Below are 72,089 nucleotides of genomic sequence, written 5' to 3' on the forward strand. Positions count from 1 at the left end.
TGATTATTTTTCACATGGTTTAATGGTGGCATTGCAAAAAAAAAAATGCTTGATTGCTAAAAAAACTTTTAAAGAAATTCATGTTTGAAATGTGTCTTTATTTCTGTGAATTATTTCCAAATGATTTGTACATATTTTTATTTGATTACCTGTATATTAGTATAAATATAGTAAATATTCTACTAAATGGTGTATAAAATATTTTTTCAGATCATTCTAGACAAACATTCATATATAGATAAATTCATTAGATTGGCAAGAAGGAAACTTTTATTGGCATAGAGAACAGCTGTTTTATAAAGTTACTTTTTATTTTGAAACAGATTTTTTTCATACTTACCCTTCACAATTCACGTCAAATGATTTATTTATCACATGTTTATTTTCATAATTTTTCAAAGAAAGGACTATACAAATTTAGTTGTATATTTTCAATTTCATTTATAAATGTTAATAAATAAAATAGATTTACATCGTATTTATATATATCCTCTTCAGAATCATTTTCTTACCACACATGCCATGGACTGTAGTTAAAGACCGCGCACATACAAAATATACATTCAAATTCTATTTGTTTTTGAAGATTGAGTGTTGCAATTATCACATGTAACCTGATAGTGAAAGTTTGAAAATAAAGTTTTTTAATTATCACTTATCCCCTTCAAAAGTAATTAAACTTGAAAGAATTTAAGCGATCTGTAAAAAAATAATCAAAAGTTACTTTTATTTTGCAAAATACTTACTCAAATTGTAAAGATTTTTATTGTTTTTCTAGCGTTTCATTAAAAAGAATCATAAATATCTTTCTTCAGGCATTCAAATAAAAAGAATAATTAAAATATACGGATTAAAATATACGAGTGACATTAAAAAGGCCGGAACCGAGACAAATGATGAATGAAATTTAAATATTCTATGAATATGGATCAATCTCGGCAATATTTTGAACTAAAAAAAAGTGAATAAATTTTCTTCACGTGTTGAGCGAATTGTAAAGGCCGCAATACATTTCCCGTAATAAATTTGACTTCATAACCCAATTAATCTTAAATATTGCATATTTGATCATTTGTGAATAACGTACATCGGCTTCTTTTTGATTTTGAAACTGAAATTATTATGGTAACGTAATAATAAATTTCAAATACCTGCTTTTTATATAAAAAAATGTAAGTTTACTTCGGTTTTCGTCAAGTTAATTTTTTTATCGTCGATGCGGACGGATTAACTGTACCTTTTAAAAATAAATTAGATATTTGAATTAAACAAGCATTTTTCTTCAAAATAAACTTTAAATTTTCAAAATCGGATAATAAATGGAAAAGCTGTATAGTATTTTGTAAAGTCGGTATCCGTTGCGAACGGGCATTTACGCTTAGCGCCGGTAAATTATCGATCGATGTACCTTTATCAGGCGCACGACAAGATATTTAAGCATTTATATAGGGTTAACTGGGAGTGTCCGATCCGTGTAATATAAATCCGTGGTTTTATGTTGTTGTTTTACTTGACATTGTTAGAAAACGAGGTTGACTGTAAAGCAAGCCTTTGAATCGGTATAAAAGTCCATAAACTCAATGTAATATCTATCAGATTGACGGGACAAACAAATCATTATTTTTGATATTTAAGCAACTACATTTTAAATCAACCCCGTGGTCGTGCGATTTGCCGCTATGCTTAATTATTTATGATAAACATACATTATGTTACGTACATTTGTCGACAATTTCTTAATTAATAAGAAAAGGCTAAATAAAAGATAGACAATATAATGTTGAGATATTCATAAAAGATGTACAGTATTTGTACGATACATGTATTACGGGTAGTATGGAGCGGTAATTCACGGATATATGGAACTACCTTTTTCCCTCATTGATGCCTCACCAGACAGCGAGCGGAGCGTTATCGATAATTGACAGAGATAAAAATGGGATAGGTACCGTTTTAAAACGTTTAAAAACACATTTTTTGGACTAACTGCTTCCAAAATTAAATCAAGAATGTGCTCAGAAAAAAGTTGATGAATCTACTAAGCAAAAAATCTCATTTTAGGTATTTTCAGTGATAATTTACTCCGTTGTCACCTTAACGCATTTACATAACAGATACATTTGCATAGTAGTCTGCCGCGCATCGGAATTGACCAGACGCTAAACGGTTTATCGCTCCGCCCAATTAATCATGTGCTATAGAAAAAAAACCTGGACAAACATTATGTAAATGAGAACCGATGCATATGCTTTACTGCATGTTCCTTGGGGGTATTTATAGTAGAAAAGCGGTCCAAAATATTTAACACTAAAAATCAATTAACAAGGGAAATCTGATGCTTTATATATAGATGAAATATTTGATTAATGAAAGTTTATTTTAAAAAAGAATGCGATGATTGTCGTCATATGAAAACCGCGTTAATCGCCGTAATAATAATTATGATTTTTCGAAAAATGTTGAAAATAGCCATTGTTATAAAACAATTTCTTTATTATACTTGTAACAATAATTTAATATCGAAATATTACACAGACTTGAAGACAACGACATTTTCATCCCGTGAATTTCCGTCCCGTTGTTGAAGTAATATGATATATAAAGGATATTTGTTTATTTCAGTGTAACAAATTTTCTTTGTATAATATGCAAAGAAACGTTTAAAAAGACATTTAACCTAATACTAAATGGAAAGCGCGCCAAATAATTATACAACGTGACTTCATTTACGACGTCACGTCATTAAGTTGGTTTCAAGCACTGTGAACGCTTGTATTTCACTCAAACAACGTAAGGGGCTTAAATTTAAAACAGTGAACTTATCAGTTTTTAATTCACTGATATATATCACCGAAAAACATGTAATCAATCCATACAGTGAATTTTTCATCATTCTACGGCATCTCGTTAACAGTATCAACACCATTTTTGTCCATTAATGCACCATCATCATTTTATATACTTGATTCCGAAGGGAGCGTAATCGCACCCCTGTCCCTGGATAATGCTTTTATCATCCAATCGGCAATAGTCCGACACCCTAAAAGCCCCCCCCCCCCAACGTGTCTGTCCCGTAATAAGCATATAATTGTGGAACAGTCGTGATTATAGTTGGCTTCCGTTTATTTCCATCTGATTTCTATATGTTCTCACCAACACCTCGTACATGTATTTGAATAATAATAATGTGCATTTGGAACAAGAGACAGTGTCGTACCAACGTATCGATTGCTCCCTTATTAATCTTATTTATTTTGATATGATAACATTTAGTTCGAATTGTCGATGTGAGAATATATGTCACCGTGATCAAACTGACATTTTACGACATTGGTCTCACGCCCTCATTTCATAATATACAGATTATATTTTACGTCTTCTGATTTTTCTGAATTTTCAATTTCGATATGTACATGTATTTTAAAGTCTTGTGCCAAACAAACATAACGACACATTATATAATTTACTTGTTTGAAAAATAACATAAGGGATTTTCCTAATTTATCGTGTTAGAATCGAAATAACATCGGCCTGAGAGGTGTATATCGGCTATTTAACACCGGTTTTGTCGTTTTGATGCGACAAAATTAACCATTCAGGCCTACGGCCTTCGTGGTCAATTCCTACCCATCAAAACTCCAAACCGGTATTAAATAGCCGATATACACCTTTCAGGCCGATGTTATTTCTTAAATATAACATTGTTCCTAGTATTCAGTGAAATTTTCATCCAAATCTCTTTTTAAGAAATCAATAAAGTCACTCGACTTAAATATGCTACGCGCGGTTTTAAGAACAGGACTATATGCGTGTTTTCCCGCGCCGGTTTTATTCCCTAAGATTTCATAAATTGCTTTCGTTGTCTACCTTGTATATACAATTACCGTTATTCTGATATAAATTATCCCGATATATCTTAATAAATATCTATATATTTGAAACTTCAATCAACCTTTTATTCCGATTTAAGCTTTTTTCACGAAAAATACATGTATTTATACGTTACAATTCCAGCACACTCTTAAATATATTATAATATTTGTTGATTTTTCTTAAATGCAAGATGTTCCCCTGTCATACAGTGAATTTTCCATCCAGATATTTCAATAAATAAGTTCTTAAGCGATTAATGAAGTTCGCGAAAAACTCAACTTTAGTAAGGTGCGCGCAGTATTTATAGCGGTATAATACACGTGTTTCCTCTCCCATTGTCTACCTTGTATATGTTATTACTTTTATTGCGATCTAAATTATCCTTATATATCTTAATAAATATCGATATGTTTAAATATTCAGTGGAAGGGAAAGTCCACCTTTTATCTGATTTAAGCTTTTTTCCCGAAAAATACATGTACTTAGATATATAATAATATGTATTGTTCTTTCTCTAATGCAATATTGTTCCTTACCAAACAGTGGAATTTTCATCCAAATATCTTGATAAAATAGTTATTTAGGAAATAGATATCAGTTCTGAGTGCATTGTTGTAGAATAATGCACGGTTTGTGTTAAAATGCGTAGTAATATAATCACGAAGGCCGATAGGCCTGAGTAATTAATTACAAAGCATTTGAACGAAAAACGTGCATTATTAAACAATAATGCACGAAGAATTAATATCTATTTCCATTCTATCACGCCAAGAAAAAATATAATTATTATTATAAAGTTGGACTTTATATTTGGTGGTTAAATTTGTTTTTGCCTCAGAGTTTCCAATAGAAACGTTCTTTAAAGGCTGTTCCGGTGGGTTGAAAAAAAAACTGTCGTTAAATCTACCGTGTGTAGAAACATTTTCAGAATAACGAATTTTGAAAACGTTGATAAAACTTTGTATGTTTATTTTATTTCACTCTATAATTTTTCAAGCGAAATACAAATTATTAAAAGTGGACTAATGTAAAACTTAACACGTTTGCGACATTAAAATAGCGTACTTGATTTGATTGTTTTGCACGTGCTAGTTGGCGCTACATTGTGACGTCACGTAAACAACACTTTAAACGTCTGTACAGCGTTAACGACTGAATTAAAGATATTGGTGTTCGGATTCATTTTCTTAGTTAGACCATTTTCTTTCATTCTAGACAGTTTTCACAACAAAATTCGACAAAAAAAATGTTTTTATTTATCAGATTTTTCAAACAAAATGGTGCCCTCAATGTGAAAAAATACAGGGAGATAATAAGAACGGCGAGTGCATTATTGTGGAATAATGCACGCTTCGGGCCTTCTTTTTTTATATAGAAAAAAATCCGTTAGTGTTAGAATTAGGAAATAGATATCAATTCTGAGTGCATTGTTGTAGAATAATGCACGGTTTGAGTTAAAATGCGTAGTAATATAATCACGAAGGCCGATAGGCCTGAGTGATTAATTACAAAGCATTTGAACGAAAAACGTGCATTATTATACAATAATGCACCAAGAATTAATATCTATTTCCATTCTAACACGTCAAGAAAAAATATAATTATTATTATAAAGTTGGACTCTATGTTTGGTGGTTTAATTTGTTTTCGCCTCAGAGTTTCCCATAGAAACGTTCTTTAAAGGCTGTCCCAGTTGGTTGAAAAAAGCTGTCGATAAATTTACCGTGTGTAGAAACATTTTGAGAAAAACAAATTTTGAAAACGTTGGTAAAACTTTGTTTGTTTATTTTATTTCACTCTAAAATTTTTCAAGCGAAATACAATTTTTTAAAAGTGAAATAAATGTGAAACTTAACTTGTTTGCGACATTTAAATAGCGTTTTTGATTTGATTGTTTTGCACGTGCTGTTTGGCGCTATATTGTGACGTCACGTAAACAACACTTTAAACGTCTGTACAGCGTTAACGACTGAATTAAAGTTATTGGGGTTCGGATTCATTTTCTTAGTTAGACCATTTTCTTTCATTCTAGATAGCTTTCACAACAAAATTCGACAAAAAAATGTTTTTATTTATCAGATTTTTTAAACAAAATGGCGCCCTCAATGTGAAAATACACAGGGAGGTAATAAGAACGGCGAGTGCACATTGTTGTAGAATAATGCACGCGTCGGACCTTCTTTGTCTATATAGAAAAAAATCCGATAGTGTTAGAATGTAGAATAATGCACGCTTCAGGCCTTCTATGTTTATAAAGAAAAATTTCCGATAGTGTTAGAATGAGCGATAAATGAAGTTTGTGAAAAATTACACTTAAGCTTGCTGCGCGCGGTATTTATAGCGGTACCGTACGCATTTTGTCTCCCCTATTGTATTCATTTTTCTTTCATGCAACGTTGTTCCCTTTCAGACAATGAAATTTTCATAAAGATATCTTAACAAACGGATTTTTATGGAATTTTATGAAAGTCATGAAAACTTTAAAATGAGGTGCGCGTGCTCTCACTCATTGTTTAGCCGAATTTTTATCGACATTATTTTGACGGGTACAGTTTTCTTTTAAACAATCGTCGTATTTTGGACGATACCTAGGTGCCGTGCTCAATGTCGTCTGATATAGGTGTCACGTAGACGCTTATTGGTTATACAGCGCGTTTCCATAGTTATTTAGCGTATGGTTTGCCGACCATTTATTGTTGTCATTTGGACAAAAATATGTAATATCCCATTCACGGACTTAATTAACTGTCTGTCAGGAGCTCAGTTTTTCGTTATCATAATTTATATTATAACAGATTTCATACACAAATACACAGGCAGAGTGACACTGATATAATAAAATAATAATGTTGATTACGAGAATGAACTTCAAAATTATATGTTTGCAAAACCAAATAACTATCGGATGGTATCGCGTGGTAAAAATTATCTAAACACCTTCATTTATAAATAAATAAGATGATGTCACATATTCATAGATGTTTGTTATTCGTAATAGTCATTTACGAGATCATTTAAATTTCGATGCGTTAAAAGTATGTTTTTATTCATTTATGTAAATGAATAAACATGTTGAATAATTACTTATATTATTTAAAATTATACAAACTTACAAAAAATATATATTATATTATATCAAAATCAATTATACAAACTTAATAAAACAAACTTCATATTTATTTAGATGGCCCTATATAAACGGTTGTTTGCGATATAACCATCGCCTAGCGGCTCAGGCTATATTTCCAAGCAACCATTTATATAGGGCCATATTACCTATCTAAATTTTTTATAACTGATAATCTAATCTAGCACGCATTGTTATAACCTTTTCATTTGCATTTTTATCTGCTCTATATATATATATATATATATATATATATATATATATATATAATATATATATATATATATATATATATATATATATATATATATATATATATATATATATATAATATATATATATATATATATATATATATATATATATATATATATATATATGCCAATAATTCATCCTTAATTATCATTAATCATTAATTATCATTATCATTAATCATTAATTGATAAGTATTGATAATGTGACATAATAAATAATGGAATTCACTGCGGGACATATATGGTTGTCAAGAGTATACGGAATTCCAAACGATATACGGGTAAAAATAAGGGTTACAGGTCCGGATCCATCAGGGTTGGAGCTTAAAGGACTGAAGCCCTCAAGACACCCTGGCCTAAATAGAAAAATTATATCAAAGACGGCGTATTGGCAAAACCTGGCTTAAGATAAATTTAAGTCACTTAGTCCTTGTATATTTGAGCCTGGACCCCTGCTGAGTTTCCTGTCAGTAAAAACACTGTATGTCTTTAGGCATTTTTTCAACATAATGTTTTTGACTCAGGTCATGCAGACGCTGTCATAGATAACTCTTGGTCAGTGAAGAGGCATAATAAGCGTCTACATGATACTGAGTAAATAAGCTTAAGAACTCTTCAACTAGATTGAAATATAAGTGCAAGTAAATTAGAAATAGCCCCCTCGAATGTGATGATGTTTTATTTATGTATTTGTATTTTCTGCCATGTCATTCCATGTATGCTTTTTCTTATTGTTTAACGACAATGAGCAACGACGAATAAAATATATGTGTTATTTCATTTTCAAAATTATTCAGCGATACTCGCAGTGAATTTTAATTCAATCGTGATATCGTGGCTGATATTAGATAAAGAATATAGAATAATTCATTTAGTTTTTAACCTGGAAAATAAACAATCAAAGGTTAGATTATTTAATAAGACACTATACAGAAAAAGACAGATCAAACTAATAAACATGTTAAAGTAAATATAATGAACGCACGCTTAAATTTAAATTAAGGACCCCGCGGTTTTATTCGGTCCTTATCCGGTGCGGTACATCGTAAGGTTGTTACGCACTATTACGTTGTGAAAAGAGTCTTTTATTAGTGCGCTGAGATATCATAGCAATGAAATATATTGACGCCGATAACATGCAGTGATGTGATTTGATATATATTGAATACATATCTATTGATTTAAAGGTCACGATAGATAGGAGAAAAAGGCGAAAACATTGTCGATAAGATAATTGTCGAAAAAACGATTAAGATCAACTAATGTACAAAGATAAACTTTATCTATACCTACAGCGCTTAAGTATTTCTCTTTAACTTTTGTGTTGAAATATTGAAATTTCAATCAAGAAAATTCTGTAAATATAATTTGGAATTTACCCGTATCGCCAAATTTATAAAAAGAGTGGGGCAGTCTTGTTATATTTTGGCAGATTTATATCTTATCCTAAACATTTTCCAATACCAATCATTGGTCAGTCACAGTTAGTATAAAAACCATAAATCTTTTGAATAATGCGGTCAATACAGCTAATCTTGATAATGAAAACATGAGCATATACACGGAGAGCAGTCTCCATATCACGTAATATTAGATAGTAAAAATCAGACAATAATTTACAAAATTCCAATGTATTGTACCTCGAATGTCAAGCATTTATTCTTTGCTAATTTATAATATGCAGGACTTTATCGGTACAATAAAATCCATATCGCACAAAAAGGCATATATTCAGAATATTTCACCGCCATTGATAACGTATTTTTGGCATGCGTTTCAACTTTTATTATTCCTTAATTTACGTAATATTTATTACTGCGTATTGTTTTATGCATATCTAATCAAAATAAAGACTAATATAAATATTTGAAAATTCGATCAGCATAGATTATGAACATAATCCACTTTTGCTTCCTCACTTTCATCCGAATAAGTCACGCTCGTTTTGTTCACTGTACGCGAAATGAAGATATCTGAACTTGTATATAGTAATTATGCAAATAAAGGAGGATTATAATGATTATTCTGAAAGTAAATATTACTCAGTTTTGATAATATACGTCTTCAAACTGCAATTATTAATGAAATTATATTTAAACGGTTTATTTAATATTTTACAAGTGTCTTTCGTTATTCACTTTAAGATGTCTGAACTTGTATATAGAAATAAATCAAATAATTTGGTATTAATGCAACATATATTATTTCCAAACATAAAGAGTATTCATTTTTAGTATATGTCAACAAACTACAATATCTGTATAAAGTTCAATTTAAACTTTCTATTTAGTATTTCTAAAGTTACTTTCTCTTACTTTGGCATACTTTCGTCAAGAAAAGTCACTTTCGTATTTTAGTCATGCCTAGTACTGACACAAAAAATTTGGTGCTACTAGAAATGGTCTTGAATAGATGTGTATTGGTACTGCATTAATAAGGCTTGGTTTTCATAAAAGAAAGAGTAAATTCTTATCACATAATAATATTTTGCCCTATTTTTTTTTGAAAGTCAATACTTTTACATTCAGAAAACTATGTTGTGGAAATTCATGAGACAAATTGCAAAATATGGTGGAATATTGTGGACTATTGTGAAAATATAATAGTGTTGGTACTGATTAACTTCCAAACTAAAATTACTGGTACAGTATGGGACTTTGAATAAGTTGATGAGTACCGATGTATTTCTGATGTGTGACATTGAAGTTTACTGTTATAAACCGCTTGTCCCTTTTATCATGGAAAAAGTTTGCTTTAAAATGAGGAAAAACATCTGTGTATCAGAAATGTGATAAGCGACAGTACAGCGTCATGCCCGTGTGTCCCTTACCATATGAACCTATGGTTTGATCTTCAGTCAGGAAGTTATATAGGGTAAGAAAGTTCGAAATTAGATAAAGGTAACAACAGCGTATGTGAACTCATAAAATCAACAATCTTTATAATCACGATCATAAGAATCATAATATCGGTGGAAAAAAAAATTCCTGAATTCTTCTTAATTCTTTAAAGTATTGATTGTTTCTTAATTTTTATGAAAATATGCTTATAATAAAACTTATAATTCGTCTATTTATGTATGTCAAATATATGATTTAATCATATGTATATACTTATTTAATTTTTCTGTTTTATCATCATCTTTTGTGCAAGAAGTACGTGATACCGCAGTGCTGTCATAGTGTCACATCCTCGGTCACTGTACCTGCTACTTGGCTGCGCAGCTTCTCCAAAGTGGGACATACACGATCCTTTTAGCTAGCTACACGTTTGTGTGGTTAAAAGCTACGCAAAAAGTTTAAGAATGACTTGAGTAGTAAAGCTTGCATGGGGGATATGAACAGGACAGTTTGTAAAGTTGCTGCATACGAGGTATGATAAAAAAAAGTTTTTTCGGTGAGATATACTTCTAGCTACTACAATGACCATTTACACACGATAGGTCGATACCGATATCTTATTGAAGATTACTGACCGGGCATGTTCATCTATACTCCTAAATGCATATTTCGTAACCTCATAACACAACATGGATGTTCCTTTGCAAACCGTGTTTTTCTGGTCACCGAAATGTCTTCTTTAACCGCTGACTTTTTGCCACTTTTAATTTTTTTTTGGCGTTTCCTCACTAATTACATAAGACACAGTTCTTTTTCCTCCATTGTAATTTTCTTGATAGAAAACAAACATGACTCAGTATTCATCAAATTAAGCTTTGTGTGACAGTTAAGACGACAACTAGGCCCATTTAAAAATTATAAACTGTCTTACTGTCTATGTATCATTAGATGTTTCACATTTTTCCTCCTCACCACTACAACCTATGTTACAGCCTGATCAGGCTGACTATTCGTTACTTGAGTGGAGAATACCCATGCTCCCGCAGAGTCAGTATCGGCAATGGGATCTATCAGAAATTTTGACCTTTGAAAGTTGGAATGAGTGTTTAAAAATGTTCTTCGAAAAATGATTCGAGAAAAAAGGGATTCCAGATCCTATGAATGACGAGAAATTAAAAAGCACATTTGAAGTAAATAAATTTAAAATAAACGATTGCATCAGTCGGGAATCGAATTCGATTCGTCAGCGTGACATACCATTGCTGTATCTATTGAGCTATACAATCATCAATTGTCATCGTATTTTAATATCAATGTTTTAATCTAAATACCATTTTTATTCCTAAAGGACGTGAACATTTTACTTCTCCGACATTCTGAACTGGTAATTTTTAACTTCACAAATTTCGAAGTGTCAATAAAAAAGAAGGAAAAAGTTCTATATTTCAAAAAAATAAAGATAGCGATACTGAAATAAGACGTGGAATGGTCTAAGTATGTTCTACCAATTCATTTCCGACGGTTTTCATGTTTGTATTATGTTTAGTTTTCTTAAGGCTGGTCTGCTACCAGGCTGCTAGGCTGCTTCGCTGCTGAGCTAAAAGACTCTAACTTCACAAATTTCGAAGTGTCAATAAAACAAAACAAACAATGTTCAATATTTTAAAAATATCGCGATCGCGATACTGAAATAAGACGTGGAATGGTCTAACCCTAACCCTGTAAGTGCTACCAATTTGTTTCCGACGGTTTTCATGTTAATATTATCCTTAATTTTCTTTAGGCTGTTAGGCTGCCAGGCTGCCTGGCTGCTAGACTGCCATGCTGCCAGGCTGCTAGGTTTTTAGGCTGCTTCCAAATTTCGAAGTGACAAAAAAAAAAACAATGTTCAATATTTAAAAAAAAAGATGGCGATACTGAAATAAGACGTGGAATGGTCTAAGTATGTGCTTTCAATTTATTTCCGACGGTTTTCATGTTTGTATTATCCTTAGTTTTCTTTAAGCTGATATGCTGCTAGGCTGATAGGCTGCTACGCTGCGGGTTGCTGGGCTTCTAACTTCACAAATTTCAAAGTATCAAAAAAAACACAACAAAAACAATATTCAATATTTTTTAAAAATAAAGATCTCGATACTGAAATAAGATGTGGAATGGTCTCAGGATGTGCTACCGATTCATTTCCGACGGTTTTCATGTTTGTACAATCCTGCTAGGCTGCAAACTCTACTTAAATTTCGGAGCGTCAAAATAAATTGAATATTTAAAAAAATAAAGATCACGATACTGAAATAAGACGTGGAATTGTCTAAGTATGCGCTACCGATTCATTTCCGACGGTTTTCATGTTTGTATTATCCTTAGTTTGCTTTAGGCTGCTAGGCTGCTGGGCTGATAGGCTGCTGGGCTGAGAGGCTGCTAAATTCACAAATGTCGAAGAGTCAAAAAAATAATCTATATTTAAAAAAATAAAGATCGCGATACTAAAATAAGACGTTGAATGGCCTACGTACGTGCTACCTATTTATTTCCTACGGATTTCATGTTTGTATTATCCTTAGTTTTCTTAAGGCTGCTAGGCTGCTAGGCTTCTGGGCTGCTAGGCTGCTAACTTCATAAATTTCTAAGAGTCAAAAGAAGAAAAAGCAATGTTCAATATTTTAAAAAATAAAGATCGCGCTCCTGAAATAAGACGTGGAATGGTCTAAGTATGTGCTAACGATTCATTTCCGAAAGGTTTTCATGTTTGTACTATCCTTAGTTTTCTTTAGGCTGCTAGGCTGCCAGACTGCGAGGCTGCTAGGCTGCTAACTTCACAAGTTCCGAAGTGTCAAAAAAGTTTTTATTACAAAACAATAAAGATCGCGATACTGAAATAAGACGTGGAATGGTCTAAGTATGTGCTACCAATTCATTTCCGACGGTTTTAATGTTTGTATTATCCTTAGATTTCTTTTTAGGCTGCTAGGCTACTAGGCTGCTAGGTTGCTAGGCTGCTAGACTGCTAACTTCACATATTTCGAAGTGTCAAAAGAAAAAATAAACAATGTTCTATATCTAAAAAATAAAGATCGGGATACTGAAATAAGACGGGAATGGTCTCAGTATCTGCTACCGATTCATTTTCGACGGTTTTTATGTTATTTATTATCCTGCCAGGCTGCTAACTCTTCTCAAAGTTCGAAGCATCAGAACGTTGTTAAGATAAAATTCAACATCTTAAAAATTAAAATCACAATATTGAAAAAGGCGTGGAATGATCTAAAGAAGTGCTTCTAATGTATTTTCGAGAGTTCTCATGCTTGTACTATTCTTACTTTTTTAAGGCTGCTAGGCTGCTATGTTGCTAGGCTGCTAGGCTGCGATGCTGCCAGGCTGTCAGGCTGCTAGGCTGCTGGGCTGCTAGGCTGCTGGGCTGCTAGGCTTTAAACTTCACAACTTTCGAAACGTCAAAATAAAAAAGGCAAAGTTGAATATTTAGAAAAAAAATAAAGATCGCGATACTGAAATAAGCTTTGGAATGGTCTAAGTACGTACTACCTATTCATTTCCGACGATTTTCATGTTTTTATTATCCTTATTTTTCTTTAGGCAGCTACGCTGCTAGGCTGCTTGGCTGCTTGGTGCTTGGCTGCTTGGCTGCTTGGCTGCCAGGCTGCTAGGCTGCTAGCTTCCCAAATCTCGAAGGTTTTAAAGAAAAAATAAACAATGTTCAATATTTTAAAATTAAAGATCGCGGTACTGAAGTAAGACGTGGAATGGTCTAAGTATGTGCTACCGATTCATTTCCGACAGGTTTTCATGTTTGTACTATCCTAAGTTTTCTTTAAGCTAATAGGCTGCCAGACTGCGAGGCTGCTAGGCTGCTGTGCTCAAAGGCTGCTAATTTCACAAATTTCGAATTGTCAAAAAAAATTTCTATATATAAAAAAAATAAAGATCGCGATACTGAAATAAGACGTGGAATGGTCTAATAATGTGATTTCAATTCTTTTCCGACGGTTTTCATGTTAATATTATCCTTCGTTTTCTTTAGGCTGCTAGGCTGCTGGGCTAAGAGGCTGCTAAATTCACAAATTTCGAAGAGTCAATAAAAAATCTATATCGCGATACTAAAATATGACGTGGAATGGTCTGAGTACGTGCTACCTATTTATTTCCTACGGATTTCATGTTTGTATTATCCTTATATTTATTTAGGCTGCTAGGCTGCCAACTTCAGGCTGTTAGGCTGCAACCTTTACAAACATTTTCTTTCGGCTGCCATGCTGCTATGCTGTCAGGCTGATTGGCTGCTAGGCTACTGGGCTGCTAGGCTGCTTGGCTGCTAGGCTGCTAACTTCACAAAGTTCGAAGTGTCTAAAGAAAAAAAAGCAATGTTCAATATTTTAAAAAATAAAGATTGCGATACTGAATTAGACGTGGAATGGTCTAAGTATGTGTTACCGATTCATTTCCGACATGTTTTCATGTTTGTACTATCCTTATATTTATTTGCCAGGCTGCTAGGCTGCCAACTTCAGACTGTTAGGCTGCAACCTTTACAAACATTATCTTTGTTGTGTCCCTTCAAGTCCCCTCCCTTATATCCCTTTATTTTTGAAGGAAAATTTGGTCGTCTTTCTAATAATTCTATTATTTCCCATCCGTGCTTTGCCTCATGCGATGTCCTACTTATTTTTGATGTACTGCTGGGCTTCCTTAATGGTCTTGTTTTTCATATTTGGCACATCAGCCTGGCATGGCAAAATAATTATTGATTGAGTATGACTATAATTTTAGTGTTCTGTGTTTAAGCAACTTAAATTTGGAAACAAATCGATAAATAACTGATTGATTTCAATGGTATATTAATGTTTTTGTAAGTCTTCAAGCAGCATTATTTTTAAATAATATGTATTGAAATCTTCAATTTTATTGGAAATGAGCTAAACAATTTCTTGTAACTATCGATTTTCCCAACAAAGAGATTTCTAAAGTCATGATTTATGTAGACTCTATGTTTGTCATGGCTTGAAATAGTGTTCCACATTTTATCTAAAGGGTTTAAACACACTTCCATGCGAGTCTGTAATTAATATTGCGTGAAATATTTTGCGAGTCGTTCAAAAGAATGTAAAGTCTTTATTTTAAAATATTGTGTTAAGTTAATATAGACACATAGATTGTGTGTCTTCAGTTTGTATTCACAAAAGAGGTTTTACATGTTTTTGCAATGGATTTAAAAAAACTCAGTATTTTAATATTAATGGTGGAAATGTATGTTTTACTATCTTTGTTTAACCATATCAAAACTTGTGAGAAACATTTAGGTAAGTCAGCATATTATGATGTTTGATTTGCATAGAACTGATGATTCTTAGAAATTTTATCATAATTAATTGACACTTATTATATCTATATAAGATATTTAATGTTGTTCTCGCAAAGCAGTATCAGATATTAAGATAAAATAGTTTTCAAAATAGGATTCCATGACAATCGCTGATATTCACTCAGAAATGACTTTGATTTAAAATGTTTATACTAGTTAGTTTGAAAAGGATATGATGGCAGTGCTTAAAAATCTTATTTTAAAAAGGGTTTTGTTACCTTCCTTTACTTGTTCTTACACATACACGACTTTCACTACTCTTTTAACACAACAGCATTAAATTTTTATTAGGGCCAAGTAAATGGAACTAAGAGAGCTAATCTCAAAGAGTATCAAAGTAGTCAAAATGAATTCATTTAACGAAGTTAACTTCACTATACATTCGTCTGAGTTTTTCTTATTGACAAAATACCGATCGTTTACATTATGTTACTAAAAGCAGAACACTTTATAATTTCGCTGAATTATTCGTAAACATATTTTATGTCACTTTGCATGGTGAAAATTGTGTTTTTCTTTTGACAACGATGCTTTTGGTAAGGAATTTCATTTAAAGGCCTGTAATTGAATAGTTGGTCAAATAAACTTGATATGTGCATCTTTGCAAATTTAAAATGTTATTTGTCAACTATGGAACATCAACTTTTAATTTTTGAAGTATGCTCTTAATTCTTCGAAAACACTAATATGATATCATTTTCCACAATATTCATTCATATTTTGTAATGACCTGGCTTCTTGATGATAATTCTCATTTGAATTTATTTTCAATGAATATCTTATCAAATTAAGATGATAAGCAGAAACTCTTTGCAAATATAAACTGCATAACGTCAACCACCTAAGTCGCACATGCTTGTTTGGCTGCACTTATGATTTTACTAAGTGTTTTGGTGTGTTATGGTAAGTCAGAAAATAAATAATTCGGTAAGATAGGGAATTACCAAAATAACAACAACACTGAAGCAATTGATTCCATTTGAAACCAGCCAATGCCTGTTTCTAATGGAATTGAACACCCTCGAGTTGTGATTGTTCTTTCCTCTTTCCTCTTTTTAACCAAATGATGGATTGTATCAATCAATTAGAAAAATAGTATGACGTATTTAATTTGAGGTGGGTTTGAAAGACAAATCAATTTTTTTATTTGGATAAAAAGGAAACAGTTTTTCTTTGTATGCAATTAATTTTATGAAGGTGAGTCCTTTTTTATACCGTAAGTGTACAAATGCAACATTACCCGATATGAGGCCACGTGGTTGCAAAATCACGCATCTTAAACTTCAATGTAGTGATTTTGCTACTTGCTATTTTGTGGTGATGCTTTTACGTATTACTTTATGCTGTTTCAAAACACATTTTCCCTACAATGGAGTTCGGATGCGAGGCGTACCCTCTTGATATAATGTAGCGCATCCGAACGAAAGTGATTTTATAAAATGATAAAAAGCGTTGCTTCTAACACCAGATCAGAAATAAATGTTTCTGTACATTATGTCAAGCTAAATTGTGCCCGATTTGTTTTGTTATAACTCAGCGAGTTGCATATTTAATGGTCACATCAAAAATGTTGTTTGTTCATTTTAATGCTCTCTCTCTCATCTTCGCCTTTTAAGACCTCGTTGCTAGGATTGCTGACCGTGATGTTTCAAAGCTAGTCAACGGAAAGTCTTTTCATTGGTCAAGAAATTTTACACTAAAGGCTTAATACTGATTTGTTCCAGGAACGGATTCGAGTGTGTTCTAATAAGTTTACAGCTTTAAACACTCTTACAGCTTTAAACACAATCTAACTAAAATACATTCGTAAAATCAAACCTTACCCTAACACAGCAATTAGCAATACACGTATAAAAAGGTAAATCATTACATAGGCAAATTGCAAATGAATTTAAAAAAAGGGCTTTTGAATCGGAATTTATATAATCTTTATAAAAATAACTGTTTTTTAGACATGATGCAGTTGTTATAACAAAACTTTATTTCATGTCAAAGGTTATCTTATAGTACATTTTTATAATAACATTTCTATTTCATTTTGATTGCGTGCTAAGTATGAACGAAAATATCATAATTCAATCATAAATATTTTGATTTATACAATGTGTTTCGCACAATTTTGTGAAACTGTCTTTGTATTTCAGATATAATAAGTTCAAAACATTACTCGTCTGATCATACAAAATATATTTTCAAGTTTGGATTTCTTTCTTTCAGAACATATGCAGAAACAGCAAATAATTAAATCTTTCAATTCAGAAGACATTGTTTTTGAACGTATGGAAGCAACTCCAGAAGAAATAGTTAGTGTGACATTATCGTGTTCAATAAAAATAAAAACAGCAATAATTTGACTCTATGTTTCCAAGACAATTCGACCAATCCAAAAAGAAGAAATTATCTTATTGTTATTACTATATCCTTATTATCATTGTTGCTATCATTTGCATTATTTGCAATGTTTGCATTTTTTGCATTATTTGCTGTAAAACGTATAAACGAAGATTTATAAATGAAGATTTGATTGAAATGCCTATATGTGATTAAGATTGACATTAGGTGCCATTTTATATTTCTGTTACTTGTTTCATAGGAAAGACTGCAACATTTCTTAACTTTGATGTATTATGCTATGAAAATTACTGTTTGTTACTTCCTGCAAACTAAATAAAACTAAATAGATTAGGTTATTGAAAATCAAGTCGCTCTCGATGCTGATCAAAACGTATAAAAAATAAACAACAGCTTTTTTATATTGAAAAATGGAACACATGATATTCTTTTAACCGTCCGTTATTTATTGTATATTTGCTCATACGCATTAAATAACTTAACACATTTGTGGTATTTTTTGTTTGTAGGAGAACTTGCCATTCTTAAAAACGTTTCGAAACCCATGTTTTTGGACGACAATATACTTAAACAAACCAAGATTGCGTCTTCAGTGCATACCATACTTTTATCTGGCCGGATTTCCTAAATGTGGGACAACAGATTTATGCAAAAGAATGGTCACTCATCCTCTAATTTCAGGGAAATGTGGAAAGGAAAATCATTGGCTGACCAGAAAAAGATTTCTTGGTATTTATCTATTTTCATTGTCACTTGTGATTTTGTTTGCTCGGTAAAACTCTTTATAATTAAGTTTAGGTTTTACGCAATGAATATGCTTTGTGACATCTTAAGACAAATTCTTATGGGGTGTTACCAATATGTTACGGTGCCCCAAATGATTCCGGTGTCGGTCCTTCACTCTTTGTTTAATAATTAATGACATTGTAGAAAATATGTTTGTTTGATTTGGTTTTAAGTCACAATGTCACAGTATAAATCATAAAGCGACATTTCAGATTTGATGGAGGAATACATATATTATAACAAACAAATAGGCCTCGTGAACGGCATTGAGGCTTATAATACTATTGCTTTACTATTGTATACGTATCGCCCATGTAGGTGTTGTTATCTATATTGTACGTTGAAAGACATTGCCTTAAATATTTAAACCATACAATATTTTGTTTTTATTCATATTATCATTAACGATGATGCACAAAAAATCAGCTCACCAGATGCAACATGAAAAATCTAGCATATATCTAATGCAATATCAGTATATTTAAGATTGAGTACAGAGCTGCCGGTACTAGAGCAGTTTTCATGTAATGTTGGTGTGATTCTTTTTTTAATGTATAACCCATTCTCTTGATCTTAAAATTAAATAATTATTGTAGGTTTACATCATTCAGTCCTTTCTTATCAAATTGACCTGAGAAGACTATTTTTTTACTTCTATATCTCCCTTTTTGTTTTCTTTACCAAAATAAAGGTCAGCAGATGATTATGCTCTTTTAGCACGGCAGTTAATTGTAATTATTATTGTTTCACAGGTACAACATCATAAAATATAAAATTAGTTCAAACTTGCTTCAGAAAATTCAATTTCCAAATAGTTAGGGTATGAATTACTTTCAGTGAAAGTTCTAGTTATTTTTTATGATGTCCTTTCGAATCATAGCAAAACTTTCTTGTGGTCAGAAAATTAAATAACGTTGTACAAATCATAAAAGCACACTTGCAAATGACGACTTCGTTTACATTCTTTTTAAAAAAAATATCTTCATTTAAGCAAAATGTTTGTTTTTCTTCTGGAATGGTCTACGTTTTTCTTTCATTTTAATATGATCATGTCATATATTTCCTTCTATATTTCTTTGTACATATAATTGGTGTGTGTTCAAATAACAGCTTGTGCAAGGGAAATATTTTATTGCTTGTTATTCAGAGAAGGTTTTCAAGGCGGCCAATAACATAATTATCGTATGACATATTCATTATATAAATGTTTTACAAATGAACTTAACAGCACAAATGTTTATTCTAAAACCGTTCTGTCTGAAAGAGATATTGAGAACAGTCATATTTCTAGTATTTCTTACTTTAAAGTATACTTCCTATCATGTACTGGATTCTAAAAATTACATAAACATCCATATAAAGCCCGCTTCATTGCTAATTCCACATCTTTTACTACCAGCATTCTTTCTATTTTAATTGCTTCTTGTCTGACTACCATCAAGGCACATGCAATAAGATACTGTATATAGCACGTTAACGAGTTTATGAAAATACAAACATCTTTTTGGTCTGTTAAAAATTCAACTGAAATTAAAGATAAGTTTAAAGTTTAAACCCCTGATAGCTAATTTATTTCTTTACTGCTATGAGAGGGATTTTATGTTAAGTTTTTCCCCTACTTCACATCAGGAAATTATATATGCATTTAATAACACTTCCCGCTACCTAGATGACATCCTTAACGTGGGTAATCCTTATTTCGATCAATTGTTTCTAAAATAAATCCCAGTGAACCTAAATTGAATAAATTTAACTCTTCAGACGTTATTACATCCTTTTTAGATTTAAACATTTCTATCATTAACATTACTATAGTAGCTAAAATCCACGATAAAAAAGAAGAGTTGATTATGATTTTAATATTGTTTACTATCCACATTAAGATGGTGATTTACCTCATGCTACATCATATGGGGTGTATATTTCTCAATTAATAAAATTTGCTAGCCCTGCAGTCGTGTTGATGATTTTAATGAACGCAATTTATTTATTACTTACAAACTTCTTAAACAAGGTAATCGTTATCATACATTTCTTAAATATTTTACTCAGTTTTACCATCGTTATTCAGATTAAGTTTTTAAAATCTCTTTTACGACTAGGTTCTAGCAAACCTGATTCCAATTGAGATGTGGTTTACTAACTTCGTAGGATCATGGGTCATAGTAATTTTTCTGTCGTCTTCACTAAAATTATAATACGATTTATTAAAACAGGTTATGACCCAATTATTTTAAGGCATACCGCATGCTTGGTGTTTAACCCTTTTACAGTTGGACGCTACTCTTTTAATTACATCTGACGGACTAAGTGGGAGATTCTATGATGGACAGTTCCTTAAACCCATTTGAACTGAATTGTCCTAATGTTCGTCTTCTGTCTTGTTTCGTCGGGCCCTTGTAGGTCATTTGCTTGTTGCTCGTTTTAAATTATATCAGTTCAAACATTACATGTCCCTCTCCTTTCTACGGCCTTATGTCTACTCCAGATTTTTTTTGTGCCTTCTGGGTGCCCTACTTGGGTGTGTCGGGGAGATGCGTCCTGTGAACGTTGCCTTTACCTTGTTGATCTTTATTCCTGTCTTTTTCTGAATTGTTATCATTAAACAATATACATTTGTGGACTTGTGACAAAGTTTGTAAAGTACTCTCGTTATTAATAGGCAAAATCTATATCAAGTGTAGTAATACAGCTTTAAAATAGATAATAGACATTCCAATGGGAACTAATTGTGCATCCCTGTTTGCTGATTTTTGTTGTTGTTGCGATTCACAATAGGCAGTTAAACATGGATTAAAAAACACCCCCGCTACCTATATTTTATTTTAGCTTAACTTAAATTTTGGATTCATTTAGGTCTCAACCCGGTACGGAATTAGACCAAACCCGTTGTAGTCTAGAATGTACTTCTTTATAATTTTGAATTGGTCCAATTTAAGTCATCTTTTGTTAGATTGGTCGTAATTAAAGTGTATTTATTGTATGTTTTTGTGTGTTATATGATGACTTTAACAGTTGTTTTTTGTGTATTCTCCAGGAACTCATTTGTTGGCGGATGGATTAAAGATGAGATGTCATACCCAGCCGCAGTCGGGAGTTTTTAAAGTGGTGAATTTAAACAGTGTTACAACAGAATGAAGATTTCTGAAATGTAGATGGCTAAACTATTATATTTTGAGCCTCATTAGTCTTAGATAGTGTGAATGTTTAAAGTTGAAGACAGTATATAATTCATCAAGAACAGTGGAATCCACAATTAAGCCTCAAATGTGACTGGTTTACTAAAGAACAAAGAATACGAAAATTCATCGGGCCGAGTATGTATATCATTAATATACGGGTAAAAACATAGTATACGGAGGTGTCCTGGACCGTACATTATGCAAGTCCGTATATGACTTATATACGATGATCCGTACATTCGAAATGTTCGGGAATGTTGCACAAAGTCCGTATTGACTAAAATACGGAATTTTATTTACACGTCTGTATATTACTAAAATATGAAAATCGGTATTCTTGCAAATACGGATTCTTATATAGAAATGGAGAATAAGGATTTACTTCTGAACTTCCCTTTTCCTATAAGAGGAAATCTTAAATTTGCCAGAAAAACATCAAATAGTGTATTAAAGATTTAACTCAATGTATATTTGCTGAATTTATTTACATGTTAACTGCATCCTGATTGCATAGAACGTGTAAAACATCGACAGATCTTTGTCAGAATCTGTAGCATGTATACACAACTAACGAAGATATAAATCAAAATATATCTTTACTGTATTTATAAAGATATACAACGCAAGACAGTATTCTAGCTCAAGGCCGCTTGATTCGTTTTGTAGTCTATATACGGTGTGATTAACGCCCGTAGGCATGTTTTTTAACACTTCCAGCATATTTCATGTCTTAAGTACACATAGTTTAAAGTTTACTGTCCAAAGAAACGCGTATGTTAATATATACGTCTTATAAATAAAACAATATCTGAATGGGTTGAGTAATTCATTCATTCATTCACCAAATCCATTTATTCATTCCGATGATAATTCCATTATTGATTCATTTATTTTTATTGATTGGTTGATTTATTTATCACATATTTATTTACTTTTTTGTTTATAATCAATTAATTAATTTATTTATTTGTTTATTTATTTTGTTTTGGTTATTTATTTTTTACACCTTTAAATGATTTTTGTCAAAGATGTTATGGAAATTATGACATTCCCAAATTTTCATTTTTTTTCTTCGCGATCTCATTTATGACATAATATTGTGTAACAGCCACGTGCTGTATTGCGTTAATCGGAGCCATTGCTGATTAAACTCGTATATGGATCCTGCAATCATGCAGGGTATATTGATTGTCGGTTTTCTCCGATTACGTAAGTTTGCGCAATCTTTTGTCGAATAGCGGTCAATTTTACATAATTCATGTGAAAAATAAGGGATCTCATAGCTGGAGGTCTATGTGAAACATTTTCCGTTATTAAATAATTTAAACTGTTCAATCTTGACCAGCAATAAAAAGTCAATATATTTTATGATTAACCAGATTCTTCTATTTTATACACCCGCTATTACCATATTAAAATGAAACAAACATTATTGTATTCTTTTTAATGTATTTCCGCGACATGTTTATTGTTGTTATGTTATTTTATTTCAACTCTGCTGTGAATTTCATTTAATTATTTTACAAAATGTGAAACTAATAATACTAGAAACAGATGGATGTCACTGAGGTGTATACTGATTGATTATGCCAAGAAAAATGAAATATCATTTTTGGAAAACATCTTTATGGATATTCCTCGATCAGTCGAGTTTTCCCATAATTCAACGACTTGCACATCGTTTAGGACTTCAAAGTTTAATAAGGAGAACATAGCAACAGTATGTAAACTAAACATATGTACCCTGGTTATTATAAAATATATCGTGACTGGTCTCTTGTTGTGTATATTTAAGCAATTGTCTGTTTTAACCTTCAAGAGTCAAACAAAGAACGTAATAGAACCTGGGCCATAAAATGAAAAATGTTGTTTATGAATACATGATCTTTCCAAATTAACGGGGGATAATGTTAAACATCGCATCAAAAATGCCGATGCTGTTTACACAAACGGTATCAAGGCATTATATAACGTGTTTTCAAAACAACCAATGCAGTAAAGATTGGGTTTTGTACCACGTGTTCTAATACGACCAATCAGAAATAACGCGGGTCATTATGTTTTTTTCAGGGCGGTGAACGGTGTAATGGTGTTTTGATGTCCATGGATATGTTGTATGCCAGAAATGGAGCTTTGGTCTCGGTAGATTTGTGGCATACAAAATATCCATTGACCTCAAAACACCATTACACCGTTCACTGCCCTGACAAAACATAATGAAACTTAAGCAATAAGAGGACATTGGTAATATTTCGTAAATTATTACTTGTACGAAAGTGTTAGTTATTTGGTGACGAAAAATTTTTTAGTACGTAAAATAGTAAAAAATGCTTATCAAAAGTGATAAAACAACGTTTCACCTTCTCAAAACCCTGGTCTGTTTTTGTTGGGGGGCATTTTTTTCAAATATGATCAATAACTTTTATAAGTAATTCCCTGTATTGTACATTACTCAGTGACTTATCATATAATAAAAAGCTCTGTGAGGTAATGTAAATAAAACATATTCTGAAATTTACTTTTAAGCTTTCCCCTAAGCATCTGATTGTATAATAATGTCAAAAAAGAAAAGGAAACAATTGTTGTTATTTTTGTTTCAGATTTTGTTTTAAACATTAAGAATTAGTTTGATAAAAATGAGTAAAATATTTGCTCAATGAACTTTCAAATATTTAAACAGAGGAGAGCCTTAATCGATTTTTTAGCATTAAATGGTTGTAGATTTATATACTTGACGATACATATAATAACAAGCATTTTGCTCACTAAATTATCAAGATTAAGAAATTCATTTCTAAAAAGAACTTATAGAAATACAAAACAATATTCTGATAGATTTGTCCTTTAAATTTCTTAATTGATTACAAAACTGATAAAAAGGAAGCTTTTCAGCTGTAAATTTCATATAGTATGTACTATATGATAAAATGCATTTAAGTGTAACTTGCGATGATGTTTCACTTGATTGCACATTTATACGCACCTCTGATTTTAAGCGATTATTGACACCATTCAAGATAATCCAATCAGTTCACCAGATAAGCCATAACGACATCGGTCATGTCACACATACTGATTAATCTCTTTATATTACTATAGCCAGGGGTTGACACGCATTGTCACCTTCTCTCTTGTAATGTCTACATTTTCATTTGGGGTCTTTTTTTATCTATTTATTTGTTTGCCTTTATGGAAAGTTATGTGTGTCAGAGGCGTGATGTATTCACGACTTTAAGAAATCATCCTTTCCAATTCAAATACTTTTTACAGATGTTTTTTTTTTACAAACTGTAAAATAATATAATCTACAGAGATCTAGCTCTGTGATAGGTGAGTTACGGTCTTATATAAATTTTCAGATATCATGTAAATAAACATTTTTAGATCTGATTAACACATAATTAAACCACAATAGTATATAAATTAAGAACTACACGTGACCTCTAAAGTCCGGTCATTATCTTTTGTCACATGGATATATGCATCTCTGCTTAATTTAATTTGGCGGCCATATTGGATAAAAAACAAGCTTCAAAAAAGTAAAATCCAATAAGTTTAAAGCTGATATGAACTGTTCTTCTTCTTCTGAATGAATATATGAATGAGTTGTTTTTCTTATTCCTACCTTAACGTCTGATTATCGGAATTCTGTAAATCTTTTATGATATCAATCACTATTTCGATTAATGTAATTTCAATTGTATATCAATAATATAAATAAATCATATGTTTTACTTTCATTAATGTGTTTTGAATAGTCTGCATACATATATACATTTTTCATTTTGCATTATATGTTCTAGTGTAATATCTGTTCTGTTCTGTCTGTAATTTTTTATACTATGCCCCAGGTTCTATTACGTTCTTAGTTTGACTTTTTGATAAACTGCGACAATTTCAATTGTTAAAACAGAAAATTACAATCAAAACAAGAGATCCTTCAACATATATTTCATTACTGCCAAAGTACAAATGTTTAGTTTACATACTATTGCCATGTTCTCCTGATTAAACTTTGAAGTCCTAAACAAGTGCAAGTCGTCGATTTATGATGAAAAACGACTGATGGGAGAATATGTATGACGATGTTTTCCGGGAAACGATATTTCAAATACTTTGACATCATCAAACACCTCATTGACATCCATCTGTTTCTAGCTTTTATAAATATCACATTTTAAAAAAGATAAAATGGCATTCCCTGCAGAGTAGAAATAAAATAACATAACAACAACAACAAACACCACGTGGAAAAACATTGAAAAGAATACAATAAAATCTGTAAATCTGTTTTATTTTAAGATGGTAATTCAGGGTATATAAAATAAAACAAATCTGGTTAATCATAAAATATATTGACTTTTTAATGCTGGTCAAGATTGAAAATTTTAACTTATTTAATAACGGAAAATGTTTCACATAATCATCCAGTTATGAGATCATTATTCTTTTACATGAATTGTGTTAAGCATTAACAGTGAAGTTGACCGTTTTTCGACAAAACATTGCGCAAACTTACGTAATTGGAAAAACCGACACATAATATACCCTGGCTTGTATGGTCCATATCCGACTTTAATCAGTGTTGTCTCCGATTAACACAATACAGACGTTGCTGTTACACAATATTATGTTATAAATGAAACCGCGCAAAAAGAATGAAGATGGGGGAAAACCATCAGATTTCCATTACATCTGGGAAAACAGTCATTATAAGGTGTACAAAAAAAATGATAAAAATGAAGAAATGAATGAATGAATAAATGATTTAATTTAATGATTAATTAATTAATTAAGAACAAATGAATGAAAAAAGTAATAAATTGAATGAATGAATTAATTAATTAGTTAATTTATTAACTAACACATTCAGATATTGTTTTTCTTATACGACATATGTATTAACTTACCTGTAACTTTGAACAGTAGAATTCAAACTATGTATACTTAATATATGAAATATGCTAAAAGTGTTAAAATACATGCCTGCGGGGTTTAAAAAGAACGAATATGGGCTACAAAGCATATTAAGGGGCCTTGAGCTAAAACACCGTCTTGTGATGTATATCTTAATACAAATAACGAGATATTTTAAAACATATCGTCGTTTGTTGTCTGTACATGATACAGACTATGTCAAGGATATTTCGGTGTTTAACACGTTCTGTACACGTATGCAGTTTACATAAATATTGATACAGAAAAGATGCATTGAGCTAAAGCTTTAATTTACTATCTGATGCTATTCTGACAAATGTCTTACAAATATTACATTTTCTCTTAAAGGAATTGGGCAGTTCAGAAGTTAATCATAATTTTCTATTTCTATATACAGTATCCGCATTTGCAAGAATACCGATTTTCGTAATTTAGTTATATACAGACTTAGTATTAGAATTCCATATTTTTGTAAAATACGGACTTCGTACAACGAATTCCCTTGTATTTCGAGTGTACGGATCATCGTATATTAGTCACATACGACTTTCATAATATACGGCCCCGAACATCTTCGTATATCACGTTTCCCGCATTTCTACCCGTATATTAATGATATACGGAATTCCGTACACTACACTTCCGTTTATCCATACAACTTTCGCAGTGTAATGGTTGACGTAATTATGTTTTTGTTTCTTTTTACGACATATACAGTTAAAAATTTCTTCAGTGTGCCGATCCTCCTTCATTTCTCAAGAGATTTTGTCTGAACTTTCACAGAAGCTTTGATATTAATTGCCCTGGCGCACATTGTCAGTTTACGTAATTATGATTTTTTTTTCTCTTTTATGCAATAAATATCTATAGTAAACATTTTATTATGTGTGCCTAGATTTCTCAAGGGATTTTATCCGAACATTTACAGAAGCTTTGTCCTCAAATGCCCTTGCGCAAATTGTCAGAGTTTTGTGATTTGATAATTTGTTGCCAACTGTTGGCCTTTGGGGTTAGAAAATTGGTTTCCGTTAAGTATCTAGATAAATGTATATTATTTTAATTCCACTTGTTAGTTATTCTTATTTGAAAGCTTGATTTCGTGGCATGATCATTTAAATATTTGTTTATTCACTTCTTCTAATATGACCATGACGATTGATAGAATTTCACTTGGCGGAGGCTCATTCTATCTCGTCATATAAGGCGGTTCCCCTCTGTGTTCCTTAACATACTTTACATGTATGTTTTATTAATTGTTGCATGTTTTGAATGCGTACACGTTTAGTGGTATCTAATCTTGTTAAAGTGTCGTAATTGACATTAAAAAATTTCTTTCCATTCCCCCTCATGTTATATTTGTGCTCTTCATCCTACCTTTTTCCTTACATCCCTTGCCACCTTTTCCCCGCATCGGCTCTATCAGTTCTTACCATTTTACACATATCATATTATGTCCCTCCCCTCCTTTTGCCATCCTTTTATCCTCTTTTGGTTTGTTGCCACCTAGGTGCACTGCTGGTGTGGCTGTACTGTGTCGGGGATTGCGATTTGTGAACTTCATCTTGCCTTGTTGATGTTTGTACTCATTCTAAGTAGCTACAACCAAGGAAAAAACCAAATACTATAGTACATAAAATTTTGAAAAATTAGTCATATATTAATCTCCTTTTCTTTTTTTTATGGTCTTCCTTTTATTTCAATAAGAAGAATTACAAAAAAAAAATGTTTTAAATCTGATAAAGGAGTGGTGGATGCCTTTATCAAAGCAAATTTACATGACAATTGCAAACTATGTTTGATAGAGTCTATACCGAGGAATAATAAATCATCCTCACGCTTGACATTTTTTTTTTCAATTATTTTGCAATACGCAAACGTTTTATATTACCAAAAATAATATCTGATTATAGTTTTGTATTGGATTGAACTTTATACAATAATTTATTTTCAAAATCGAATTTTTAGAAAACAACAATGTTCTTTCAAATTACTTCAACTATTACGAAAGAAGTGTGAGAGAAGATATATCAAACATTTTTGCAAACGGATACCATTCAGCCATATTTGGTATGTAAAGTTATATTTTGTCCAATTACCCGTCTATGTACCTTCAAAATTACTTGATAATCTTGTTAGCAAATTGTTTTAAACTTTATATTTAATGTGTTATAACGGGACATTTACTTTGTTTTCGCAGAGAAAATCTGTATAAATTTTTACGGCAAACCTGTCTCATTTCTACTAAGAATGTGTTTAGGTGGTCTTGTGAAACTAGAAATTATCGGAAGCATTGAGATGTAAGTGTTGTTAAACACTCAAGACTAACTTGTCTTGATAGAGTAGCAGGAAGTCTATTATACTTCAAAATTGTTTTGCTTATTTTACAGGAGACTGTAGTGCTTCAACTGTATGGGATAATCGTCATTTTTTTAAAGAGCAGAAAAGACAAAACAAAACGAAACCATTATTAACAACAGCAGATATAATCTTCAAATTAAACCCCAATGCAAAAATCATTATTATATTGAGAAATCCTACGTTAAGGTAATCAATGCATTTATTTTTAAAAAATTGATTTGTACTTCATTTCTTATAGAAGAGAGTTTTTTTTCGTTCTAAGCTCCAAAAGTAACTACATTGAGTAGATTAGAATAACAACATGTTTGTACACAGTGTTCCTAAATTTAAGATTGACATTAACTGAAAGCATTTCAGGACATATAAGGTAGCCATAGAGGTTTCTGACGTTAAATTGCTGATTAACAGCTATGTATGAACTCATAAGACTCAAATGATGTGCATATAAAGGCGCGTTCTATTGGTCAGAGAAGCTGTTTATTTGCAACAGCTCACTTTAATTTTTCAAAATAATAACACAATTAAGAAGTTGGACATTTTAAAAAGATAAAGACTTCGTGTCTCATTGCTTTTTAAAACAATTTAGTACTTTTGGTTTAGGTTTCTCTGAACCTCTTTTTTATGTATTTTAATCCTATTTTCACAACTCTATACCGAACGAACATTCATACTTTAAAAAACGACAACAATCGTTAGTAAAGTACTTACTTTTTGACTTTTGAATGTTTGTTTATTTTGTCACTTTTACAGGTCATCAATTTAATTATGAATTAATAAGTAAGCAGAAAGAATTTAAAGCTGTGGTTCCTTAACTTTTATATATAGTAACATTGTAATTTTTCTTTATGTGATTGTCCGAAGTATAACGTCAAAAGTTTTAAACAGACAAATAGTTCTGCAATTGCATCTGGTGTTGCGAGATAATCACAGTGTTATGACAAGTTCCGTATTCATTTATTATTTTTCAAACTTGTATGCAACTCTGGGATATGTTGTACATAATGTAGTGATTTTCCTGGATGCACATTGTCAAAAATACTCGACAATAAAAATAAACACATAAATCTAGACGTTAATGATTTGACTGCCACATATTAAATGGTATTTATAAATGATACAGTTAGAATATGTATGCGGATCGGTCGGTCGGTCAGAAGGAGTGTTCGAGCGTGCGTGTGTGTTAAATGGGGGTCCATAAGGCTAGGGAAAGAACTTCAGCTTTCGTTTTCGAAAAGTCCTCAGTTGTACCAAGTTTCAAGTTTCAAGAGTTTTTTTCTGCATAAATATTGCTATACATATAATATAATGGGTATGTAATATGACAAGATAACAAACAAACACACAACTAAATAAAATACATTTTTGAATTGCCTTTAAACTAATAAATGTACATACCGATCTGAAAATTTATATAGCAGAGAATATCATTTAAAAGGAGTCGGACGAAGGAGGATAATCTTTATGACAAATGTGTGAAGTTCAGATTTAACTTCAGCAAGTCTTTTTTGAACAACAGCAAGAACGGACAGATAAGAAAATGAAAATGCAACGGAAATTCTTTGACAAGCAACAAAGTCTCTAAATTAAGAGTGAGAATACTGCCAAATTGCCAAAGTTAGACGTGGTTTCCGTCAATGGAAATAAACTCCAACGGACGGAATTCGTGGACTCTTTCTCTAGTGCTGTACATGAAAATGACAAGCTGTCGCAAGTTGACAAGTTCAACTATATAAAGTGAAAGCTCGTTAAAGAAGCTGCAGGTGCTACCGTTGGACTGACATCACCTAATGAAAACTACGATATTGCCATAAAAATTCTAAAGGAACGATTTGAGGATAAACAAGACATTATAGATTTGCATTATAAGGGGCTGGTGATAGTTGCATCCCCTTAGGATAAAACCGAAAGTTTGCAATACTTCTGAGCCAAAATACAAAAGAACTTGAAAGTTTGGAGGTTATGCATGCGAATTAGGAGCAACAAGTGTTCTTTCGATTATTACGAGCAAAATACCAAGTGAAATTCTTATGCATCTTGAAGTGCAAAAAGGTACAGACAAAAAGGGGGCGATAATCAAGCTTCATGAGTTGTTCAGAGAAAATCAGACAAACCGAAACCACTCAGTGTTAATATTGTACCTGATTTTGTACTTTAAGAGTTTAATCACAGTTTCAAAGATCAACAAGTACCTTTTGAGGCTACAGGGGTATTTCAACAACAAGTAACACTACTGGAGCTCTGACTGCATATGACAAGAAAGAGCATGCGCCTCTAAAACATCATCAACAACAACAAGAACAACTCATAAGAATGTGTAGATTCTGTAGCATATATCATTTGCGTGACGAATGTCAGCAGTTTAAAACAATCAACGAAAAAAGGCTCAAATAAAGGGATGCTGTTACAAACGCTTAAGAAAAGGACACATTCCTTGACTGTAAAAAGTGAACGGGGTTGTGTATATTGCAATAAATCAAATGTACACCACAAAAGCCAGAAAAATTTAGAAAGGCATCTTTAGATGAAAGTTTAAATTCGTTAGCAGAAGGAACATGTGTGTCTGAAGGTAGAGCTGAACAAAAGGAAAATCTAAAACATTCTACGGTTTTAAAAGCTTGAATTGAAAATGGTGCACCGATATCTTCTAATGAAAAAGTGATGATAAAAAACATTGCGTACTGAGACTTGTGATTCAGATGGTTAAAATAAAGACCACGTAAGAATCATATTAGATTCAGGGTCGCAAAGAACATACATTACCGAAATAATGGCTAAATCTTTTTATCTAAAAAAGAAAAGTAACCAAGATATTCGTCTAGTTACATTTGGCAGTGACAAACCAAAAGTGATTACGACAATGTCTACGCAATTGAATATTTGATTGAAGGATGTACAGAATAACACTTTAACAGCAAATATATATAAACAATTACTGAAAGCATTCAATGAAAACCAATGTCTATATCGGAAAAAGAAGAGTTCAGATCGTTGAAGAATCTTAATCTAGCGGATGATATACACACTGAAGAATACATGTACACAGATTCTATTGAATTGCTGGTGGGAAATGATTATTACTTAGAAAATGTAAGGACATAAAATAGAAATTCAGCCAGGCTGAACCCTTTATCACCGAAACTTGGTGGGATTTTTTCAGGGAGAACAAATAAAATCGAAATTAGTGTTACTGATGCTAATATACTCATATAATTACATGGCAATAACATTTCTAAGACACAAGTGTTTACAAAAGTTGACACATGTGTTCCAAAATTACCTGACATTGGAGATTTTTTAAATATAGAAATAACAGGATTAAAAGATAGCACAAATGGAAGAACTGTGGATGATCAAGCGATAGAAAAGTTCAAAGAAAGTCTTGTGTTCAAGAATAACAGATATTGTGTCACGTGGCTGTAAAAAGGCGGTAATCATGGAGTTCAAGAAAATCATCCTCTAGCTTTTTGACTATTTAAGTCATCAAGGTTCAAAGATAAATCAGATGTATTACAGAAATATGTTTCTGTTATACAAGATCAGCATGAAATGGGAATTTAGAAAAAGTTTTGATATTGTGAGCAAAATTGCCTCTACGCTTAGAAGAAAATTACTCATTTAAACACTGTGGAAGGCAAAGGTCGATCGGGACCTAAAAATTGATGAAGAAGACCTTGTTGAATGGCATGAAATAAGTGAACAAGCCACACCACGATGCATTGTTAGTGAAGGTGATAACAACAGTATTCGTGTGTGTTTCTTTAATGTCTGTATATATACGCTACAGTTATATATTTGATGCAGAAATGGAATACACAACAGCATATCGAAATGGTGTTTTCAAAGGCCCGACTTGCTCTAAGTTCAAACATCATTATTTCACGACTTGAACTTCTTGCTGTACTTACAGGGGTACGATGTTTAGCCTTTATACAAGAGCAAATATGGATGCGAAGTTCATTTGTTCTCAGATTGTCGGTGTGCATTAAAATGAATTATGTCGAAAAAACAAACAATTTCCGTTGTTTATTAGAAATCGAGTAAATAAAGTTAAAGACCACCAACATGTAGCCTTCAATTTTGTTAAGTATTAAGACAACCTGCTTATTCCTATGCCACTTTGTTATATTTGGGAAAAATTAAACTTTAAATATTAAAAATTTGAAAAAAGCATAATTTAAATGAATATTAGGAATAAAACGCAAAACTTTTACGGGAAACAAGAAAAAAGTAAATGTAATTTTTAAATATTTTTAAAAGGGATCTAAAGTAGGGTTAATGTAACGTGAAATTCAATCCGGGGTAAAAATGCTTTGTTTCATTTTAGTAATTTTAAGAAAAATTCTACAAAAATTTATTCTACCCTGGTTTAAGATACTGGCCCGGTTTTTTACAAATTTCAAATAATAAATTTTTGACAACTTTAAAAATAACCTCCTGGAAAAAAGGGTTTCATCTATTAAACATTTATGCAAGCATTAATTTGGTTTAAAAAACAGGACTAACACAAATCTGCTAATAACGACCATATAACGCGTAAAAAATTTTTTTTCCGTTTTGCAAAATAATTTCCCAGGCTTTCTATATTTGGTTTTCCTCTTTTCTTAAACTTTTGTAAGTATAAAAGGGATCTTTTAACCCATAATTCATCTAGGAAGCGTTTGGGACAAATGCCAATCAGTCACAACAAAAAATGTAAATATTTAAAGTTTCAAGCCTAAAAACCAAAACGATTTTCCCTACAAACACTTTTCAAAATATCTAAAAAATTAATTAAATTTTGAAATAACGTAAATTTCTTTCTTAAAGAATGCATCAATTTGATAATTTTCAAATGTGAAATTTCAGAGACAAAAACGCTTTCATTGTTCCTTTACAGCGATTTGGATTTTTCCCAAACTAAACGTTGTCAAATTTTATTTAAACTTAGTTAACAAATAACTCTTATAAGTACCAATATGTCCATCATACTTTACAAAATATAAGAAAGTCACAGTTTTTTAAAAAATGTCCCCAAAAGAAAATTGGTCAGATAGACTGTCATCGTCGCTGATTTTCTGTCATTGATTTTTCCGACATACCGTTTAATGAATCATCAACATGTATAGCTAACAATATCCTGATCATTTTTTTAAATTAATTTATCTCACACTTTAACAATATCAAGGGGTCATGCGATGCGCGCGCATCATCAAAATGATTCCAAGAACACTTTATCAAACGGTATTTTAAAGAAAAACGAGTCATGTAAATAGATTTGCATTCAATTTCGTTTGCAAATAAAATGTTTTTACTTCTTGATTAAATACTCCTTGAATGCCTTGACACAAATCTTCCTTTTCACATTAGTAGTTCGCGTTGAATGCGTTCTGGATACTGCGTACATCCGGCATTGAAATGTTACAAAATGAGAAAATGTCGATTAAACTGAAAGTTAAAGACGTCATCTAGAACTTAATTGATTATTCATTATAGAATCCTTTTCAAAAATATAGTTTCAACCTTTGTTATTTCTCGTATGTACGAAAAAAAAATCTTCAAACGCATATGTCTCTGAAAAAAGACTTCAAGACTTGTGCCCTGTCCTGTTTTTGTTTAGGGTCTGCCTGGGATCGTTGCCACTGGTTCTTGTTGCTGGGTCGTGTGGGGTTGCGTTCATTGAACAACGCCTTTCCTTGTTGATCTTGTTTATCATATTCAAACAGTGCTTTGCATACAATGCGACCATCCTTGATATCGGTATTTAGTTCCTCAAGTGAGCATAACTTCATTCAATTCATCGTTAATTGATTTATGGCAAAATTCATCGGAGCAGTGCCAGGTGAATACGGATTCATTGAGATATAATTATCATATACATAACATATAAATTAGCATTTAAAATTAATGTTTATGCAGATAAAAAATATTTAAGGATTAGGGTTAAGGTTTGTGTTAAGGCGTGTATATGAAATATGATTATTTGATATCAGAATAACATTTGACACTTTCAGATTGTCGGTATCCGATGAAAAGTGATATAACATATTAATCGCTCGACAAGTTCTCTGATCACATTGATCTGTCCCGCGCATTACAAATTGTTAACTATGACATACATTTTCTATGTTTTCCTGACCGTTGCTATTTCTGCCCATTGGAAATTTTCTATTGTTTATTTAATAATCTGTATTGTTAGATTTTATATTTTTACGACACTGCAGAATGTTATGATTATACGGATATTTTACAGTCGTTCTGACGCCGTAAAAAAGGATAAAGACATCTCAACTGTGATGTGGCTTCTAATTCTTAAGAAAATACGTGAAATCTTAGGCAATGTATTTTTTCTAATTTCAGGCTTTATTCAGATTACGTCTATTTTAACAAACACAACGTGACTCCTGAAGATTTTCACAACCGTGTGGTCAAAGGAATAGGAGCATTCCAGACATGTTTAAGGTTTCAAAACATAGAAGAATGTGCCAACAACTTTAATCAAAAGGACAGTGTAAGTTTCACTTACATGATACATGTATATTGAATGTTTTCAATTATATTTTTGTAAACAAAATGTCTGCTTAAATTTGAGCCGCTTTTGCAAACATCGTAATCATAATATTATATGACACAGTATATAATACTATATGTGTTAAAATAATACTATGCACATCAGGTGGGTGCCCATGCGAATTTGTAAAAGCCGCCGACGCTTCACCAATGTGGGTTCGAATCCCGACAAGTCTTTGGATTTTGTATGTGAGGAAGCGATACTTATTCAACTTAACGAAACAATGAGCATGATGTCACTTTGATATTTAGATATAAATATTTTTAATTAAAGTGTGGCTACTTCCACACACACACACACACACACACACACACGCACACACACACGCACACACACACACACACACACACTCACCAACGCACACACGCACTCACCATGACACACACACACAAAAAAACACACACACTCACACACTCACACACATACACATTAAATAAAAAGAGAACCCGTATGTTTAGTATAATAGTTTTATCCTGCATTAGAAGGTTGGTACGAGAAGTGTTCAAATATTCATGTATCTTAGCACGTAAATTTTTAGTTCTCATAGGATTATTTATTTTGAACCTTCAAATATTCATGTCTACTAGATATAAAAAGTTTCAGTTTCTGTATCCAACCTAAAAAGGCATTTTCATTGTATTGTTTAGGTATACTATGAAGATACTGAAATAATGCAAGACCGAGATATTTTTGACCTCAACAGTATTTTATAAGCTTTGGAAACAATAAAGTCACAAATGATAAGGTCAGGTGCATAGAGGATTAAGGAGTCCAACAACCTTTCTCTATTTAATATAATCTTGCACTCTAACGTCTTGTCATGTGGAAATCTGGCATTGGTCAAAGTTAACTCCAAAGTATTTGTTTAGACGAAATTTCGCATTACCAGATATGCCTTTAGGAACAGCAACCTAGAATGCGGGACCATGAGTTGTAAAGTAATTATCGTACATTGCATTCTTTATACTGATGGTGTTGTTTGCAATGCATTGTCCTTTGTCATACTTTGGTACTCTTGTTTTGGTGTTTCCGTTGCGACTTATGAAAAATTAAACTTGATTTCGTTACTAATGGGCTTTCTTTCTGCCCATCTGTCAGCAAATGTGGAATTCATCGATCAAAGATCTTTCTCATTTTCAAATAACGCCTGAGAATGGTATGATCTAATCCTATTGTAACGCCAACGTTTCTTGCATTTTGACTGGTCTTCCATAGGTATTAGTTGTTTGATCCACTTTAGCAACCATCTCGAAAAACATATCTGATTAAGACTGACGGGTATGAGTGCAATTTCAGTAGAAATTAACCCACAATTGAATTTGTAAAACCAATGTAAAAATAATAAAGCAGACATGCCATTTTAACCATACAGAACAAATTTTACCAAAATATTTTTGCACCAAGTGTCAAGGAGACAACATTCGTTGATAATTGACTGAATTTAAAGGCATACTTTGATGATCTTCTACCAACCATTATTGTTTTATTGTTTACGAGTAATCACTTGTTTATGAGCTATAAACATATCATTCTAAAGAGAACGGACTTAAGTGAATGGGGTATCAATGTAAAGATGGCACTTATAACTACATAAATACTCATTTTGCTTTGTTTTTGTTTTAAGCAATGTTGAAGAATAATGATGTTTTATATTACTTCATATTTAAAATCTTCTCTTATATACCTTTGTGGATATCAAACACTCAAACAATTTACAACATAATATATTTTAATAACATCTCAATAAAACTTTTTTCATCGAATCAACAAATGCATAAGTTTATCTTAGACTAACAAAATCATTTTAAATTTAAATGTGACAAAGGGAACCATGCATTACATTCACAAAAAGTATGAATATGTAAAGTAAAATTGATCTTATATAAATAAAGGTACGCTCCCCTAATCCCCTTGAGAGAAAAGTATATAACACTTTAAATATACACTGACACACGATGATCGATCAATAAGTTATGTCGTAATTTTATCCTCATATTGTTAAACGCCCCACTTGAATAACTAACTCAAACGATTTGTGTCATGCTATTGTATGGAGGCACATTGCTACCAACAGTTAACTATATAATTATATCGCGTTAACTATCTGATTAACGAGTTAGTTTTCGTTTAAACACGATATTCATCAGTCTAACTAGATATATTTTCTGTTATATAGATAAATAACGAATAAGTATGTAACTTCCAAAAACAGTAAATAAATGCTCAGAACTGCCAACATTTACCAGTCAAATAAAAAATGATTATATGTGTACTTCAAACGTTTTTGTTTGTTAACTTAAGTATCAGATAATTATCTGTATAACTAGTTAACTTTTCCGTTAACATAATTATGTTATATAAGAAACGCAAGGGCTATGCCAGAACAACCCGCATTTTCTATTAAAGGAAAACTTACATTGGCCTCAGGTCTTCTTAAAGCGCACAATCTTTTGGTAGGTCAAAGCTTTTTAAACTAAAAAATTGTCTGTAAAATAGTATTACAGTTCAGGTAGGCCTACAAGTTCGGTTACAAAGGCAAACTCCGCTACTTTAAATGTTATAGTAGAACAAAATGAGAGACTTCAGGAAAGGATACAGCACTTTTAACTTTTGCATAACTTTCGTCCTACTTTTACATACAAACAGTATTCAATAAACAGTAGGCAAGTTTATTGGCTTGACAAAAAGGCTTGTGTTAGAACGGTGCGCCTAACGTGTGCCCAAGAACTTCTAAAAACACACAAAGACTTAGATAGTCGTATTTTTCTAACTTTCTAACAAGAAATGAAGCTAAGGTCATATGTTTGAGTCGAATCTCAAAGCGAAACAGATAACAAACAGATAACAAACAGTGGATATACACAAAAACAAACGAACATGCTTTGCCAAGAAGATGTTGCTTGCGATTGTCTTTAATCCAAGTGGGCCAGTTGTTCAAATGTCTTGTCCGTCTGGTCATATATATAAAAATGAAAATTACATTTCTTTTTGCATCAACAAACAAACAAAATAAAATGTATGTAACATGAAAGTCTGCATTATATACTGCATTACATATATATTAAAATCATTTAAAACAGGTCAGATTGAACATTGGTTTATACTATATCTACATAGGATATTTTCTGCGAGTATTTCCAAAAGATCAAGTGAAGATCATCAAGCTTGAAGATTTTTCTGTTAATAAGTTATTCCACATGAGAAACATATTTTACTTCTTGGAAGTAGGTAAATATTTCGTTTTTGATATGTCTTATTGGGAACCACCGATGTTCTATTACATGTGCCATTAAGTTACGAACTGATTTAAGGTTTCCTTTATTCCTTAAAAAAAGTCCACCACAAACAGCAGCAGAACCTGATTATCAAACACACAAACAACTGATACAAGCATTTATTAGTGAAGGTCTAGTAAAAGTCAATAACAGTTATCGGATAGCAAAACTTGATGATTAGTCTTATTTCTTTAAATAGGAATCAAAACCATCCATAAATAACAAAAAGATGGCCAATTTAAAACTAATATATTTTGATTAAAAACTTGAGGGCATTTAAAGATCAAAGTCAAATTCAGCTTATTCTACTAAAAGGTATTGTTTAATGGACTTTGTTGTCCAATACAATACATCTCCATCTCCATATACATCTTCAATACTTATAAAACACAATTATAATCAATTATAGTGACATCAATAATATAGATAATTAATATCTAAGGTTAATGTAATTTATGTCAACTTTCTCACGATATGCGCAAATAGACATTTTGAAAATCATTCCTGCCGAGTTTCATTAAAGTTGGTTGAGAAATTTAAGGAAAGAAGCGCACATAGATTGCCAGGCGGCGTGACAGTATTATAGTCGCAACAGTATACCCCTACAACATTCAGATAATATTAAGAAATATTTACATTTTTCAATAAAGCTCAGGAAATAAGCCTACATAAAAGACATAAGACATATACTTAAAATATAATTTTAAAATTTCAATTTTCACATCTTAAATATTTTTCACTGTGTAAATGATGAATTCTTAAAAGCTTATAATTCTCAATCATAGGGATCCCTTCGGCGGGTATTTTGAATCGTGTTGTAGATATGGCAAAAACAAACAATAACACAGAGAAAAAAACAAGTGCTGGAAATATGTGGACGAAAACAGAAGCAGCTATAGATTCATTTTATAAACTGTACAACAAGAAACTTGCTGAGCTAATAGGACAGGAGTTCAATTACAATACGTAAATTGAAACGTTTACAGCAATTACTTAAATGTCGTGTCTTTTAAGTTTACTTGCGTTAGAATATATTTTCATTTACAGATAAACCGTTGAAAAAAATGAATTTTTACTATTGTTCTTGTCATGGGCTTATTGAAAATTGAATCTATATTCTCACAAGTCAAATTACTCAGAAGATCACAATATAAAAATCATTTTAAATATTAAAAGTATCTTTACACTGTAACTCAAAATTTAGAAACAAAATTTAGAAAATGATGATTGTTTCGGACACAAATTTAACAGACTATTGTTGCTTTTTGCAGAAGTTTGTAAAATGTTGTTCTGTTTATCGTAAAAATGTATAGATTGTGGACGTAAGGATCGATATTTGTGAGGAATAAATAATCAATAATGCATAATTTCTCGATTTTCCTTGTTTATTCTATTTATTAAACCACGTTTTCTCTAAACCGGAAATACATCAAACAGGTCTAACACCACTAAAAATAATACTTCTTTCAAAAGAAGCTTATTCGATTAGAAACTATAGTTAACTCTTTTGGACATACCCCCACACATTGATCGGTCTTACCGATCAATAATGATAATAACTAAATTTTAACGATCAATTATCATTCTATCTGACAATTATATAATAACGATAAGTACCTAAAAATGTACTCGAATTTTTACGATATTTTTACTAGACTGATACTTAACAATAAATTGTATTTTTCTCATAATTGAAAAACACCATGTGAAATCAAACAAAAATACAAATGTACATGTTGTTATGCATTTCCTATCAAAAATCTAAATAACCTTTTAACTTTAAAATGTTACTTCATTCAATTTTTCATCAATAATTGCAAATTGTCATTCATTTACAGTAGTAACCATAATTACACAAAATAAAGTAACATTTGACTTTATACCAATACTTAGTAATTCCTAAGTTTTAAATCTCATAATATATACATATACCTAAATACACATCATCTTTAGTTTTGCTACAGTCAGTATATGATCTCTACACAATTGTCTCTTTAATAATTATACTTTTTAAGGGGAGACAATCCAATTTACTTTAACAACCATTCTAATGCAGTGATTACTTCCCTTATCACATTTGAAATTGTAACACACAAAAAAAAAATAAACATGATTAAACAGAAAACTTCCTATCACTTTTCAAACCAAAAATATGTCAGACCAAACTTAATATTTAATGTTTAACTAACATTTTAACAAAAAAAAAACAGTGAAACAACATTATTTTAGTATGAAGAATGACAGTGTATAAAAATGTACATACATGTAAATTATAACTATTTTTAACCCACTATTTAAAAAATGTCTTCATCATTTTATCTACACATGATAAATTCAACCCTTTGTACAGTAAACAGCAGTAAAAGTCTGTTCTTAAAAAACTAAATGTCAAACATTTTTGATAATTGATTATATTTAAACAGCAACTATTTTCACAAGTTCAATTTTAACTTTGCTGCAGTTTAAAAGAAATACAACACACATATAGTCAACAAAAAAACAAACATCATTTAACTGAAATGTTAAAGTCTTACTAAATTTTTCTTTAATTAACATATCAATGTATTTTAGAGTCTTTTGAAAATCTGCGATATCTTTCGAGTTCTTTCATTCTTCCAATTCTATGTACCATTTATGAAAAACTAGATTTTATCATGAGAGGGCTCTGGGGATTATTATGCCCCCTTAACACTATGCCTCTCATCAAATTAATCTTAAAAGAAGACACTGGGGATTATTATGCCCCTTAAACACTATGCTTTCATTTTTTAATACATTTAATGTTAATTTAACAACTTTTTCTGTTTACTTTTTTTCTTTGAGCCACTAACAACTTTTGCTTGATTCTGCAACTAGACTTAAACGCGAAATTGGTCGTCTAAATACATTCCTCCCAACTTGAACATCTACAACACGAACATGTCCATCTGGACGTGGAACACTTTTGTCACTCGGCCTAGAGGCCAATGCCCCGGGGTGTGTTTGGATCAACTATTAACACAATATCGTCTGCTTTGAAGTCACGTGAAGTTTGAAACCACTTAGATCGAGATCCCAGAGTTGGCAAGTATTCTCTAAGCCAACGCTTCCAGAAATGGCGTAGGAGTTCCTGGACATACCGCCATCGTTTTTTAACATCATAACGATCATTGTCCAAAATATCTGGAGCGAATTGTCCACCAAGCTGGCCAGTCAAAAAATGATTGGGCGTTAACGCAGTATGTATCATCATTTGGGTTTGATGTCTGATACGTTAAAGGTCTGCTGTTTATCAAGTTTTCAGCTCCAACGACTGCTGTTACTAATTCCTCATCTGTGATATCCGCGTTCCCCAAAATTGCATATACCGCTTTCTTTGCCGATTTTACCATAGCTTCATGACATCCGCCAAAATGTGGTGCATTTGGTGGAATGAATTTCCACTCAATTTTTCTATTTACAGCACTTTTCATGATAGCACTTTGATCAAGTTTCTTGTATAGATCTTTGAGTTCGTTAACACAACCGACAAAATTTGTCCCATTATCAGATATAATAACACTTGGAACACCTCTACGACTGATAAATCTATTTAAAGCGTTGAGAAAAGAGTTTGTGTCCAAGCTGTAAGCTATTTCAAGATGTACAGCTCTTACTGTTAAACATGTAAATACACAAAGGTAACGCTTAAGTCTCGTTTTCCCACGGCCTTGTTTTGTAATGAATGGTCCGGCATAGTCCACAGCAGTATTGGTAAATGCTCGCATCGATTGTCCAAAGCGTTCAACTGGCAATGCGCCCATAATCTGATTTGAACCCTGCGCCTTGCTTCTTTTACATTTAGCACATTGATTTTCCCAATTTCTTATTTCTTCACGGGCTGATATGACCCAATATCTACCAGACAATTTGGCTAATGTCAAATTCGTGCCCCCATGACATGTTTTTTCATGACAATTCTTAACTATCAATTTTGTCACCCAATGCTTCCGCGGAAGAATGATTGGAAATCTAGCATCATAGGAGATGAAGTCTACAAACTTTAATCTAGTGTCACTTCTCATTACACCTTCAGAGTCCAGTTTCGGATTTAACGGTGCAAGTTTACTACTTGAAGATACATTTTTTCCTTTTTTAAGGCACTGATATTCAACACTGAAACATTCTGCTTGTGCAGTTTGAATAATCTTATATTCTGCTTGTTCTATTTCTTGAACACTCAATTCTAATGATAATCTACGTTCCTTTTTTGCAACTTGACAATTATCGATGAATCGATGAGCCCAAGCCGATATTCGTACTAAAACGATTCCAATCAGAGTACCTTGTTGGTTCAAGTCTAAAGTCATTATTCTCACTTAATGTCACATAGCTGTTATAAGCCGACTTGCGTTTTATTTCTACTTTAGCCACATCATGTATTTCCATTTTGTTTTCTGGCCATAATTCCGGAGTATTTTCAAGAAAGTCTGGGCCATGCCACCACTGAGGGTTTCCAGCCAGTTCTGTTATCGACGTTCCACGTGATGCCAGATCTGCAGGATTCTCTTTTGTGGGTACGTATCTCCATTGACTAGGTGAAGTATGTGAATGAATGAACCCTACACGATTCGCAACAAATGTCTTATACTTCCTGCTTTGACTATGAATCCAATACAGAAACATTCATGCTATCGGACCAGAATGTACACTGGTGAATGTTCATTTTCAATGATGAACAGATTGCTAATGTCAATGTTAATCCAAGTACTGCAGCTAGAAGTTCCATTCTCGGAATACTTAATGATTTTAATGGAGCGACTCTTCCTTTTGCAGCAACAAATTTAGGCTTCTGTAAAGCTGAATTTTTGTTGTACACTACTGATCCATACGCTTCACTTGATGCGTCAACAAATATATGAAGTTCAGTGTCATCTGATGCATGGATACACCTTTCAACCTTAATATTTGACAAGTCTTTAAGTTCACTGTACCACTGCTTTATGTCACAAGCTAACATTTCAGGCAATTCAATGTCCCAATCTAATCCTGTCAGCCAAATTTTCTGCATAATCATCTTTGCCCTCACTGTGAATGGAACTAAAAAACCTAAAGGGTCATAAAGAGCAGCAATTCTTCTTAATACACTTCTTTTAGTTATATTTTCATGTCTGATCTAGACTCTGTATAGCTGTATGTGAATTCATCCGAATCTGACTTCCAAATTAAGCCTAATGTTTTAACTGTTGGCAATTCACTTTCTGACAAATTAACCTGGGAAGCTCTCAATTCTACAGGAATTTTATTTAATACTTCTGTGGAATTTGACAGCCATTTTCTTGCGCACATACCTGCTTTTCCCCAAAGTTCAGTCAATTCATTGTACAAATCAATTCCTTTACTTCATTTTCCACGGAATTCATACTATCATCCATATATGTGCAATTTATGACTGTTTCTGCTGCAAGAGGATATTTCTCTTCAAATTGGTTGGCATTAAGCTGGGTGACGTACTGTGCTAAAAATGGCGATGCATTAACACCGAAAACAAGTCTATTAAATTCATATGTCTCTACTGGATGTTTTGGTGATTCTCTCCAAAGAAATCTATGATAAAGTCTGTCTGGAGGTGATAATTCTACTTGCAAGTACATTTCCTGAATGTCACAAATTATGGCAATAGCATTTCTTCGAAATCTGAGCAATACTTCAAATAGATCGTTTTGCAATTTCGGTCCCTGATGAATCACGTCATTCAATGACAGCGAGTTATGCTTGGCTGAGGCATCAAAAACAATCCGAACTTTTGTAGTTTCCTTATCAAGACGTATAACTGGAAAATGTGGCAATGTCCATTGCGTATTTTTTAAATCACTTTCAGTCAGTTTAGAAATATAACCTTTCTTTTCATAATTGTTAATAATATCACCATAGCAAGCTTTTAGATCAGCATTTGCATTCAGTTTTCTTTCTGTGCTTTTCAATCTTTCAAATGCCATTTCATAGTTATTTTTCAATTCACTTTGGTTTTCTTTCCAAGGTACTGGAACCAGGTACCTATTGCTTTCTTCATCATATACGATTTCACTTTTCATCATTTTCATTATTTTCTCATCAGAAACACTCAAACTAGTTCCCTGCTTACCCTCAATTTCTTCCAATTCCCAAAACCTTTTAAGAATCTCATTTATCTCACCATCTTTCTTCACAGTGTCCATCATATGAAATGTAAATAAATTGATTTCCTCATCTTTCATTGGTACTGGGCCGACACATGTCCAACCTAAAGGAGTCAATCTGGCTGAAGGTGAACCTTCCGGTCCACTAATTTCTTGCAACGACCTGTGTAGCTCTAAATAATCTATCCCAATTAAAAGATCAACTTTTTGGCGATGTCCTATTGATGGAAATTGAATTCCTTTTAAGTGCGGCCACTGATCGCAATACTTTGTCCAGTCTACTGGTCTCAAGTTCCCTGTTACTTTTTGTGTTGTATGGGCTTCCATGTTAATTTTAATGTCTCTATTTAAACTGCTTAGTTGAAAGTTCACACACATTGTATCAAGATTTACAGATTTTCCATTCAAAGTGTTCACTTTTACAGTCTCGTACTCTGAACTTACTCCTAATTCTTTCGCAACATCTTCATTTAAATATGACCTAGTACTCCCATCGTCTAATAATGCATAAATTGGAATTTCTCGACCATTGGCATACAACAGAACTGGAACTGTACGAAGTGCTACATAAACATTTTGTGTACATGTACTTGTATATGCCTGACTTGTAAATGTCTGACCGTTTGTATTATGTTGGCTTTGCAAAGTATTCTGTTTATTTTCACCAGGGCTAAACACTACAGCTTCAGGATTTAAATATGGCTGGTGCAACAGTCTGTGATGAATTTTCAAGCAACCATTTATTCCGCACTTTTTTACTCTTTTGCATGTTCTACCAGAATGATTGTTCCCTAGACAACGAAAACATAACTTTAAAGATTTTGCTTTCTCCCATCTATCTTTCACTGAAAGTTCCTTCATTGCTTTACAATCCCATATTCCATGTGACATGTGACACAGCTTACACTCCCTCTGTGACTGTCTCATGTTACCGAAGAACGACCGTTGATCCTTAGGTTTCTCGAACTTCCCATCAAGACCAAATTTTGTTTCCATAGCTATTGTTCGGAATTCTGCTTCCTTCAGTATCCATTCATTTAATATCTCTACTGATTCTATCTCTTCTTTTTCATATATCCATCTTTGATATCTCGCAATCATTGATTCAGGGAGCTTTTTTAACAACTGTGAATACATGAACCCACTTTGTAAATCTTCAGCATTTGTTTCTTTAATGTTGACAATGGCTACATCCAGTAAATCTGCAAATTGTTCTATATTCTTAGCGTTTTCATATCTTATGGGTGGAAATTGTTCTATCTCGTCTAAGAATTTATTCACAATTCTTCGTTTTCCTCCAAATTTCCTTTCAAGTCTCTCTTTTGCTTTTTCATAAGCAATTTCACTATGACCAAGTCCTTCTATAGACTTCAAAGCTTCCCCTCTTAGATATTGCCGCATTTGTAAAAATTTATATTCAGCACTTGCCTCGGTTTTATCTATACAAGCTGTAAATGCAGCTTTCCAAAATTCATACTCTTTCTTAGAACCCGTGAATATTGGTATTGATACTCGTTTCATTTGCTTTGATAAATCAATGTCAATTTTGCTTTTTACTAACATCTACAGGATCACTTTCACTTTTAATTTCTTCTTGTAACTTATGATAGTCCTGTATCACTTTCTCATATTCCTTATCTATAAGTTCAATCTCTGACATAGTGACTAACATTTCTTTTGTTCTACCCTGAATTGTATATTCATTCACTAGTTCTTTTAAAACTTGATGTACATTATCCATAGCTTCTTCTAGTCTGTCAATAAAGCCTTGCAACAAAGACTTGTTCTCATTTCTATCATCTATCTCATATTTTAACCTATTCTTCATTCGTGTAAACTTTGCCTTCAATGTCGATTTTCTTAACCGCATATCAACGATATTTGATTCCTCCGTGTGTAATTCGGTACTAGAAGTACCCTTTTCCCCTTTCTCACTCATAATGTTAAAACCGACTGTCCGACCTTACTGTCCGACTACTATTACACTGACGCTTCTTAATGTCCAAATTCGATAATACAGTCTTGCCGATGAAAACCCAAAGAAAACCTCGCTCTGCTACCAATTTATGGACGTAAGGATCGATATTTGTGAGGAATAAATAATCAATAATGCATAATTTCTCGATTTTCCTTGTTTATTCTATTTATTAAACCACGTTTTCTCTAAACCGGAAATACATCAAAACAGGTCTAACACCACTAAAAATAATACTTCTTTCAAAAGAAGCTTATTCGATTAGAAACTATAGTTAACTCTTTTGGACAGATTGTAAATGTTTGCACAAAAACTTTGTTGTTTAGGTGATTGAATAAAATATGTCAATTCTGACCAAATTTAACACTGTTCACATAAAAATATGCCATTACCTTGAAACAAGTGATGACGCGGAATTAGTGATGTTCAGTTTATAACTTTATATAAAACTGAGGGGCCCACTGGCAGGTGCCCTTTTGACAATAGGGTCATTATATGAACAATCTTTGTAGAGAAGCACTAGATGATGTAATACCAAACATCAAAGCTGCAGGCCTTGTGGTTTTAAACGAGAACAATTTTAATAATTTTTAACATTAAAATGTACGTCTCTGCTTCGCTTAACACCGAAGGATATTCATTGCGAGGTATGTGTTTTTATGGGGAATATGACTGTTTGTAGGTGGTTTGGTCGATTTAAGTCATGACACAAGCAGCTGAAAGATGCTGCTCACACAGGCCGCCCTGCAACAACAACGACAAAACATAATATTGAAAGAGTTCGACAAATCCTGAAGAAAAACGATAACTTGCCTTTAGCACGTGTTCGTTGTATTTTGAAGAATCAGTTGCTAGGTGAATACTACATTTACTTTCAAAAGAGGTCCCAAGTTGAAAAGGCCAATTGTTTGTTGAAAAAATACCCGAAAAACAGCAAAACGGCTTTTGGCAATTTGGCCACAGGTGACGAAACATTGGTGGGTTTTTTTCCGAACCCAAACGAAAATACTCTAATCAAATATGGGCCATCAAAAACGCAAGGCGCCCTAGCATTGCCAAAATAATATAAACAGTGAGAAAGGTTTTGTTTTTATATCCTAGAGCACAGTCGTGCAAATTCCTGTGCTGACATGTAGAACTGTCACAGGCAAGTACTATAGAGACGTTGTACTTCGCAAACCTTAGAAACTCTATCAACGCCGCCAGCAACAAACATGTTTTAAGTTCCCCAGACTCTTGCATTACAATGTGCCAGCTCAGAAGGCACTAATTGTAACTGAGTGTTTGAATGCGGAAAAGGCCACTGTTCTCCCCCCACCCCGCTTTCTCAACAGACCTAGCCCCCTGTGACTATTTCTTGTTCCCCAAACTAACATTTCACCTGTCTGTAAAAAAATGCAAATCCAGAATGCTCTGGGCATTTACCAGTATCTTATGAGTATACCCATTGATGAGCACAAAAACTGTTTCAAAAAGTGGATTGATAGACTGAAAGCATAAGGGGAGAGAGGGAGTACTTTGAGGGGCAAGGCAAGTTAAAATGATCTTTACGACTTATATCAAAGAGAAAACACAAAAGTAACATTAATCTTGGAACACCCCTCGTATATAAATATATTATATTTTCAAAAGAGATATAACATAAAATTCTCTAAAATAAAATACCAAATCACGAAGGTTGTTTAAAAATTAATAGGATCCTGCAGGCCTTCTGTTCAATTTTTTTTAATTTACGTGCACACTTTTCAAAATAATACATATCAGAACTTGTCCTTTATATGCATTGGACAATCAATACAATATATCCACAAACAACAATTCTGTTAAACTTACAAGTGACAAAGGGAACGCTACCCTGAGCGAGCTCACAATTAAATAAATAACGTTAATAAACGCCATTCTTTCTGAAGTATTTACCCCAGTATTCTTGGTGTCTGAATCATGTTATTATATCGAGGCAACATTGGTAGAGGAGAGGCAAAAAAGACAGCAATCACATTCTCGTTCCTCTGTAGGAAATAATTACCCGGTGGACAGCAATTCTCCGCCTTTGATTGTTTAATCTAGAGTAGCCTGGGAGATGGCCGGGCATAGACTTACAACATATATGAAAAAGTTATTTATACATATTAATCTTCTACATTCTTAAAACAATATTATTATGTATATTAATTAAAAAAATCAGCAATTGAAAAGTATTCACTTCTACTGAGCACATGCTATCTTTTTTTTATTTTACTAAATTGAAGAAATTGAAACTAATAATTACCGTGAGTAGTGGCAGTCGGATAGCGAAAGGTTTTTAGTTGTTTTTTTTTAGATCTGGATCAGGAATTAGTGACGTTATTAATCAACTTGAAATTAGAATAATCTTTTTCAAGAGTTTATTATGTCTAGTTGAGACGTATTTTTTTCTGTAAGTGTCGACGCTTTAGTATTGACTCTTTTAGTCGCTAGAGATCTTTTTTTATTTCATCGAATTATATACTACCGCGCAATGTTGATGTGAAAATACGTTCTTTACGTTATAATTAAAAGTGCCGTTGTTAAACATCTGGGAAAAAATCGTATTATTACCCTTCATTAGTTTTGTATTGTTAATGTGGCAGTTATTCTTACTGTTAATTCAAGTGTACCATGTGACTAAAAATGTTGTGTTGTTACATTGATTACAGTCTATTTTTTTCTCAGTACTCAATAAAAATCTGAATTATAGAAACCTATAGAAATAGTGTCCCAATGAAGTATTAGTTTTGGGTAAAAAAATAATTAATAATATCATCGCGTGGAAAATAATGTTAGCTAATTCCTCGGGTAACAGTAATTTTCTCGGGCTGATATATTTCAATGTTACTCACAAACCGTATATGTTTTATTTATGATTTTGTACATGGGAAATATCACATTAAGGACGAACTTGAATAAATGCAGGGAATACAAAAGTGATACGTTTGAATTAAAGAGGGGTATTTTTTATGAAATTTATGAACTGTCATAAAGCATAAGTATAAAGTGGTAAAACCTATTTATATAATGCTGTGACTTAAAGAAACGAGGCCAGACAATTGGCATCCATTTATTAAGATGCCACTGACATACTTTGTTATGAAACACCTTTGATAGCTATACTGTTCATATGGTCGGTTTATACGTACACAATAATCAGCAAATAAATAATATACATTTTACTTTTTTTTCTGACATGAAATTTGTCATTTTCAACACGAGGTGTATACATGTACTGGTACATTTGTAATACAATTAAATGATTCATCATTACATGTTCTTCTTACAATATTCTTGTAAGGTAGGCGAAAACGAAATAAAAAATTCCCTTGCCGAAATATGCCAGAAAAGATCGATATTTGCGCTATGAATGATCTATTGTTGCTTTCTTACAAAATCGTTAACAAATTTGTTCCATGAAAATTGACCCTAAAAAATCCAAGAACGAAATTTATTCCGTCTTACATCTTCTGAAAAAGAGTGCTTTCAAACGTTCACTGGTACTATAACTCGGCTAACAATGCTTCCGAGCGACCACCCTTTCTCCAGATATTAACACGTCATAACAGCACGTGCAAAGTGCTATGTGGTAGCTGTAAAGCAGTGTCACGTATTTTTGGTTCATCGGGATCATTGAATCTAGCATGTTTATTAAACTTATCCCTTATCCAAGGTCAAGTCCCTGATGATCTTAAATATGCAAGAGTTGTCCCCCTCTTTAAAAAGAACGACAAATTGTCTGTTGGTAATTACCGACCTGTGTCCATTTTTAATGTTGTATCTAAAATCCTTGAAAAGGTGGTTTATGACCAGGTTGAAGCTTATTTTAAGGATAAAGATCTGCTGTATAAATTTCAATCAGGTTTTAGGAGTGGCTTCTATACTGATACTTGTCTGATTCACCTTACAGACTTTATCAGGTATGAAAATGATGAAGATAATGTTGTTGGTATGGTGCTGCTGGATTTGCAGAAAGCGTTTGACACAGTCGACCATTCCATTCTTTAAATAAAACTGCAACCATCAGGTCTTAGTATTGACGTCCTAAATTGGCTCAAATCATATTTATCAGATAGACAGCAGCTTGTAGATGTCTCTGGTATTTATTCTTCCAATTCCAAAATAACATGTGGTGTTCCTCAGGGCTCAATCCTTGGATCTTTTTAATTTATGTAAATGATATGTCAGCTGTGGTCAAAAATAAATTGCTTTTGTACGCTGATAATTCTGGTATCCTTGTATCTGATAAAAGTTTATCTGTTGTTGAAAAGGCATTGACAGATGATATGGAATTGGTCAGCCAATGGTTAGTGGACAATAAGTTGTCATTGCACTTGGGTAAAACCGAGTCAATTTTATTTGGGTCCAGGCAAAAGCTTTGGTCACAATGTTACCTGCATATAAACTGTTCTGGTACATCCATTGAATCAACTTCATCTATCAAGTATCTTTGGATTACTATAGACCAAAATCTGTCATTTTGCGCCTTGGCCGAGTCTGTTCTTAAGAAGGCCAACTCTCGGTTAAAATTTCTTTACCGCAAGAAAGAGTTTCTTACTCAGCATACCAAAAAACTTCTGGTTATGTCTCTTATTAAGTGTCACTATGATTATGCATGCTCTGTTTGTTATAATAGCTTGACACAGTCTTTGAAAAATAAGTTACAAACTTGTCAAAACAAAATAATGAGATTTGTACTTGACTTGGACTCCAGTGCCCATATTTACCCATCCCACTTTAAGTCCGTTAACTGGTTATTGGTCCACAAAAGAGTTGAACAGATAATGTTGTGTCATGTTTTTAAGATAAAAAATGGCCTGTCTCCGGATTTCATGTCTGAACACTTTATTTCGCAAGATTCCATACATAATTATAGTACAAGACTTAGTCAAAAGGGTGGGTATTGTCTACCTAAGGTCAAAGATCAGGGTTCTAAATCCTTTGCTTTCTCTGGTATTAAATTATGGAATGATTTACCTGTAGAGATAACGGAGATCAACAGGTTACAACGTTTTAAGGTTGCCATCAAAAGTCATCTTATGAACAGTATTTAATTTTTTTTTACTATGTTTTTTACATATTTCGGCTCAGGATTTTAAATTGTCTGCTATTTATCTTTTTACAATTTTAGTAATGTGTTTAAATCCTAGCTGTAAACAGGAGTAGCATTAACTCAAGATTTGACTGTGATATACATTATTATGATTTATTGGTATTTTTAAACATGATTATATTAAGGTCTGCCTCTCTATGTCATGCCGCCAATACAAAGGACCACAATGGAAATAAGAGATTTTTTGCCCTTTTTTGTGTTATCCTTGGTTTTGGTGAGCATGTCATAGTTTTCTCGAATGTGATATAGTATTTAATAATGCTCATTATTTTATCCTATGTTATATTGTCAACTATGTATATGCTTCCTTTGCTGAAATAAATTGATCTAATCTATCTATAAGTGTAGAAAATTGAGTACCGCACGGCGGTGTCAGGGAGCTTGAGGAGGTTACACTGTTTTATTATCCCCCATGTAGAGACTCAATCGGTATGCAATTGTCATGTAATTTGTTGTGATTACCTCCTCTGAGGGATCACCCTTTCTAATAACAATGTAAGCATTCAGTTCATTATTTTTAGCATACAATTCAATGCATTCAGTATCAGGTTTCCAATAGAGAAATGATCCAGACATTATGCAACGTACAAAATAATTCGCTGCCACTTTTGTTAGTATTTCTTATTTGTGGATTACAGAAAATATGTCGTAAAGAATAGAATACGCGTTTATGATGCTAATAGTTAAGCTGGTCGCACACGTCATGAATCTTTAAAAAAACGAAAATAGTGACACTAGACATCGAAAAATGTTTTATACCAGTTCGAATCCAGATTGTTTATTTATCATACACCCATGTGAGTGGTTCAGTTTAAAATTATTTTGTAAGTGTGCATTAGTAGAATCTAAATAATATAAAAGTGTAATTTTGACTATGATATTCGAACCTATGCGAACTGTATTATATAATTGGGTCAATGTTTAGCGGATATTTGGCAATTTTTTAAAACTGTTATATACAATGATACAAATCTATGCTGTTCATAAATCAGAAACATGACCAGCTACTTTGCATAATGGAGTAGTGTTTCATTGTCATGCTGTAATTGTTGATTTACAACTTTCAAGCCTGTCAAAATAATAAATGGTGTAAAACTGTAATTATTGTGCAATAAGACGTCTACACTTAAAATACAATAGTTTTCTATTTGAGTTCTTTATAAGTTATCTACATTACTTTGCTTATCTATTAACAGATCGAATTTTAGTATGTTCTCATATTATTTACGTCTGTCGATAGCTTTGCAATAAATACAACTGTTACTGTAATAATGTTATATATTTTTCTTTTTCTCCAAAGTTCTTTGTTGTATTATTGTCATTGTCTATCTAACAATGTACTTTCTCTCTCTCTTCTGAACGGATGTGTCTGAATTGTTTAAACAACATTTCATCAAAATCACCAAAGATAGTGCAATTAGCTTTAAATCTTGAGCTCCACTTTATACTGAATTATTAAACTACAATAAGTATGCCAATGTCGTTTTGTATTGTAATTGTGTTGTATTGCATTGTGTTAACTAATGTTTACTGACTTACCTCAAAATTCATATCTTTGGCTTATAATCCTTGCTAATTGCATAGAGGTAAACTATCACCACCTAATGCTTAAAAATATCCCTTGTAAGGGCATGATTGATGACATGTCTGAGGTTTGCACTTGCAGATAAATCAGCATTAAGTGTCTAAACGGCCAGATGCAACTAAACAACAGATAGACAGACAGACAGGATATAGCATTATTGTATGGTAGCACTGATGCGGAAGTATGTGATTAAATAGTATGAGATTATATATAGCAGTTATACATGTATATGTAACAGAGTATTGTTTTTTTTTCTGACTACGTATTGATTCCCACGTTAATTTCAATTTAAGTATTGAGTTCATTTTATTTTGAGTTTCCCATTCTTCGGTGTACTACGTAAATGTTCAGTTAAGGACGTGTTAGAAAATTTGAATTCACTTTCAATGATTAAGTGACTTTTTTTACAAAAGTAAAGTTCTCTTACATTTGTTTTCTGCCATTAATTGATGTAAAGAGGAACTCGCAAGTAAAAAACAGCCCCTATGAAAATTAATCCTTAAAGCTTTGTGTATGAAATAGTGCGTGATAGTTATCTTTATGGAATTTATCTGTAACAACACCTTAATGCAATTATTTGATCGAGGCAAACATTTTACACAGAAATCCCTATAACACCTATTTTAAATAACTTTCAGTGTTACCAATGTCTCTATCGTTTAACTTTTTGTTGTATCTTGCTTTGTTAGCACATACATATCAAACACATAAAACAACACTTAATGTTATGTCACAATGTATAGTATTGTATTGTAATGTATTGTATTGTATTGTGTTTTATTGTATTATTGTTTGAATCTCTGTAAGTCACTATCAATTCATGTATTTCATGTGACTGGTTACAATTCATCTTTCAGATCTGGTCCATGGTTATTTATCCAACTGATTATGATTTAATCATATCTCTTTGTTATGCTAAATAGTTTAGCAATTGTGCTTTATTTCATTGTTTGCTATTACTAGTATTGTTTTTTTATTCTTTAACCCATTCCTTCATAGAGATATGTTAATTATGGCATTGTATTCACATAGATAAGAAGGGATCTTTCCTGCACCATTCCAATACTGAGACACAATATAAAATACTAAAATAAATACAGGATATTGAATGAGTGTAATTTCAATACTGAATTTATTCAACGAAATAAATACATTAGTATTGAACTTACAAGAATATTATATTCCTTTTATCACATATCAAAATAAAGAGTGTTCAAAGTGAAAAAAAAATCCTTTTTCAATGACGCGCCTACAATCTAACGCTAGCATTACACTATGAGTGTACATGTATAACGCAAATGACGTAACGTCATAATATATGCACGGCGGTGCAATACCGTTTTTAATGGAGTCGCAAAATCGGCGGTGTGTGATAATGTGATAGTTCTGTTTTTATCTCTTAATTGATCATTTATATAAAAGACTGTGTTTATAGAGCATGAAATTCCCTTTGTTCCAGTATAAAAATCACTTAACAGCTATGTCTTGTTATAATTATGAGAGCTAAAAAGCATCCTTATTATCTTCTTAATCTATATAGATTACATAGTGAAATGGTCAAAAGCGGTCATGCATATACTTTGAGTATCCTCCTTTTGAAATATCTTAATTTTGCAAAACAATTTACAGGACTCCAGAGGCGCTTATGTGGTAATAGATAAAGGCGTCCAGAGGTGCTTGCATGTGGTAATAAATAAAGGCGTCCAGAGGCAATTTTGTGAAATAATGGGTTTATTTCAGTATTTAAACTTACGTTTAAACGGCCTGTTGTGTCGGACAAAGTCGGTCTCAAACTCCTACGCAATGCACTCCCCCTTTTACTTTGCTACTTAGACCACTCTTTTCACAAGAAAAAAATTATTTGTTCGAATTTGTATTTAGCTAATGGATAAGTTTGGTTTTATCAACTGTCTTTCACATATAGAAGCAATGATGTTTGTTTGCTACAAAAACAACATTTTTCATCTAAATCAGTTTTCTTTTGCAAAGGTTTAATAACCATTATTTTGCAGTCACGTGTCGTTTTCTATGGTCAGGTAAAGTTTAGAGGCATTGACTTCAGCGTAACCAATCAAATCACTGTGAGAAGTTTGAGTATGTAATAGAATGGCTTGACCCTCTGTAAAATTTGCAGGGAAGAACTGATTATAAATAAAAGAAATATAGGTAAGTTTAAAATAACAAACTAAACCAAAGATGAATTAAACTAGTATAATAATATAAAGGATATTTCTTAAAACTATACACGTACAAATTATTAAGTAATCTAAAGGATCATCAGAGTTGAAATCAATATGAACCGTGCTACTTCCTATTAAACATTTTTCACTGCTGTTAAATTTCATTAGTTCCCTACGGAATAGCTTATTCAACAAAAAATAAGTGAGTTATAAATGACATTCTACGAGTTTTGTCCTAAAAAACAAGAGTACCAATAACACATCCACGCATACCGAAATACGCCAAATAAAGAAATATATCGAACTTTTCTGGTATTGTCAGTAGTTTGTCGAAAAGTTAAAACTAAAAAGCACAAACAACGCTGATGTGGCGATAAAATTGAGAAAATAAGAATTCCTAAAGACAGCACAACACGACAAAATTATAAATTGCAGACTCGGTTTGATTGGGCCTTTTTATGGACGGTACTGTCAAGTGCAAACTACCGTCCACTCTCCCTTGCACCGGCTTAAGCAGAATTAAACATTGAAACATGAAATGACAAAAATTGGAATTTAGAAACATCCGCAGATGTTTCACTTGGTGGTTATCATGGAACCTTCAATGTGACACTTCCGTGTCGTTCCATGAAAAGCGGCGTATGGTAAACACGTTATAACAAGCGTGTGCTTAAACAAGAAAACAATTGGCGAACAAAGCAAAATGAAAATTTGAAAGGGGATCAGATGTTATGAAGCCTGCATATCATAGATAAGACGTCAAAAGACAAAGTTAAAAGGCAGGCAACATATCCTAAGAGTTATTCAACATATAGTTATAAGCATATATATTTTTATCAACATATATATTAAGCATATATTAATATGAACATAGATACGTAAATGTAAAGTACATTTTCGAGAATTTAGATATTTAACTTGAAGTGTTTCCTAGATTTAAATATAAAATGCTATGGCAACATAATTTTTGCAAATAAAGCATTTTTACTTTGTCCGAGTATCTTTTTATTAACTTCTTGTTATTACTGCCATACGGTCTAACGAAACACATTTGACCGAGCTAAAACTTTTGAAAATAGCATAGCAAAATAATTCGACGTTTTATAATCATAATAATGCGTACTTATTTACAAAAACTTAAATTAAATGCAAACTAGAAAACTCACGCACATGCATAACATCTTTATTCTTATTACCTTTATTCGAGTGTTTTGTAGAGAATGCTTGGTATCACTGATATCACCTTTTTGTAAACAGGGCATACATTTGCACTATTGGGTTGTAGTTAAAACGGCCGGTTGTCGGGGACCTTTAGAAATGAACAGAGATGGTGTCAGCAAAATTCTCTCAGCACTTCCATGACATTTGGTCTAAGTTGTCAGGGTCGTCATCTTTGTTGGCATTTAGGTTGGCCAGGTGCTTTAATACACCTTCTTTACTAATGATGATGTCACTCCTTTGAGGACATTGATAAGGAGCCTCTGTTTTTGTTTGCATTTCTATAAAGTACATTCAAGAAAGCTAGGGCTTTGATCTATTGATAGCAGCACCTTTTGTGATTTGTGAAGAGTGTTTGTTTCTTTGTATGTTATCTTATCATCATCTGCAACATTTAATATGTTTTTTAAACTTTCAAATCAAGAGTCATATAATTGTTAATTCTTGCCTTTTTGAGATATTGTTTTTAAATCTTATAGGATAGTTGAATGTCCATCATCCGTCCACTTTTGTTTGTTAACACACTAGCGGTCACATTTTTGCCTCAATCATTACCAAACTTTGTCAGGATACTTATCTAGGTAATTGCCCGGACGAGCTTTACATGGGTCATCTCGGATGAAAAACTAAGTCACAGGAGCAAGAAATAGAAATGTCTTGTTAACACTCTAGTGGCTACTGTTTTGATCCATATATCCTAGGTTTTAAAGTTTGTTTTGATATTTTCTAGGTCAAGTTAGAATATGGGTCACCTGGGATCAAAAACTAGGTCACACCGCCCAAAAATAAAAAAAACGTTTATAACTCTAGTAGTCACACTTTTGACTAATTTTTTCAAAACTTGGTCAGGATGCTTGTCTAGGTAAGTGTTCTGATGAGTTAGAACATGGGTCATCTCGGGTGAATAACTAGGTCACAGGCGCTAAAAATAGTAAAATGTTGTGAACACTCTTGGTCTGAAAAGTTGCCTTGATGGCTTCTAGGTCATGTTCGAATATGGGTTACCTGGGGTTGAAAACTAAGTCACATCGCCTAAATATGGGAAAACCTTGTAAACACTCTAGTGCTCACATGTTTTACTTAACTGTCATAAAACTTTGGCAAGATGCTTGTCAGGTAATTGTTCGGATGAGCGTAAACATGAGTCATCTCGGATGAAAAATTAGGACACAGTAGCTAAAAATAGAAAAATCTTTTTAACACTCTGGGGGCTACTGTTTTGATCTTAATATCCTGAAAATTGGTCTGAAAGTTTGTTTTGATGATTTCTAGGTCCAATTTGAATAGGTCACACTGCTCAAATATGGAAAAACTTTGTTAACACACTAGTGGTTACATTTTTGACTAAACTGTAATAAAACTTGGTCAGGATGTTTGGCTAGGTAATCGCGCGGATGAGGTATCTAGGGCCATCTTGGCCGTCTTGTTTCATAATATGACTTGTTCTAATTTGATGCTTTTAAATACAGTTACAGAGCTGTGTTTTGTAAATTAGATTTTTAATAGATTTAGTTATCCAGGAAAGGGATGGTCTTTCTGTTTATGATCAAGTGGTCATGAATTTTGATATGCCATCATTATGTGTCTGTTTGAATTGGACCTTGAGGTCCTGTAACAGAGATAGATTAAGCTTTTATCTTTTGACTTTTGTCTGTCACCAGTTACATTTTAACTGGAATATTCTCTTACTCATTTCCTGCCAATAATACTCAGAGATAGATGTTTCTAACCAAATTTCTAGAAACGTATTTTTTTAATTTCAAGTCAAAAAGATTTAAATGAGAATTCAATAAAGTTAGATTATTTTTTGCAAACGTCTGATAGTTGATTATATATACATATTTACAATACAATCCATCAATATTTACCACAAATGTTTGTCTCACAAATGTCTTATTTAATTAGCATAAGGGATGTTGTGAAATGTTTCATAGACATTTTGCATTGTTAACTTCATAAGAGACATTATCCTTTAAATTCATTCGGACAACAAAAGATTGGACGAATATAAGAATTGATCAGTAAATGAATAGGTTAAGCTAACCTGATTTTCAGACTTTGATGTTGGAGGAAATGTTTACAGCATTTGTAAATGCGCAATTGTTCAACATTCAACCGATTGTACAACAGACATTATCACTTAAAATTCAAGATAATATTACTATCGTATAACACAAAGAAGAACATAATCACAAGAATTGTCCACTTTTTAATGAAACTATTGTTTATTGTTATTATTCATTATTTCATTTAGTAAAGACTAAAAAGAGAGAACATGATTTAATTATCATTAATTAGTTTAAATATTATCTTTGAACCAACAGAACCTATAACATTATATAAACGTTTTTAAATTTATTATTTATACAACTACAATTCTTAAAAATAATGTAACTATAGTCTGTCCCATCAAATTTGAACATTCCATTTTTTATTTAATATAATAGTAAAATCATTTAAATTAATGTCATCTTAACCCTGACGTCAATATCTCTAGGCATGTTTTTCATTTTTTTCATAAAGTCAGTTATATGGTCAAAATGTTAAAATTATATTTTTCCCCGTTGACTTACGTTGTAACCTGACGTGACGTCCATTTCAAAATGGCGGCGCCCATATAGACGTCATTTAGGGTTCGTCTCACAATTACGGTGAAATGTACTCGTTAATTATAAAAAATTGATTATATTTATTTACTTACTGATCAATAGCTAAATGTGTTATCATTAAAATGAAAAATGAGAACAAAGTTGGTGTCAAAAAGGCAATTTTACTAGCAAACTATTATTAAAATAATCAAAATCATTTAAAGCTAAAATATCGCTAACCGCATTATAAATTCTTACACACAAAGATTAAATTAATAACCATGATAAACTGTCGTATTTTTTAAGATAAAAAAGAACAATGAAGTGATTTGATTAGATAGCTTTCCAATAAAGTGCGTATCTTACCGCAGCATGTCGTAGGGAGCGGGAACACTAGCTAGAATAGATAAACAATATCAACAAGGAAAGGCGGCGTTCAATGAACGTAACCCCCACATGACCCAGCTAGAAGACTATAAAAAATGGTTCTTTGCTAATTAATGTTTAATTTACACAATTCTTTAGTTGTCTGAACTCTGTCCATTAGTATGTATCACTTCTATTCAAAAATAATTAAATTGACCAGGTTCGATGAGATACAAGAATATGTTACCCTTCTTATTTCGGGTGCGATGTCCGTGCGCTAAAACTTTCCGTAGGTTTCAATTTTCGCCAACAAATACTACTTTATCATGCAAATCTGACAAGAAATATATAGAAAGGAAAACTGATTCACTATACGTTCAGAATTGGTTTGCTTGTTACCACAGTGTCTACTTTAACTAACTCCCTGGCTAATGAGAGAACACAGACTCGCGTTCGAGGAAAATGTTAAATTATAAAAATATATATAATAATATTATCATGCTTTCTAGTTTGAGCAATCAAACGTAGGCCTATACACTTTAAGTTTGTAAATACAAATTTAACTTCCCGAGACAATTCAACAAAATGTCAGTGATTTCACTGATTTGATATTATTAAGAATAAGTTGGAATAAATTGAATTGGAGTGTTCAATAAGCGACAATAAGTGTGTTTTTTAGACTTAAAGTGTTACATATAATTATTATGTTAATATGAAGGGGAGATTGAGTCAAAGAGAAACACCGAGTGACTTTCTCAATAATTTTAGCCTTCCTAAACTTTAAAAATATTCAGTGAAAATACAATAGATCTACAGTAGCATATTTTTCGCGGGAGAAAAATACGGCATATTATATATTTTGTAGCTAAAATAGTAGGATTTACAGAAGTCATGAAAAACGAGATTATATGTAGGGAAATTATTTCTGAGAAATATGTAAAATAGTTTAAAACATAAAATCAAAACGAATGTAATATGTAATTAATGGAAGAAGTATTGTACTGTTGTAGATTCATGTCATTAAGTGTGTTTAAAATTATCTAGATGATCTAAATGTTATCAAAAGTTTTATTATTCATATATGAATTGAAGGTGTATTTTTACAGTTAAGTTGCAAAATCTGGGTATACAAAAATTATTTTAAATTCCATCAAGACAAATTCATCTCAACGCTTAAAATTATCTGTTTGAGGTTACATAATGCCTAGCCGCTCTCTGTCAATGCCGCAACTGGAATCGCGAGGCATTTTTGTTACGTCATATATTTCGTAAATTGTTGTTGACGTAATAAAGTTTCGTCTGGAATCCATTTTCAAGAGTTATAAGCATTGTGATGTTGACAACTAAAATTGATGGGCCGTTCTTGAATTATGGATTTGGAACATAATGAATTATGATGTGTTTCATTTACATATTTCATTTGCTAACCCAGATAACTCCACAAATTGAACAATGTTTTAATAATGAGACGGATAATTAACAGTTTAAAAAATCTGGATCATCATAAGTGAAGGAGTCATTTCGAAGTAGAAAAAATCGGATCTACGGAACTGGGTAGATACTGGCAATGAAGGAATCTTCAGAAGGGACGTTTATAAATATCTATTCCGAAATTCATAGGAATTCTATTCAGCTTAAAAGTAAGTGTATTTTCTAGATATTTTATCCATTTGACTCGATGTTCTTGTTGCTTATTTTTCATTTTTTAAAGTTTTTCATCATGCATTGCAACTAAACTGTTACATCTTGTAGATCCAGCTTTGTAAAATAATCATGAAACGACCCCGAGAACCTCATGTATATTTTAGAAACATGACACGTGCTTTCTCCCGTTCATCTTCAAATGAAGAGTACTTCGGCAATGGCTACGGAAAATAAACAACAGAGATTTTCCATAGAGAAATCAAAATTTGCTTTCACAAGAAAAGTAGACATTTTAGAGTAAAATCCTGAAAAATCTCGAGGGTGACTTTTTTTTAGTTTACAAAAATAGTTAAATTTTTATTCAACCTCGTTTTGTTTATTCACACCAGGCAAAAGTTCATTTCCATTTTTAATGGGACAGACTATAGTTAATGCTAATTAATGCGAATCACTTCTAGCTATCCTTACGTAAGTGGTACAGATTATCATACAGTAAAAATTGACGATTCTTAATATGGAAATTATTGTTCAAAGAAGGATTTTATTGAAAATAAAACTGTTGAAAAAAGGTTTGAAAGGAATAATCCTTGAAATATATTTGCCTAAATAATAATAATAATGATAATGATAGCTTCTACAACAATTCACTCGCCGTTCTTATTATCTCCCTGCGTATTTTCACATTTAGGGCGCCATTTTGTTTGATAAACCTGATAAATAAAACCAAATTTGTTGTCGAATTTTGTTGTGAAAACTATCTAGAATGAAAGAAAATGGTCTAACTAAGAAAATGACTCCGAACACCAATATCTTTAATTCAGTCGTTAACGCTGTACAGACGTTTAAAATGTTGTTTACGTGACGTTTCAATGTAGCGCTAAACAGTACGTGCAAAACAATCAAATCAAGTACGCTATTTTAATGTCGCAAACGTTTTACATTTATTTCACTTTTAATAGTTCGTTCTTCGCTTGAATTATAAAGTGAAATAAAATAAACAAAAACAAACTTTAATCAACGTTTTCAAAATTCGTTATTCTCAAAATGTTTCTACACACGATAGATTTATCGACAGTTTTTTTCAAACCACTGGAACGGCCTTTAAAAATTCTGAGGCAAAAACAAATGTAACCACCAAACATAAAGTCCAACTTTTTAATAATAATCTATATAAAACATTTTTTCTTGACGTATTAGAATGGATATAGATATTTACTGTTCATGTATTTTTGTATGATAATGCACGTTTTTTGTTCAAATGCTTTGAAATTAATCACTCAGGCCTATCGGCCTTCCTGATTATATAACTACGCATTTGGAATCAAACAGTGCATTATTCTACAACAATGCACTCAGAATTTATACCTATTTCCTAAATAGCAATCATATATATCTTATTTCCAATGTGGCCTTCTGAAATAGAAAACAACAACAACAGAGCATGCATAGGTAGCAAAATGAATGTTAAGAAAAATAAGACGACTCAATTACTTTCAACAGACACTCAACAATTTGTTCAAACATATACGTATGAATTACATAATTCCTTTGTTCATTCGTTCTTTCACATGACTCTTCGTTTATGAGTGTAAGTATTAAACAAACCATAAAATTTGTGAAAATGCATGAAGAAGAAAATGGCGTACATGAAAATATTATGTCAACAGCAATTAACTATGAATCAATAAAAACTTGTGAAACAAAAATGCATTCTGACGATTCCCTTGTTATTAAGATACACGTTACCCTGTTAGACTAAAATCAACTATGCTCAAATTTTATATATGAACATATTTAGAATTTCTACACATTCTCTTTGTGAAAAAAGACTTGTTTTGACTCACACAAAGTAGATATGATGATATCTACTCACAATATAAATATATAGTGTTTTTTTAAAAAAAACTGGCAGTATTTGTAAGATAGAACAATTTTAACTTGATCTGTAAAATAGGAACGCAACATACTCTTTATTTAATGAGACATATTCATGAAGAATTTAACAGAATTCAATAAATCTCTGAGAATTAAATATTTTACTCAAGGATAAATATGTAGTATACCTTTAAATCATTTTGACTCATTATCAAACAATAATGATTTTTAATAATTTGCTTATTGCTCTTAATTGATTTTGAAATATAACAATATAATTGAGTTTTGTGAAAGTAAGTAGAAAAATACATAATTATTTATGCTTTTAGAGCTAACATAAATTACGATGATATGCATGTGTTTCGGTGTTCTAATTTGCATATATAGCGTTCTTTATCGTGTTTATGTAAACAATACAATAATATAATGAAAAAGCATTATACATCTATATAACTTAATTTAGTTGAATATTTACTTAAATGCTACTACTATAAGTCTTATAGACACATACTATTTTATCATTGCTAACATCTTTTCGAATTTATAAATATGTTAACGGGCCGGGGACCTAACGTATGCCGTCCGGTAGGCTCAATAGGTAGAGCGTTGACCTTTGAATCGAGCGACCGCAGTTCGACTCCTGGACGGCGCAGATCGCCTTCGTTGTGATTATTCATCAAATCCTTTCTACAGTCATTCGAACCTTACCTCCGCTCTTCTTTGTGTCCTTGCAAAAGGGAAGGCAACTAGTACTAATAGACTGTTTGACAGCCTGCCTGGCTAAACTGTGCTCTGGTAAGTTCAATGTGGCTTACTGTCGTGATCCGGAGCAAAAAGTATTAACAATACTACGGACTTAATGTCCTTTCTTTAAGTGACATCAGTGTTTTAACACCGATCGGGATACAAATGCGCATGGAGGAATAAAGTAACGTTTAAATGACCAAACATTATTCAGCAGTTAAACCGTTACATGTGATGAAATGTGACAAAATGTTAGCTCAAATTGTACAGCATTATTTTTTAGAAAGAACTATAACAGTTTTTAACAATAGTATTATACATGAGGCGGCAGTTAAATAGAGATATCAAACCCTTGCATTTAAAGAAAATGTTTACTATAAGGCTCAAAAGCATACCTTTGTTCAAGTGTAAACAATAGCGTTTCACATGCACAATAGTGGTTGTTAAGCAGAGTTTAGATATAACAGTTGTAGTTCATCATTATAACGAAAAAACAATTTTAATATAAGATTCGATTTGTTAGAGGTTAAATAATACATAAATCATTTATTATGCGCTTCAATCACATGTCTTGTCGCTTGTGTGCCAATGACAGATAGATAACTTGATAGTTTACATCAACAATTTAATGTACATACTCTTTAAGATGATGAAAGTGTTCTGTGTCGATTATAAACTAGTTAAGTATCCGCATTCCCTTTGGCCCAGTTTACATCAGATCGTATAGGTTTAAATGTCACTATCGCGAACAAAACTATGGAGCATTGTTATATATTTATCACTTGATTGTTTAGCATTCAATTTATAATCCGCAATATTTCTTTATAACTCTTATGTAGCATTGTCATAGGAGAAAAAGTGATGAAAATAGAATCTTTCTCCACCTAATTCTTCAGGAAAGACTAGACGATTTTCACAGGTAACATGTATATATTTTGTTGATTAAATGCATCATTTTCAGTGTGAGGGCATCTGTAGCCGAGTGGTTAAGGTCGTTAACTTCAAATCACTTGCCCCTCACCGCTGTGGGTTCGAATCCCGACATGGACCTTGGATTCGTTCATGCGAGGAAGCTATCCAGCTAGCTTACGGAACGTCGGTGGTTCTACTCAGGTGCCCGTTCGTGCCTGAAATAATGCACGGAAGGCCACTTGAGGTCTTAAAGCTGGAACATCGCGATATGATCTATACTGTATCGATGTGACGTAAAACTCAAAAACAGAAACAAACAATCATTTTTAGTGTTTGTTTTTTCCTCGTTTGTTAATACGTACGTTGAAGTATAAAGTGCCTTGATAAATTCTTCTTAACATATATAACGCTTCACTTTCTTATGAGCCATTCTTACAGGAGTAACATTCATGCAAATCACACTAGGAAAACCTAGACATGCTTGCACACGTTACTTGTTACATACGTATGAAGACACCATTTTCTGAGAATGTATATATAAAGTTTTATGAATTCAAACAAAAGCGTGTACATTCATAAGTAATACAAGAAATACAAAATACCCGGAATCAAACCATCCTTCAACGCGTTGAAGAATTGTAGTTTAAACAACCCGACACACGAGTTTACAGTGTCTCACTGACATACATTTTACTAATTTTATAGAATGCGCCAGGTATAGGCTGCATTTTATTGCTCTGCAAACTTGATTGTTTTGTGAAAGTTATACTTGACTGAAAAGTTTTATATATTACTTAGTTTTGTTTTATAATCACAGTGATATAAATTGCATGTGAATTACTCTTGTGGTTTTAAAGATATTTGGAATTTAAAACTTTGATGATTCTATACATTTTAATATTTTTTTTTTAAAGCATACAGCAATAATGTGTTTTAGTATATACACGGTCAGACCTGTATAATATCGGGCAATTACCAAGTTCACAAAAAGGACTTAATGCTATTATTATCAACACCTTGAAAGAACTTAAGTTAATGCAATACAGAGGGAACAGAGGTGGGCAATATGGGATTAGATGAGCCTGGAATACTAACAATGGTGTGAATGTTGACAATTTACAGTTACTTCCCCAAAAAATAACAAAAGTTAATCAGAGAAGACGTATAGAAAAATCACTCAGCATGTGCAATGTGAAAAACTTAATCCGGGTAAATCTTGAACACAGTACAACAGTAAAAGGCCAAAACAAACATAAAAATATATTTAATGGACACACGCTCAGTGAAAAACAAAACCCTATCCATATGTGACTTTATTCTCTCCAATGAGTTTGATATATGCGCCATAACTGAAACATGGCTAGGTAGTTCCGTTAATAAGGTGTGTATCAGTGAACTTGTACCTCCTGGCTACAAAATAAAATATGTCCCGCGTGTTGGTAGGCGAGGTGGTGGTGTAGCTATCATCCATACAGCTTCTATAGAAGTCACCACTGAGTCGTCAAGTCAAAGCAAGGAATTCTCACAATTTTAGTTCATGGACTGTAATGTAGTTATTGGGCGGTACTCTATGAGGCAAGCGGTAATATACAGACCACCTCCTTCTAAACAGAACGGCTTGAATATACTTTCCTTGATCATGAGTGGCCCCTTTTCTTAACTAAGTACGCTACAGTTGACAATTCTGCAATCATAGTAGGCGATCTGAACCTTCATCTAGATATACCAGACAACAACGATACGAGAAAATTTACAAGTAACCTTGATGCATGTGGTATGCATCAGCATGTACAAGAACCAACCCATGTTGCAGGTCATACATTGGACGTAGTGATATCAAGGGAAACAGACAACATTGTATCAAACATAGAGGTCTTAGATCCTTGACTCTCTAATTCTAGTCGAAATATCTTACGTGACCATTTTGCTGTTACATTTGATGTCAAAGCCTCAAAACCTGCACCGGTACGGAAATTGGTTTCTTACAGAAGACTTCGCGCAATTGACATTGATTCTTTTCGAGATGACATACGAAAAACAGAACTCTTCAACAAAGAGTGTATCCCTTCTGACATAGATGGTTTTATGATGGAGTATTCAGACAGTTTAACCTCTATTTTGGATAAACATGCTCCGATAATTAACAAGACTATTACATTGAGACCTGCTTGTCCGTGGTATACAGAGCAACTCCTCGAAGCCAAACATGAAAAACGTAAACTGGAACGGAAATGGCGTGAAACTAAACTTACAATAGACCATCATATCTACAGAACACACTGTTCTAGTGTGAACAAGATGTTAAAGCAAGCTCGTGGAGAATACTAAACAAGTAAAATTGAGTCTTGTGGCAATGATCATAAAAGTCTATCTAAGATTACCAAAGGTCTTCTTGGAGATACAAATGAAGTGATTCTACCATCTCATTCATCTTCAGAGCGCCTTGCCCAGAAATTCAGTGACTTCTTTATCGGAAAGATTGAAACAATAAGGAATAACATACGTTCTCAAACACAATGCAATGTAATACAACACAATTACAATACAAAACGACATTGGCGTACTTATTTTAGTTTAATAATTCAGATATAAAGTGGAGCCTAAAATTTTAAGCTAATTGCGCTACCGTTGGTGATTTTGATGAAATGTTGTTTAAACAATCAGAAACATCCGTTCAGATGAGAGAGGGGGTACATTGTTAGATAGACAATTACAGTTTATAAATAACACATGGGTTTGTGGGTAACAGTAAAAATATTATCCTGAGAAAAATATTGTTACCCGAGGCGTAGCTGAGGGTAACAGTATTTTTACGAGGGATGATATTTTTACTGTTACTTACAAACCAATGTGTTATTTATTTTATCACACCGAACAAAAATACTGTGATGATCTGAAATTGTCAACTAAATCTAACTGTAACAAATAAAAGCAAAAATAACAATTACTAAACTGTCCTTACCTTTTAAGTTTTAAGTGTACTGTAGGCCTACTAGAGAAGATTTCGATTTCTTTTATTCTTAATTAAAGCAAGCGATGCTATTTACAAATCATTAGCATATCATTAGCTGTGTTTTATTTAAAAAAAAAACACTTACCAATTTATACGGTTATGATCAGTAAAATCTGATCCTTCTGTATCCAGAATATACTACGCATGGTTTTTGACATATGTGTTTTCAAAATAACGACGATATCCTACGTCTGTCCAGCATATTTGTAATGTTTCACTGATTAAAATTGTTAATTAATCCTTTATCCGTCCGATGTTTCAGTTTCACATAATTCACATTGTAATTACTTCCGGTGAAAACTGATGCTTACTTTTGGAATATTCAACAAAAAAGATATTTTATACGCAAAAAAACACTCCAGGGTGCAAGCAACTAAATTTTATAGTGGTCATAGTAACTCTAGTGATGCGCTTTTGTGGTAAACTTCGAAAGTAACAATGAATGAATATTAGGCTCCGCTGTTTATTTAGAATGATTCAGTATGTGAATGTCGTATTGCTTTGTAATTGTGAATGTCGTACCGTTTTGTAATTGTATTTTATTGTATTGTGTTATCGTTAACTGTCATTATCTTTTTAACAATGTACCTCCTCTCTCTCTCTCTCTCTCTTTATCTGTATATCTTGGTGTAAGTATGCTACTGTAACGATTATACGAGATAAAGCAAATTAATGAAGAGAACTTGTAAAGAACTGAAATAGAGAACTAATGTATTTTAAGTGTAGTCGTTTTATACCATTCATTATTTTGACAGGCTTGAAAGTTGTACATCAACAATTACAGCATGACTCCATTATGCAATGTAGCTGGTCATGTTTCTGATTTATGAACAGCATAGATTTGTACCGTTGTATATATCAGTTTATAAAACTAGCCAAATATCCGCTAAACATTGACATAATATTATAATACATTTCGCATAAGTTCGAATATCATTTGCGTAGTACAACAAAAACCTTTGGAGAAAAAGACACAGATGAAACATTATTACTGTTACAGTTGCATTTATTGCAAAGCTTAAAACTTTGAAACTATCAACAGACGTAAATATGAGTACATACTAAAATTCGATCTTATAACGGTAAAGCAAATTAATGTAGAGAACTTATAATGAAAATGTAGCCGAATATCCGATTAAAATTGACTGAATATTATAATACAGTTCGTATAAGTTCCAATTTCATAGTCAAAATTATACGTACTTTTATAATATTCAGATTCTACTAATGAACACTTACAAAATAATTTTAAACTGAACCACTTACATGCGTGTTTTATAAATAAACAATCTGTATTCGAACTTATCTTAAACATATTTCGATCTCTAGTGTCACCATTTTCGTTCATTTTTTTAGATTCATGACTTGTACGACCAGCTTTGCTCTTTAATAGCATCATAAACGCATGTATTGGAAACTGTTCCTGATACTGAATGCATTGAATTGTTTGCTATGAATAATGAGCTGAATGCTTACATTATAATTAGATTATAATTAGAATGTAATTATTTTCTTTAAACTTAAATTTAAACTAGCAGACGATTAGGAACAAATAACCATTCCTCACGGAACACTGTTGTATTCTATTCTTTACGACATACATGTATTTTCTGTAATCCACTTATAAGAAATACTCACAAAATTGGCCTCGAATTATTTTGTATGTTGCCTAATGTTTAGATCCTTTCTCTATTGGAAACTTTTCCTGATACTGAATGCATTGAATTGTTTGCTATAAATAATGAACTGAATGCTTACATTATAATTAGAAAGTGTGATCCCTCGGAAGAATTAATTACAACAAAATTACATGACATTTGCAGACCGTTTGAGTCTGTACATGAGGGATAATAAAACAGTGTAACCTCCTTAAGCCCCCTTACACCACCATGCGGTACACAATTTTCAACATTTAAAAGTGCTAGACCTAATGATCTCGAAGAACCAAAAATATATAGCAACACTAAAGTGAAGTATGGGACACTGTTTTACAGCTACCACATAGCACTTTGCACCTGCTGTTATAAATGTGTAAATATCTGGAGAAAAGGTCGTCACCTTGGCGCAAAAAGTACTGTAACTGACATTTTTGAAATTTTACAGGAGACACAAAAAACTGATTTGTTCATTTTGAGTAAACCCTTTTAATTCCAGACAATAATGTTGAAATATCATTAATGAGTATTATTAAATTGGTTTTAAACATTACAATTATTCATTTATGGATAAAAAGTAATTAGACATGCTTCTTCACTTACATGACTTTTTGCACTGTGATTTTAAACGCAAAAAGTGATGTGCACTTACCATAGTTTTTGCACTAACTTTAATTTTAAGTATCGAAGTTACTGCATTGCATAGTCATTGAAAGATGTTTATTACAATCAAATTAATTGTAAGGTTTGTTTAAAATAGGTCTTTGTGGATTATGAACCACATTTAATACATTAAACATATGAAAGGAAGTTTAAAAACTGAATATTTTAGAATTAATCTTAAACAGTAACAGTAAATCCAAAGCAGTGTATTTTTTTAAATTTCAAAGTAAATGTAAGCGTTAATCACAACAAAATTACATGAAAACTGCAGACTTACTTGATTAAGTCTGTACACGAGCAATAATGAAAAGTGCAACATCCCTCACGCCCCCTTAAGCACCGACTTTTATAAGCTGTACTCAATTTTCAACACTTAAAAGTGCTGGAATCAATGATTACAGAGGACCAGAAAAAACATAACAACACTGAAGTGAAGTATGTGACAACTTATTAACCATGTTTTTTACTGTTGTCGTTTTCTAATGAGACAGTTTATTTATGTATTTGTTATAACAAGAACGATCAGTGATCACATGTGTCGCCTCATGATGGCCAATTTCATGTTGGGACAAGTTTTGTGACAGACGGACAGACAGACAGACAGTGCACAACTAGACTTGGTACTGATCATTCCTGTACAGTTTGGATAAAATTGCACCAGTAGTTTATGAGGAGTAGTCCGGATAAGCTTTTGTGTATCTGGCAACATACAGAAAAAATCAAAGGGCCATAACTCGGCCAAAAATCATTCAACCGGAAAACCCGTGCAATATGCGCAAGGACTTGTGCTACAGATCAATCCTGTAAAGTTTCATTGAAATTGCATTAGTGGTATAAGAGAAGTAGTCCGGACAAACTTTAAAAATAAAAATTATTAAAGGGCCATAACTCTGAGAAAAATCACTGAACCGAAAAATGCTGACAATATGCTCAACTAAACTTGGTACTAATCATTCCTGTAAAGTTTGGATGAAATTGCACCAGTAGCTTATGAGGAGTAGTCCGGACAAGCTTTTGTGTATCTGGCAACACACAGAAAAAAACACCTTTTTATCAAAGGGCCATAACTCAGCCAAAAATCATTCAACCGGAAAACCCGTGCAATATGCGCAAGGACTTGAGCTACTGATAAATCCTGTAAAGTTTCAATGAAATTGCATTAGTGGTATAAGAGAAGTAGTCAGGACAAAAATAAAAATTATTAAAGGGCCATAACTCTGTCAAAAATCATTGAACCGGAAAATGCTGACAATATGCACAACTAGACTTGGTACTGATCATTCCTGTAAAGTTTGGATGAAATTGCACCAGTAGTTTATGAGGAGTAGTCCGGACAAGTTTTGTGACGGACGGACGGACGTTCTAACAGGAGAGTAATTATGTGGCTACTCTATTGTTCTCTCTATTGTTCTTTTTAGCCACACAAAAGAAAATAGCCACATAAAAGCATTACGGAATGAATGACATCAAAGAGAAAGAACAGTTACCTATTGTCCCTCTAGCCACATA

The 72,089-nt window shown here is 32.3% G+C and overlaps 3 protein-coding genes across 3 annotated transcripts; 1 reads left to right on the forward strand and 2 right to left on the reverse strand.

Annotated features, from left to right (window-relative positions):
- The first annotated feature begins 15,112 nt into the window (after positions 1–15,112).
- On the forward strand, positions 15,113–39,876 carry LOC132758682 (carbohydrate sulfotransferase 15-like). Its single transcript, XM_060750371.1, has 8 exons — positions 15,113–15,406; positions 17,686–17,771; positions 18,330–18,549; positions 28,692–28,793; positions 29,114–29,270; positions 35,421–35,571; positions 38,712–38,859; positions 39,692–39,876. The coding sequence occupies exons 1-8, from the start codon at positions 15,310–15,312 to the stop codon at positions 39,874–39,876; spliced, it is 1,146 nt and encodes a 381-aa protein (XP_060606354.1). The 5' UTR covers positions 15,113–15,309.
- Positions 39,877–42,052: 2,176 nt separating this feature from the next.
- Positions 42,053–43,234, reverse strand: LOC132758683 (uncharacterized). The gene has a single exon (XM_060750372.1). It carries the CDS (start codon positions 43,232–43,234, stop codon positions 42,053–42,055), a length of 1,182 nt encoding a protein of 393 aa, XP_060606355.1.
- Positions 43,235–44,236: 1,002 nt separating this feature from the next.
- On the reverse strand, positions 44,237–46,564 carry LOC132758684 (uncharacterized). Its single transcript, XM_060750373.1, has one exon. It carries the CDS (start codon positions 46,562–46,564, stop codon positions 44,237–44,239), a length of 2,328 nt encoding a protein of 775 aa, XP_060606356.1.
- Between the last annotated feature and the right edge of the window lie 25,525 nt (positions 46,565–72,089).

Source organism: Ruditapes philippinarum, unplaced genomic scaffold, assembly GCF_026571515.1.
Source record: "Ruditapes philippinarum isolate M1 unplaced genomic scaffold, ASM2657151v2 ctg2792_1_1_1_1, whole genome shotgun sequence".
NCBI lineage: Eukaryota > Metazoa > Mollusca > Bivalvia > Venerida > Veneridae > Ruditapes > Ruditapes philippinarum.

Coding starts and splice junctions, on each gene's coding strand:
- LOC132758682 (XM_060750371.1), top strand. CDS start 15,310: ATGGATTTAAAAAAACTCAGTATTTTAATATTAATGGTGGAAATGTAT. Junction 28,794..29,113: donor ATACCATTCAGCCATATTTG/GTATGTAAAGTT, acceptor CTTATTTTACAG/GAGACTGTAGTGCTTCAACT. Junction 38,860..39,691: donor ATTTTACTTCTTGGAAGTAG/GTAAATATTTCG, acceptor TCTCAATCATAG/GGATCCCTTCGGCGGGTATT.
- LOC132758683 (XM_060750372.1), bottom strand. CDS start 43,234: ATGACTTTAGACTTGAACCAACAAGGTACTCTGATTGGAATCGTTTTA.
- LOC132758684 (XM_060750373.1), bottom strand. CDS start 46,564: ATGAAACGAGTATCAATACCAATATTCACGGGTTCTAAGAAAGAGTAT.